This window comes from Lipophrys pholis (assembly GCF_963383615.2).
Source record: "Lipophrys pholis genome assembly, chromosome: 7".
NCBI lineage: Eukaryota > Metazoa > Chordata > Actinopteri > Blenniiformes > Blenniidae > Lipophrys > Lipophrys pholis.
In genome coordinates, this window is record NC_137638.1 from 19225359 (window position 1) to 19295205 (window position 69847).

General features: G+C 41.6%; 7 protein-coding genes across 8 annotated transcripts in view; 3 read left to right on the forward strand and 4 right to left on the reverse strand.

The window, feature by feature from the left end:
* Nucleotides 1–783: 783 nt before the first annotated feature.
* On the reverse strand, nucleotides 784–7372 carry tent2 (terminal nucleotidyltransferase 2). The gene is made up of 16 exons (XM_080467824.1): nucleotides 7296–7372; nucleotides 7105–7227; nucleotides 6877–6977; nucleotides 5883–5966; nucleotides 5484–5724; nucleotides 5282–5396; nucleotides 5112–5197; nucleotides 4949–5006; nucleotides 4306–4372; nucleotides 4129–4205; nucleotides 3900–4028; nucleotides 3748–3791; nucleotides 3192–3328; nucleotides 2467–2558; nucleotides 2303–2382; nucleotides 784–2196 (listed from the first exon to the last, which is right to left on the reverse strand). The coding sequence occupies exons 3-16, from the start codon at nucleotides 6960–6962 to the stop codon at nucleotides 2110–2112; spliced, it is 1383 nt and encodes a 460-aa protein (XP_080323950.1). The 5' UTR covers nucleotides 6963–6977; nucleotides 7105–7227; nucleotides 7296–7372; the 3' UTR covers nucleotides 784–2109.
* A 6582-nt stretch (nucleotides 7373–13954) lies between these two features.
* Nucleotides 13955–27515, forward strand: homer1b (homer scaffold protein 1b). Its single transcript, XM_080467868.1, has 8 exons — nucleotides 13955–14254; nucleotides 16693–16824; nucleotides 17698–17790; nucleotides 20910–21058; nucleotides 26088–26244; nucleotides 26490–26600; nucleotides 26698–26778; nucleotides 26870–27515. The coding sequence occupies exons 1-8, from the start codon at nucleotides 13958–13960 to the stop codon at nucleotides 27059–27061; spliced, it is 1212 nt and encodes a 403-aa protein (XP_080323994.1). The 5' UTR covers nucleotides 13955–13957; the 3' UTR covers nucleotides 27062–27515.
* A 5045-nt stretch (nucleotides 27516–32560) lies between these two features.
* LOC308112125 (junction-mediating and -regulatory protein-like) lies at nucleotides 32561–46356 on the reverse strand (the record flags this gene model as incomplete). Its single annotated transcript, XM_080467367.1, has 10 exons — nucleotides 45074–46356; nucleotides 39823–39996; nucleotides 36388–36538; nucleotides 35631–35800; nucleotides 35377–35542; nucleotides 34161–34330; nucleotides 33872–33949; nucleotides 33604–33696; nucleotides 32964–33510; nucleotides 32561–32865 (listed from the first exon to the last, which is right to left on the reverse strand). Exons 1-10 carry the CDS (start codon nucleotides 45884–45886, stop codon nucleotides 32561–32563), a joined length of 2667 nt encoding a protein of 888 aa, XP_080323493.1. The 5' UTR covers nucleotides 45887–46356.
* A 2778-nt stretch (nucleotides 46357–49134) lies between these two features.
* LOC308111649 (betaine--homocysteine S-methyltransferase 1-like) lies at nucleotides 49135–54183 on the reverse strand. Its single transcript, XM_080466618.1, has 8 exons — nucleotides 54110–54183; nucleotides 52900–53032; nucleotides 52704–52816; nucleotides 52412–52603; nucleotides 51901–52048; nucleotides 51628–51810; nucleotides 49690–49918; nucleotides 49135–49531 (listed from the first exon to the last, which is right to left on the reverse strand). Exons 1-8 carry the CDS (start codon nucleotides 54128–54130, stop codon nucleotides 49447–49449), a joined length of 1104 nt encoding a protein of 367 aa, XP_080322744.1. The 5' UTR covers nucleotides 54131–54183; the 3' UTR covers nucleotides 49135–49446.
* Nucleotides 54184–55966: 1783 nt separating this feature from the next.
* LOC308112615 (betaine--homocysteine S-methyltransferase 1-like) lies at nucleotides 55967–61614 on the reverse strand. The gene is made up of 8 exons (XM_080468284.1): nucleotides 61563–61614; nucleotides 60116–60248; nucleotides 59147–59259; nucleotides 58855–59046; nucleotides 58431–58578; nucleotides 58158–58340; nucleotides 57241–57469; nucleotides 55967–57082 (listed from the first exon to the last, which is right to left on the reverse strand). The coding sequence occupies exons 1-8, from the start codon at nucleotides 61581–61583 to the stop codon at nucleotides 56989–56991; spliced, it is 1113 nt and encodes a 370-aa protein (XP_080324410.1). The 5' UTR covers nucleotides 61584–61614; the 3' UTR covers nucleotides 55967–56988.
* A 1739-nt stretch (nucleotides 61615–63353) lies between these two features.
* Nucleotides 63354–66368, forward strand: cenph (centromere protein H). Its single transcript, XM_080467264.1, has 10 exons — nucleotides 63354–63451; nucleotides 64222–64332; nucleotides 64436–64491; nucleotides 64577–64622; nucleotides 64729–64797; nucleotides 64892–64948; nucleotides 65063–65126; nucleotides 65734–65785; nucleotides 65949–66109; nucleotides 66209–66368. The coding sequence occupies exons 2-10, from the start codon at nucleotides 64250–64252 to the stop codon at nucleotides 66305–66307; spliced, it is 687 nt and encodes a 228-aa protein (XP_080323390.1). The 5' UTR covers nucleotides 63354–63451; nucleotides 64222–64249; the 3' UTR covers nucleotides 66308–66368.
* A 138-nt stretch (nucleotides 66369–66506) lies between these two features.
* dimt1l (DIM1 dimethyladenosine transferase 1-like) overlaps nucleotides 66507–69847 on the forward strand; it is a 3776-nt gene continuing 435 nt past the window's right edge. The window contains exons 1-12 of one of the 2 annotated variants that reach the window (XM_080467618.1): nucleotides 66507–66701; nucleotides 67600–67673; nucleotides 67756–67842; nucleotides 67963–68024; nucleotides 68114–68207; nucleotides 68294–68343; nucleotides 68436–68559; nucleotides 68644–68736; nucleotides 68814–68878; nucleotides 68976–69039; nucleotides 69164–69270; nucleotides 69349–69847. The exon at nucleotides 69349–69847 is cut by the window's right edge and continues 435 nt beyond it. In XM_080467618.1, the coding sequence (XP_080323744.1) occupies nucleotides 66644–66701; nucleotides 67600–67673; nucleotides 67756–67842; nucleotides 67963–68024; nucleotides 68114–68207; nucleotides 68294–68343; nucleotides 68436–68559; nucleotides 68644–68736; nucleotides 68814–68878; nucleotides 68976–69039; nucleotides 69164–69270; nucleotides 69349–69391 (921 nt within the window). In that variant the 5' untranslated portion in view covers nucleotides 66507–66643 and the 3' untranslated portion in view covers nucleotides 69392–69847. Of the gene's footprint in view, nucleotides 66702–67599; nucleotides 67674–67755; nucleotides 67843–67962; nucleotides 68025–68113; nucleotides 68208–68293; nucleotides 68344–68435; nucleotides 68566–68643; nucleotides 68737–68813; nucleotides 68879–68975; nucleotides 69040–69163; nucleotides 69271–69348 lie in introns of both variants that reach the window. The other variant, XM_080467619.1, reaches the window with a different exon arrangement.

Genomic DNA, 69847 nt, shown 5'->3' on the forward strand with positions numbered 1-69847 from the left:
TCAGACATAGAAAATGACAGATCAGAAGCCAACCAGCCCCCTGGGAGCCAGATGAGGATGCGTGCAACCCTTGAATGAAAGGTGCACATGTATCGAGGAATCATCTTACGTTTTGTTTGTCCAAGGTCTGTGAATCACTCAGTGACGTTGACACTTACAATGGTGGAGGAAAAACTGTATTACTTTGAGGAAACGCACAAAGAAACAACACCCATCTGACATCAATAATTTTTAAGTAACCATGTACGTCTAATGCTAAAGTTACCTCTTAAAGAGCACTGACTGAAATACCTGGACCTTAATACTTTAAAACCTATTGGTGTTGTTACAGGAGCCTTTTAAATATGTCTTTTTTTTTTACTTTTGTAACTTTTGAAGTCAGTTTTGATGATAAACATTTTATGCCATTTCGATATGATGAGATCAATGAATTGCAAAACTCCATATTTCACCACACATAGCTTAAAATCTCTTGACTTGAAGGACACATCAGACAGATGTTTAAAGATTAAAATTAATGTCAATGTCAAGAGTTGCATGTGTGATCACATTTGTTGTCACCATACTGGTGCACAGACTGGAAGCGAGTACCATCGATCTCTGCTTATAGCACAAACATTCAACATGTATTTTGTATAGAATTGGAAAGAAACGGGAAGTCAACAAATACAGTCAACTGCCTGATAAAGGGTTAAACTGAGCATATGACCCTTTCTTGACTGCAGTATGATTGAAGTAACCATTATTGGAAGTAAAAAAAAATACATCGTTACTCAACCTGATTACATTGCATCTTAACCTTATTTATTTTCCTGACTTTTTACTTCTTTTTTATCACAATGATTTGTCCTTTATCTCATTGTTTTACGCAGTGCATCATTAAAACACATTTTCATTTAGATGCCAACCTGCGTCAATGGGGCAGTAACGCTTTAACAATCAATTGTGCCATAAACAGTAAACAAAAGCACTGAAAAAGATGCATAAGTACAATTTAATCGGATTTTGGCACTTCAATTAGGATAGTCAATACGTCAAAGCATAAAGGGAAGCCAATCATAAATCATTACAGATTTATTTTTTTTAAACATTTAAGAGTTATCAGTGAACAAAAAGTACAAAAAGTGTTGAGAAAATCAGAAAGAAACAGTCATAATGAAAAGTATATTATTTTTGGAATAACTTAACTGATCTGAAAAAGAGCAAATAGCTTCAGTTTAAATCAGGTAGATGGGCAAAAAGGATGACGCGAAACAGACGTCACACGAGGCCACAGGATAACATACAACATCAGGAAAAATGAGAAATCCAGTGTGACCTGTTCATAGTTCTCATGGGCTGAAATGAAACTTCTCACTTCACACCTCACTTCTTAGAGGAACGAAGAGAAGGTGTAACACAAGAAAGCAGCTGCAGAATGTTCGTGTGCTATCGTGTTTAATCCCGGGATATATAAATCATGATTGACCTATAAAAAGAAAAGTCTTTACAAGGTGGTTTAGACAGGCTAACTGTAAGTGTGTGGCAGAAACAAAAGGCAACCTCAGAAAGTGTGCAGTGTGAGTCCAAACACTTTGATGTGACTCAAACTGAGACGAGAGGAAACATCTATAGAATTAAAGCTGGTTTGAAACCTAAATGTTGCTGCTTCCCTTTGTGGTTGCTTTACATTGGAGAAGATTGCCGATATTGTCTCATCCTTTATCATTGCCATTAGCACTTGCTGTGCTCTGTGAATTAAAAAGAAGGGTTTCTTGAATCACTCATCAGTTTAAGTGATAGGTTTTTGTATTTGTTTCTTAGGTCTCCACAGACAATGCATGGTTGTTTTATTATTGGATACAACAGTATTGTGTGAATTTGGCAGAGAGAGCAAAGCCCTTGAGTGAAGAGTTTTGACCCAACTAGTGCAAAACCTTCATTAGTATGGCCCCAGGAAACAGAATGTGACCAAATCTAAAGTGACCAGAGCATTCAGTCCCAGATCCTTTCAGTCCGTGAGTTGGTCAGACAGCAGGACTATACTTCAGCACAACCAGCAGGTCCTACATCTTTTGTGTGGACCGGCCCGTCGTGAGAAAGCAGGCGCCATCTGATCAGAGGATTCCCTCATCTGTGGCATGACTCCTTGTTTATGGTCGTTCTGACTGGGAGGATGGAGTTCAGGTCCATTCGGCGCTGTAGTGTCCGGAAGGACTGTGCAAAAAGAAAAAAAGAAATGAGAGGCATCAGGATTATGAATAACTCGTGTTCAGCCCACAACGGCCTCAAGAAACGTGGAAAGAACAGAGGAGAAACAAACCTCGACAAACTCAGCTTTAATGGCGTCAAACTTGGTCTGGTCGTAGACTGCCCGGGCCACATTGTTTCTCTCAAACGGCTCTGAAAGGCAAGAGATAAAATATATAGAGTCCTCCTGCTGGGTGATGATGACTGCCAGCACAAATTAGGATCCTTGTAACTTACCTTCAACGCATATGTATTTGTTTCTCCACTCATGAATGTTTGTCTTTGGCAAAGCTCTGGCCTCCCGAACAGAGATCACCTGTTTTTCCCACCTGAGAAAAAAACAACAATAATATTGGAGTTATTTGCAACTTCATGGACAAAATAGAATAAAAGAATAAACTAAAAATCAAGCCACGGTACACATCTCAGAAACATAACTGCAACAATACGCTACTGAAAAAAACATCATAAGTTTTGTATTGTGACAGGGTTCAGGTAATAAACAAATCAATCACTTATAATTAATTATCACAACATAATAATCAACATTTATGCATTTTCTTTTAAAAAGATCTAAAAAAAAAACAATCAAAGAAAAGGTAATTTTTCTGAAATAGTTACATTTGAAAAAGAAAGACATTATTGCATGCGTGACCCATTTTGAATATTTGGTATTATCAAATGTAAAAATGTCTGTGCAGCAGACGACCACTCAACTAACGTTTGGCAAGGTAACACACATACACACACAGTGATCATGGTATGTCATGCTATTGGCGTGTAAGGCCAAAGGTCCCAGCTGCTGCTGCCACTCAGCCAGAAACGTGACACCAGCGGGGAGAGCAAAGAGAAGGAGGAGGAGAGGCGAGGAGAGCAGGAGGTGAGGAAAGTGGGAGCATGGACAAAAGCTGTGAATGAATCTGGAACAGTGGACTTAACCGTGAAATGTCCTTGAGAAATACCTGAACTGTGTGGCGTAGTATCTGAGGAAGCCCAAGAGCAGCTCTCCCAGAGACGACTGGTTTCTCGATAAGTAGGGAGGGATTTGTTTTGGACGATCTGGCACCTCATCCAAGTTCAAGAGAGGATCAAAGGCATCCTACAAGTTATGACAGATGGTTAAACAAGAAAAACAAAAAGAGCAACAAGCATCCAGAGGTTAGGGCCACTTAGTTCATAGGAAGGCAATGTATCAGCAGTGGCACTAGTTTATAAACTGATAATCACACTATTTGACCCATTAATTGATTCAAAAATGTTCCCAAATCAATTTTTCAAGCAGAACATGGGAAATATACATCCCCTTATAAGTCAAATATCATATAGAACAATGTAAAATATGGGAAATACAAAAAAACAGCAATTAGTAAGAGTCAATATAATAAAAATGTTAGGAAGAGATAACTGCCATATGCCTCCCTCTGAGCCTCATCAGAAATTTAAATAAATAAAAAGTGCTCAGATACTTAAAATAAAAGTGATACGAAAGTGATGCAAAAATTTTTTTTAAATACTTACTGGGAAATCCCTCTGTAGAGACGGGAGCACCGGGTCCTTTACAGCTGCGAAGCAAACACTCACCAGATCAGACTGAATCTGTGTTACAAACAGGGTGTGTGTGTGTGTGTGTGTGTGTGTGTGCGCGTGTGCGTGTGTGTGTGTGTACTGACTCTGCAGGAAGTGTATTGCCATCAGCACCAGTGTGTAGCTGCTTAAAGTGCCTTTGCTGGCGTCGTTGATCTGATTGTGTCGCGCCCATTTCTTGATCACAAGGATCAGCGGTCTTATCCTCTGATCGGCTGAGGGAGAGAGAACAGGTAAAAAGTAGTTCCGACTCAGAGCTGGACACAAGCTACAGGACAGAGGACATTCCAAATTGTGGATGACGACCTCACTCACCATAGGCGTAGCTCCTCAGTAGGAATGTGTTTCTAATGCCCACGATGTTGTTCACATTCAGATCAAACTCCAAATCACTAAAGAAAACCAGGTCAGAGAGAGTAACTTACAATGTAAATTTGTTTCTGAACTGAGAATTTCTGTGGAACCGGTTCTCAGCAGCAGCTTTGCTCCCACCTGCCTTTCCTTCTGAACTTGAGGATGGGCACTTTGGCTCTGATCAGCTGAGTCTTCTCTACATAAGCTACAAATCAAAATAAACAGCATTAGATTTATTGTTGCTTGTTCCATTTTCTGTGAAACGAAAGCTCCTAGTTTCAGGGTGAATAGCTCCACCTAGTGGCGACAGATATCAGCATAGAACAAAATGCTACTTTAAGGAGTTCTGATATTCAATGAAATACTTGGAAATAATAATGAAAAAGATTCAAAACGTTTTACTTTCAATTTAACAAAAATGTTTAGGATTCAGAATGACTTTTTGTGGGTGAAATGAAAATGGACCAACATTTTATTACTTGTTTTTATGTGCACAATGCACAACATGAACATTTGTGCCTAGGTTATTATGTCCAGAATAACTTAATTTTCAAGATTCCAGGAAGAAATGTAGAAATCAGCAAATCTGGTAACTTGCCCAATGTAGGTTCAGAGCCAACAAATGATCATTTGTAGTTTTAACAAAGAATGATTGTTGTTTGAGGCAATAATATAAAAATCCAAAAATTTACATTGTGCCATTATTGGCCAAGTATGTACAAGAATCTAGAAAATATACTATTGACTGTGATCTATTGTATTTGTTATGATTATTACTCACAGAGTGATCTGAACACCTTTTGGAGTTGAGAGAGGACATAAATTGCATCGATTCTTTTCTGAAACACAAAAACAAAAATGGCAGGAATTTAAGAGAAGGAAACTAAAAAAACAAATGCAATGGTGCATAGTTTATATTTAATATTATGAGTGCAAATACTCACATTCCCCCTGATGACCAGACACAAGTCGGCGTCACTGCTGCGGCAGCCCAACCCGTTCATAGACGATCCAGTCAGGTAAAGCTGTCCTAATGTGGGAAACACACTTTTTTTTAAATGAAAAACACAACAAAACCACCACAACAGACAACAAGCTCACACTTCAAACACACCTGCAAAGACCTGCCGAATGTCTTCTTGAAGCTGAAATCGACACGACTCTTTTCGCTCCAAATCTGAAGCCTGCTGCTGGCAAGCCTCAAACAGCGTCACCATCTGATCACTCAGCTGAAGACACAAACACAATCAGCGCACTGACGAAACCAAGTTGACGCGTCAGAGTTGCAGCTGCAAGTTCTGGTCATCTGTACGTGCCTTGGCGTACAAGTTGGAGCTGCTGTTCACCGCAGGCGAGTGAGGGTGGAGGTGAAATTGTGGAGAGGGATGAGAGTTGACAAAACTGTTGGGGAACGATCTGGAGGACTCTGGCACCGCTTGCTCAGGATGACGAGACGGAGGAACAGCCCGATTGAAACCGGGGAACGCGGTTGAGGGGGTCGGCAAGTCAAGGCGTTGCCGTTTCACAGTTGGTTGACTTAGTTCATCACGCTGCCTCCTGAAAGAAGCCGAAGGAAAAACAAACTCATTATAAAACCTCCGTCCAGCGTCCAAGGATGATCACATGTATGAACAGCGCGTGCAGTAAATGTTGACCTGGCTCGACTACTCAGGAGTGACTACATTGTGTTGGAAATGACAAGTTAAACAACATACTTGCGCCCGCTGACTTGAGATGGTGTGGGTGGTGGAGATTTCCATTGATATGGAGGCAGCCTCACTAATCCAACACCCGGGATGCTGACAAAATAGACATGACACACACATTACTGTTACTGGCTACAAAACGTAGTTTACAATTTGTGCTTGGGTGATGAACAAAATTATAACTTTTCTGTCTTTATCGTCTTGAAGGTTTCCCCCCACCCCCCATTCTGTTGCAACTGAGTACAAAGACAGAGACACAAACGTTTGGCACCTTCAGTTTCCGATCATTGGTTTTTATGGCAACAGAAAGTAAAGTAGCGTATCAGGGATGTGAAAGCATCTGTTGCTTGAGCTTCACTATGTTGGGAGCTGGCGTGACATATTTATAAAATCAGAAAAACCCACAAAAATCAGATCACATCAGATTTTGGGCTGGTAATGATTTCAGTGAGGCAGCATGGTGGGCTTGTGCTACCATTGCTTTTGAGTTTGCCAACAGGACATCTTCTATGTTTGTTCACTAACTTTACCAGTACGGTGAGGAAGATAAGATACCATTCTCCTGCTCTCTTACAACAAACGCTCCAAGACTGAATCTGATATTGCTAAATTTGAAATACACACAATCAAATATGGAACAGCTTTGAAAATAAAGTTTTATGCTTTATGTTGAATTAACTTCTGCAGTAGCACATTAAAGTAATGCGGTTTGGGTGTGTTGAGAATGAAATTCTTTCAAATAGATTAAAAAATAAAAATCTATACACGGGGGTGTGCAGCTAATTAGCAGCAGACCATCTGGCCCAGATATACATCCACCTCAGGCCATCAGCTCACTGAGGTCAGTGTGTCCACAATGCCCTGAAGACAATCAATAAGTATCCTCTTCGTGTACTACTTATATCGTATAACTGTGTTAGCCAGTGTGATGTTAATCACAGTCACGTCTAAGAGTCTGTAGTGACAGGTCAACCACCAATAGGAAGCATCAACACAGACTCACTTGTTGATGTTTGGTTGTCTCTGGTGGTTGAGGGGCACCGGGAGCACCGACCCCCGACCCCGAGCCGCGGCGCTGCCGGGGAACATGCTGCGTGGCTCCAGCTTTCATTCAGACAATCACATTTGAGAAATCAAAGGGAAAACATGGTGTAAACGTAACAGTGGGCGGTGGCTGCAATCCAAGATGATTTATGTCGTCATCGCTGTTTCCAAAGAATCCGAAACTTACCGACGACCCGACAACTAGCTGGCGTGTAGCAGCGCCGTGCTAACGGGCTTCGGCGTCGTTCACCATTTTCAGCGTTTTGTGTCCGGGATGTTTCTTTAAAGCCGTAATTTAGCAGACGCGTCTCTGGAAAAGTCGCTCGGCGTTAGAAATGTCCACGCGAAATCTGAGACTGTTTGACGAGTAACACCCACCAGGCATGCCACATGTAAACAAAACTCAAAACGCTAATTCTAATTCTCTACGTGTTCATTTCCGCATTGAAGCCGTGACGTAATGGAAATCGATTTAAAGGGGCCGTGTCCCTGCACCGTGACTATTTGGCGGTATTGTCAGTTACCATGACAACACGCGTAACACGTCTCCTCTGTTTTTTGATTATATTTGAAAATAGTTTAAAATTAGTTTCTATTTTTTATTTTTTTTAACAAAATAACTTCCTTTTTTTCAGCTCATATAGTATTCTTCATGTTTTGGGTATATGTCGGAAATGATATAATGCAACCTCACAATAAGGCTTTCTTTCTTCGGAGTGAGCGAGTTACTTCCTGAAAAAGGTTCTTATAAAAATAACAACGCATCAAAAGGCTCGGGTCCCCAGGGCACGCAGTGACGTCACTGCGGAGAACGCAGAGCGGTGACGTTGGTAGTTCAATACTGTCATAAACTGAGTGGGAGGGAAGCGGCTGCATCAGACAGATGTAGAGCTGTGCATGCATGGAGCCTATGGACACACACACACACACACACACACACACACACACACACACACACACACACACACACACACACACACACACACACACACACACACACACACACACACACACTGATCAATAACTTGCACAGACTGTGCATGGCTACAATAAATCCTTTACAGAGTGTTTCTATCGTTGCAAACAGCTTCATATTTAGGAGAATATTCTGATTTGAACGGTAGGAAATTGTCATTTGGACGTATGAAAAATAAAGAGGCACTATGATGTGATTTTTAGATGAAACGCGTAGCTAATACAGAACGTGTGGAATAGCTGTAGACACGGGCCGGAGAGTGGGGGAGTTTATGGTAATGAGAGAGAGAGAGAGAGAGAGAGAGAGAGAGAGAGAGAGAGAGAGAGAGAGAGAGAGAGAGAGAGAGAGAGAGAGAGAGAGAGAGACGCGGGTGGACAGTGTGATGCTGTGCATTATCTCCTCTCTAAATGAGGGTTGTCTTTCCCAGTTCAGGCAGCAGGGCTTCTCCACCCATCCAGTGAGGATCTGTAATTTACACGACAACAGCTGGGCGCCTGTCGGGTCTCCATTGGACTCTGCGCTGCTGGATCTCCCACAGAGCCGCCGCCGCCTCTCCATCAGCGCAAGAATAAAACAGAGGGATCCGACCTGGTTTCTCCATCCACCCTGCCATGTGCACAGCGACATGTATGTGTGAATTCACGCGGTGACAGCAACGGAGGGGAATGGAGCAGATGTCATCAAATTCCTACAGACGCACCGACGGTGATACTGTGAAGGCTGCCGTGTAGAGAGAGAGGGGGCACAAGAGAGAGAGAGAGAGAACAAGAGAAAGAGAAGACCTTCATAGGCTACAGACGAGCCTACATATTCGGGTTTTTTTTTCTTTCCATTGAAGAGGACCAGTGGTCAGGTGTCTGCTCTCATGTCTACCGCCACAATGGGGTAAGTGTGGGTAATATCACACCGGACCAACTGAGTTTGCTTTACCTTTCCTTTCTTTCTTCACATCATCCACCTCTCAAGGTATGAACTTCTCTGTCATGGAAACCACAGCAGACATGATGCTAAAAAAACAACCAGAAATACAATCACTGCGTAAAAACGTATCTATCTGTGTTACATGACACGTAATGATGGATGCATGCTCAGGTAGACTGTCTGACGTGTGTTGGAGTGGTGATTCCACAGCCTTGGTGTGATGTACACTAGCCACAAAACAACTTTGTTCAAATTCTACTCACATTTAGGTGTATTTAGTCAGAAAATGGCAATAGGCCAAACGTGCTTGCACACACGTTTATATGCAGAACTTGTCTCCATCATCAAACTTTTAGGATCAGACGACTAATCTAATGTGGGACTAACCCAGGGTCTCTTTAGGTAGTTTGGATGAATCCAAATAAAACAGTGTTTGTATCATTTCTGTTCAAAAACAGTTATTACATTAGTGTTTTTTGTTTTTTTTCAACAATTTATAGACAGTTATATAATTCTGAAAGTAGACAAATACAGCAGCAGCTGTCTATATTACATCTTATCACCCAGAAACAACTGCACATGTTGTCCAGCTCCACACAAAGATTGGGGACAGCAGCCACAATGTGAGAACCAGGGGAATGTCAGCAGCCACAATGCTGAGACAGAAAGCAGCTTTTTGTCTCTATGGCAGCACAGTGACCGCTGCCTTACACATCCACAACAACAGGCACCCATCAGTGAAATAGCAGCCTGTAGTGCACAGACAGCACTGCTCATTTGAATCTATCCCTAAGCCTGAGCTCAGCGGTCCATTTCCCCCACCAAGCCTGCCATTTATTAACGCCTGTGTCCCGCAGTTCATTGTGATTAATTGGACAGCAGGAGGTTAACAATATGGCATAGGCATGGTGTGATTTCAAGGCATCAGCCAAAACTCCTGCATTAACAATTAACAATCCACTGGAGGCTTGCTGGTCGCCCACTCTGCTCTCCTACAGTGTAGGCAGCACATCATTCAGCCATGTCCCACTCAAGCCTCAGTTCTCCACTGGGCTCTGCCATACTGGTGACTAAGTTACTGTTATGCAACAGACTCAATGACTCAATAGAATCACACTGGAATAAATTGTAAACTGTGATTCAAAGCACTATGCCGCTTGCAGTTTGTTCAAGTCTGAATATGCAGGTGTAAACGTGACGCTGTCTGTCTGGAAGTAACGGCTCAGATACACAGATAGAGTCATATTTCACTTCCGCCCTTGTCACTCAATATTAAGTCTTTTACAACTCTGATGGCACACACACACACACACACACACACACACACACACACACACACACACACACACACACACACACACACACACACACACACACACACACACACACACACACACACACAAATTTCTCTGGTGTTCCCACTTCCCTTTGCAAATACAATCAATGCAATGATTCAGTTACTCTTTCTTTATCTCTCTCTCTCCCTCTCTCTCTCTCTCTCTCTCTCTTGTGTGTGTGTGTGTGTGTGTGTGTGTGTGTGTGTGTGTGTGTGTGTGTGTGTGTGTGTGTGTGTGTGTGTGTGTGTGTGTGTGTGTGTGTGTGTGTGTGTGTGTGTGTGTAAGAGAAAGGGAGCGAGAGAGAGAGAGAGAGACAGACAGACAGACAGACAGACAGACAGAACATCTTAGGTCATCCAATCACACCTACTAGATGTGATAACAGGGAGTTGTTCCATTATTGGTCCATCTCAACCCTAAATAAAATCTCCCAGATCTAATCTCTTGACTTAATTAAAGTACAAAAATCCTGGAAATCAGAACAACTTCTGGATCAAGCAGGAGAGTTTGAGTTGATGAAGAGATGTTAGATCTCCTGAGAGTGATGGTTTCATTTTTCTTCTGTCTCACTGTCTCACAGTGTTGCTAAAGGTAGGAGCAGCTGCAGAGTGACACGGGACGCAACCAAGTACAAAATAAAACACAGCCCTTTGTGGCATAAAATGGAACATTTGTGGAAGCTGATTGGTGACACAGCGTGTCTGGAAACTGTGTTCACATCAGGGCTCTGGAAGAAGTATTTTTCTCACCTGGAAAGACGGCTGTGTGTCTGTGTGTGAGTCCTCATGTTTAAATACCCTGTGTCCTTTAGCTTAGTGCTGTTTATATATCATACATAACCTTTAAAAAATGTTCATCTAAAACATTATTTTTAATGTTTGTATGGTTTGTTAAGTTTAAATGGTCACAAACAGAACAATCATTCCACTCAAACATGTCCAGGAAGTAGTTTCAAAAGAAAAATGGTTCACATTTGCACCCGCAAGAGTGACCAGGACAACTAACTAACTTCTTCGGCAAGCTTCTTCCCTTGTGTCTGACTAATGAAAACCTGGATGAAAAGTAAAGTGTAGTGATTAGAAACTGCTAAAGATTAAACATAGTTTGAATGTGTAATTTGGCCAACTCTTTAATTTGCTTTACCACAGCCTCGGGGAAGCCAGTGTGTCCTCAATGGACCAGCAGTCGATAGTTTCTGCTTCCCAAATCAACTTGTGCTGAATTCAAACCCGGGTTAAGGTGATTACCTTTATTTTCAGAAGCGAGTAACTCCATCATCACATCAATTCAACACTCTTTTACACTTTTTTAATGTACAGATGCATTAAAAAACACAAACCTCATTATTCAACAGCAGCAAGACCTCACTTATCTGTTTTCTCAGAACATGTGATAACACCTAAAAGTGTCAAATCACTCCTACGTTGTTCAGTCAACATTATTCTCATCGTTCTCCCATAAAAGTCCTGGAAAACATCTAAAAACACACAAACTGCTCAGTTATACACCCGGCGCTTTATCACAGTTAAGTTCAATTGTGTTAGATCTTGTGTTTTTGAGTTTTCACATTCAAGCGACAAGCAAATGGAATTCCATGTTTTTATCGCGTTGAGTTGCAGATTTAAAGCTTCCCACTCCTTTTATCTTCTTCTCCCAGAAGACGGGTGGATTCATCGACGCTCCAGCTTCTCCTACATTCGTCACCTCCTCCACGATGTTCTCATCCCTCCCTTCTTGTCTCGCTTCATTGCGCTTCCTCCCTCTCTCGTTCTGCCGGCCGTCTCTCACTGTTTTACCACTCACGTTCCATCACCTGCCCTTGTGTCCCTTGGTACAATCTGGACACCTCCTCCTCCTCCTCCTCCTCCTCCTCCTCCTCTTCCTCCTGCACACTTTCTACCTCTTCCACTCTCTCCCCTCTCAATGATGTTACCTCCTGGCTTGACCTTTCTTCATTCCTCATCAATTTGTACGTCTTTTCTTTTTTCTGACCATGACCAGTTGGAAGACAGGGAACATTTCTCACTTTTCCTCTACAGCTGTGAGTCTCTATTGATAAAGCTGAATTCATCACTACAGTGCGAAGGAATCACCTGAACTGACCTCCATACAAGCACATGGCCGTTAAATACATGTTCAACTTGGTGCAGGTGATGACGGCTCTAAAGTCAGATGCTCAGGCTTTCAGGTTTTGGATACACTGTCTTCACAGTGGTTTGTAAAAGAGCAGCATTCATACTTAAGTCAGATTCCATCATGTATTTTCTTGTCTTTTAAAAGTTTGGTTGTAGGAGTAAGTACTGCTTTTTTTTTGACAACTGGTGGGTGTCGTTTTGGAACAAAACCATTTGGCTCAGGCATTCATGTAAAAACGAAAGCAAGAACATTACTGTGTTTGGTACACACACAATCAAGCACCAAGAAGAGCATAATTTGCCACAGCTCTATTGAATTATGCAATGACAAACGATGCCAGTTGCCAAGCGGCTATTGCACAGATCATACGGACAGGCCATGGTTGTGTGATGTGTGCTGGGAGTGAGTCGAAATGACTCACAGTACCGCCACTTACACTGCTGTCGATGATTATGATAATTCTCTCACAGTACTCCACAAGCAGCTTTGTGGAGCAGCATTAATCATGCCAGATTCACTCCCTGACTTCCTATACTCCACATTCCCCATCACTCTCTTTCTCTTTCCGTCCAACATCTCTCTCTCATTCCCTGTCTTCATGTTTTTCTTTCTTTCCCAGTCTTGGCTAATCACACACAGGAGGGGTGCTGCTGTTGAATTTTAATATTCATTTATACAGCAAGCCTTTGATGTCCCCCATCACCCCCACAGTGCAGTGTAAGCACTTCTCTATCTTGTGCTCTGCCAGCACTGCCAGCCCAGAATATCTCCCTCAGCTCCCCGTGCTTTGAGTGTGTGTGTGTACTGACTGTAGATATTACCCAAGAAGCCCCAACAATGCTGCAATATATGAGGGCACTGTGAGAAAACTGAGGAGTGGCAGATAAATGGATGAAGGGTGAAGGTAGTTGAAAAATTGTTGATTGAAAACCCCCCAAAACAATGCTTTTATAATCCCCCAACACTAATGGGGGGATTCTAGTTTGAGCGTCATGCAGAGGGCAATTAGGAATTATGCTATTGCGGCGCCAAGCAACACACACACACACACACACACACACACACACACACACACACACACACACACACACACACACACACACACACACACACACACACACGCATGCATGCACACACACACACACACACACAACAATATATGGACAGTAACGGAATCATACATGCACGTGTAGATTTATAATTCCTATGTGTTGTATGTTTGTGCACTTTATTTGTGTGTACGTGGAAACTGCAGCACTGTGGGGTGTGTCTGTGGTAGTTAACCGTGGCCCACTGTCTATATTTAGGCTGAAACTCTCTCCTTTCCCCCTGTGTTCCCCTGTGTGACCCTCACTTGGTGCTGCAGGCATTCCCATATCAGAGCAGAGAGAGAGAGAGAGAGAGAGAGAGAGAGAGAGAGAGAGAGAGAGAGAGAGACAGAGAGACAGAGAGAGAGAGAGAGACGTTTCAGCCACAGACAGACAGACAAGGAAGGTTTCTGCTCGAGAGCTGCATGGACATGTTGGTTTACCCTGCAGGAACAACATAGGCAGGGAGTATAGGACTAAGGTGTTTGAAGAAACTGCTGGATTTAAGATTCTTACCTATTTAGACAAAACAATGAGTCAATTTTGGAGCTCTTTGACAGACTCTATTTCTGTGGTGTAACTATGGAGGATGGCGACTTGGTAATCCGGTTGCCTGGGAGATCTGACTCCCCCGTGGGCAACAGGAGCTCCGGCGCTGGGTTTGGGGAGACGCTGGTGTTGCGGCACAAAGAGGTTCACCACTTCTTCTTTGTCCCCTTCAGGGAGCAGCCCATCTACAGCACCCGGGCTCACGTCTTCCAGATTGACCCCAACACCAAGAAGAACTGGCTGCCCACCAGCAAGCATGCCGTCACAGTCTCCTACTTCTATGACAGTACGCGCAACGTGTACCGCATCATCAGCCTGGACGGCACCAAGGTGGGCGATTAATCCAAAATTGTCACCAAACACCTCACACTGTTTGTTGCACACCAAACACGAGTTGTTTTTAATTCCTGCAAACTGACTTTTATTCATTAACATGTTCCAGATGTTCCAGTGTCACGATTTTGTCACATGTCTCACGTCCATCCAGGAGATTTTAGTGGCACTTCATCCCTGAGCGTTAATGGCGTTATTAATGTGGACACTCGAAACTAATGTGCAAACACATCTTAAAACAGCTCAGAGTTGCTGGATGTCTCATGGCTGACATCTCAGGTTTCACAGTGGATCCGCATGCAACTGCTTTATTTGTGTGTCTGTCTGCACGTCACAGTCAACATTTATATCTTCAGATATTCTTGTTAGCGACACAGAGGGAGGGCGTTTCTGGTGGGCATGGTGTGTTTGTGGCCGCACGGCATGAGTTCTTTATAGGTACCCACGGGCCACACGTGCTGTGGGCCGGTTATAGGTTATAGGTGAGGCTGAACTAGAAAAACAGATGAGCAAGAGGGAAAATGAGCTGCTGAAGAAACAAGAACAGTGACGTCACACGAACAAGAAGACCAGGAATATTGCACAAAAGCAAGTGTACTAAATTATTTGAATTATTTGACAATTTCTGATGATCAATTTAGAAACCATCTTATATCACACAGCTCACAATAAATAGCCAATCGCAAAATTTAAGTGTTGTGTAACACGCTGACTGACTGCTACACCTCTCGAACTCATCATTAAGTATCGATGCCCACGGAGAGCCAAGCTTTACATAACGGTGCTAATTGATCAGCCATTAATTTGTACGCCATTAGTGTTATTTAACAATGGCAGCTCACTTATATAAGATTTTAAAGTAGATTCATATTCTGGGTCATTTACACCAAAGAAAAAAGACAGAAGATGTTATGTAGTATTATACCCTTTTTAGTATTTTTTTAATAGTTCACATCCAGATATTTAATTTAACCCTCTTAGCACATTTCCCAGAGCACCTCTTGTGGTTTTAGCTGAACTGTTTTGTTTCTACTGATGATACATCTTAGAAACAAAACATGAATAAACTGTCAACTAGAATTTTTCTAAAAGGTTCAAATCTTTTTCTGACCATGTAGAATCATGCATTGTTTCATACATGTGCATGTAGTGTTTTGTTGAATCTAGTCTGGGAAGAGTTAGAGCCCTGATATGTATTTACACTACAGCCTGTCTGGACTTTACAAAAAATACATTACCTGTGTTCATGGTCATGAGTTTGCACAACAGTGGGTCTGTATGATTCAGTCACATATGTAAGCAATGGTTTTTTTTCCCACAACTATTATTTTATCACCAAATTGATCATGTGCTGATAATCTTTAGATTCAAAACAATCATGGCTTCCCAAAAGTGACACATAATTCTATAGACTCAAAACAGTAAACTTTACAAAAGGGAAATACAAGGGAAAACTAGACATTTGAGAAGTAGATCGCAATAATATCTGACATAGTAAGATGATGATTAAAACTTGATGACAAGCTGCTGCTGATACACTGGGATACACATTTATAGTCTAGAATAGCAACAGTTTCCTCATGTAAAGAAGTTTGTGTGCCACTTTTATCAGAACTGAAGGTGACCAAACCTACATGCTTTCATAGCTCGATGCTATGACTTGTCTTCTTACTTCTCAAGATGCATTTTTATTGATTTGCATTCTGGTGATGGTATTGGTATTTTATTTAATCGCATTTTATTTCATTCAGTTTGATTCAATCTTCTTTCCTTCGCTTATTTACTCTTGTTCATTCCTGTTATTTTATGGATTTTATTTCCCAAATTTAAAATAACTCACGATGGAGTTTAATTGCTGATTGTAAGTTTCATGTAGGCATGTGCTTGTTCACATCTGTGTGGTTATCTGTTTGCCCTGTGATGGATTGGAGACCTTTTAAAAGTGTTGCCAGTTGGGATAGGCTTCAGCACCCTGAATAGTCTAAAGTGATATAAAAGACAGAACAATGGATCTTCTATACTAATATCCAAATTATGGTTGCAGAGCCAGAGTACACCCATCAAAAGTTCACATTGTTAACACTGAGAGACCGACTGATTTCATGATTAAACCAGTCACCAAAACCCAAACAGGCACCAGGAGAACATGCAAACTACACACAGGTAGCCAACGCCAGAAGTAAATGTAAATCTTGCTGGGATTGCTGACCACTTCACACACTCTGCAGGCCAGTGCATCACGTGTCATATTTTATTGATTTCTTCATTTGTAGTCTGATTTGTGGAGTGAATACTCTCCAGGGTTGAAAAAGCAAACACTTGGGTCGCTCTGTCTCGCACTCTCTCTTCTGTACACACACTCGTGCAGATATTACACACACTGCAGCAATAAAGTTAATTTAATTCATATTAAGTGGTTTGGCTCTGTTTCACAGGCAATAATCAACAGCACCATCAGTCCCAACATGACATTCACAAAGACCTCACAGAAGTTTGGCCAGTGGGCGGACAGTCGAGCGAACACGGTCTACGGGCTGGGCTTCTCCACCGAGCATCATCTGTCCAAGGTAACACACACACACACACACACACACACACACACACACACACACACACACACAGAAACAACCTATATTTACCCCTCAGTGGCAAATGTGGAGCTTCTGCACCTTTACTGATTTATTGAAGAAATCATATAGTTACAGTAATTACTGGCATGTCTGAGGAGTTTTTGGTTTAAAGTTGAAATAATTAGATTTACTTCTTGCCCATCTCCTGAAGCACTTCCACCAGGATGCACAGCATTGAGATCACAGTTACACAATGATTATGATCCACTGAAGTAAAGCAATATTGAGTTACTTATTGTAACTGAACTTAATGGCGGACACCAGACCGGCTCCAGCAGAGCTGTCAATTTGATTTCCTCACCTCTCAGCCCTCTGCAGTACTGTATATACAGTAAATTACCCTGTAAAAGCTGTGAGAGGACTGTCAGTGATCAACCACACCCTACAGAAACCTAAGAGATGTGCCAGAGTGTTTATATTTGCTTGAAGCCCCTCGGCAAAGCTCACCTTACCACTTCGCTGGACGTGTCTCAGCTCTCGTCTAAAATAACCTCAGAGATCAAGTTGAACCTGTGACAACTTCTGATTATAGAAAACCTGTACGAGGGGAAGCACAATGGCACAGTTTTGTTTGCTCAGTGTGCATATGTGAATGTTGATAATTGAAAGGTTGTCACAAGAACTGAGTTAGGTCATGTTCTGGTGAGGAATTCTGGGTAATTCTTCTTATCTGTGGGTTATTAGTTGACCTGTCCTGTACTGATCTCCCTCCCTGTCACTGCATCCCTGCACATATGGCTCTACTGAACAGATTAAACTGCACTAATGCAGGAATTATATTCCACACTGACGGTTGTCCTCTGCATCCAGTTTGCAGAGAAGTTTGCCGAGTATAAAGAGGCGGCGCGGCTCGCGAAGGAGAAGAGTCAAGAAAAGTCTGACATGGCCACATCTCCTTCTCAGGTATGTTGACTTCGCGCTCTCCTGACCACATCGCGGCCATCGCTGCTCCCACCTTTTCATAACCTCTTTGTGGGTCTTTGTCATGACCTCTTGCCACAGGCGTGCAGGCTGTGAACAGCTGGCGAACAGGTCAGAGACGTAGATTCAGAAAATTGGGACAAGAGAAAATAGATACAAATGATTTTTAAATGTTGATGGCAGTGGTGAAAAAATAAATGCGGAACTCCATCAAAGTGTAGCAGTACAACTTGTTGCTATAAAACATTTTTAATGAATCAAACAGTCTTGCAGAAAAACGGCTCCTCATTTATTATGATTACTGTATTATCCCTCTGCTAATGCTGATGTATGAATGTGAAACCGGGATGTAGTGGAGCTTGACTTCACATCGAGTCACTCCCAACAGAGTGAGAGGAAAGATACAAACATGTCAAACAGACACGTGAGGGAGGATGATTATGACCATGACTAAGACCTATGAACGTGTTCACCCTTTATTGATTCCATCATAACAACATGCAGAAGCACTTGTAAAATAAATGTAAAAAAATAAATGAATTAAAAAGCTTGCAGAAGCATAGTGGAATTTATACCATATATAATAGCATAGTACTGGCTGCTTAAGTAATCAGTTGCAGATTCACTTTAGTAAGCATCCCTGACTGTTTGGTGAAAAGCAATGTGTAGTCCTACAATATGTTCCTGCTAAAGATCAAGCTTGTCAAGCTTAAATCCACTAGTTTCACGGGTGATAGAGCAGAAAGGCCATGTTAACCATCCACCAACTGTATTTTCAGGATTATAAATCATGACGAATAAAAAAGAACGTGTATGTATAAGCAGCACTGGTGAAATGATTTTTTTTTTTATGCGCAGATGTAACTGCGCTGTTAGTAAACCCCGACCAACTGCAGCGGCTGCAGTAAATGTTGTAATACTTTTAGTGAAAAATCCCCAATACATGTTTGTTCATTGATGAAAATTAATAGAAAAAAATATAGTTTTCTTATTACAGTGTATAGTGAAACGTATTCAGTAAATTAGTCCCCTAAAAATGATTAAAGTTGCCCACCTCTGATCTATAATAAATCAACCACCAGTGGCAGTACATTTGCCCTAAAGCTCCCAAAACTCCGGAAAATAGTTACAATTCTTTATTCTAGAAGCATCTACACAACCTTCATTTAATAAACTCGATACAGCTTTCTAAAAACAATTTTTAGTGTTTTGGATACATTTTTGATAATCTTTTTCACATCATCACTGTTTTATCGCGACTTTGGTGTGAAACACTTTGTTTAGAATTTTTGACGAGTACTTTATAACTAAGTAAGTAAATAAATATATTTAGAACATTTCATTTATATGGTTATCTTGTGCTGTATATCTCGAGAAATAACTACACCAAATGAGACACTCGTAAAAGAAAAGCTTTTGTATTAACACAGATATTGTACATGACCCAAAGGCCTTCAGTAGGTTCATAATGAATTTTTGCATAGTTTACCAGTATGATGCCTGCAGCCTCGGAATGTTTCAACTCTTTGCATTAAATGACCGAGGCGGTTTGCTGTGGCTGCATCCATACACTGGAGAACATAATTAGCTGGCATGTACGTATCTGTTTGTGAAGGATATCTAATAATAACGTGTTTTCGGGGTATGTGTAACTGTGTCTGAGAGAAAATGAGCTCCTTTCAGGAGTAATCCCACGAGAAATCTGTTCTTTAATCTAAGAGCTGTTAGCAGGCTTCATGTCTTCATCGGTTCATTACGAAGGCTCGGGCGGCAGCCCCCTGCTGTACTGCGCTCTTTTACTTGTACTGTTAATGCTGCAGCCCACATTGGTTCAAATGCTACAGTACCTTGTTTCTCCCATGTGAGGAATTCTTTTAATGAAGCCAAGCGGACAGCTTCCCTCTGCGTGTGTGTTGGCCACCACAGTGCGGTAGCAGTGAAACCAGGGGGGTGCACTAACTGTACAGGCTGTGGCCTTCATGGTACTAACCTGCAGTGGTCTGCTGGAGCTTCGTTTCCCCACAGTCCCACACCCACGGTCCTGCTGGCTCTTCTTCTTACCTCTTCTTTCTTATTTTTTCTCCTCCGAGTAAAAATTCAAATGAAAAAACGCAGAGTTAAACGCTACATAGTGCTCCCAATAGGCTGAGCCCCCAGGGGAAATGTTTCACGAACATAATATACTAATAAACGTGGAACACAAAATGTAAAACCAGTCGTAATCTTATTCTTATCTTTCACTTCCTCCTTGTCCATTAGAGACACACAGGCAGTGTCATTGTGCTCCTGTATTGTGCCGGAGCCCCGAGCTTTAATAGCTTTGTTTCATGTCAGTTCAGCGGAAAAAAATGACGTGTCTATTGTACAATATTGTGGTTTTATGGGATAGAAAGATAAGACTTAATCTGTAATTCTGTAATTTCTTACTGCCATATTAAGATATGTTAATGGCCTACAGGAATGTGGAAGTGCTCTGTGAGATTTTCAACCCCACAGTAAAAAGAGCATCCTCGGTGTTACAGGCAGCATGTCTCAGATTACATACTGAGAAATATATGCTGTGACATTTCATTTTTTTTTGCACAATTCTTTAGTCGTTAGTTTGGTGTTGTCTTGCATCACCACAGTCACACGAGTTAATTACGCTTTATATATTTACATGTTATATATCGTTAACGTAGGAGAAAACAAATAACAGAATAGAATTTAATGACAGTTTTCTTCTTGAAACTAATTTTATTTAAAAAAAAAAAGTTCTATTCTACTGATTTTAAAAAGAATCAAAAAGTTAATATTTATGAATGTCCATTTGTTTGTTTGTTACATTCATTTGACACCTTTATATATATATATTTGTAATTTTCCTTTGAATAATGTAAAGAGTGTTGGAGAAAAATTAAAGTGTAAAATCAATTTAGGATCAATTATTGCAATTCTTATTCATTGATATTGGAAAATGGCAATAATGTAACCGTTTTATTAGTTTTTATGAAAATAGCCTATTTTGTCTAATGTTTGAGATTTCAGCTCAACGCAACATAATATTGGTGGTGATTATTTTGTGCAAGTTTTAAAGTTTTTATCTTTGTTTCCTGCTGCAGGAGTCGCCGGGAGGTGAGCTCTCGTCACCTTTGACCCCTGTGACCCCGCCTATGGAAGCCCTCAACGGCACAGATGATATCTGTGACACGACGCCAAACTCAGACAGCCGTTCCGAGCCAGCGCAGAACGCTCTGGCCTTTGCACACAGGTACAACTCGGCGACGTGTTCAATGTCATGTTCAATACAATACAGATTTCACAGTGTGGCTCTTTGTAGTCGCCGTCACGTTCAAAATCACATGAATGATCTGAAAATATGTGGACCTTTTTTTTTTTTTTTTTTGTATGTCGTGTGTCTGAGGCACAGCCTTACATCCATCTCTGCATCTTTGTCTTTCGTTAGGTCTGCGTGAACCTTTAACCGTTGCATGTCAGCATGGTAGTGAACTCCCTCTATTCACTGCTGCTCTCTCGTGTTTTTTCCTCTCCAGGGAGCAGTTTAAGACATGTCGGGTCTGCTCTTTCTGATAGGGATGTCAGTACAAGTCCTGACTTCTGCAGCAACATAACCACACAAATAAAACTAATTGTTCAGGCGGAAAGTTTTCCGAACTATAAAGACCTGATTGCAGGTTGCCAACCTTACGGACTGTCTGTTTATTGGTGTCTCCAGTGAGGAGCAATCCAATGAAATCTTTGCGACGAAATCACAAGAATTTTTTTCAAATTGAACCGGTGGCATGATATCATGTCGCGTAATGTTTTTCAGAACTGAGGGGGCAATTTAAGTCATTCATTTTGTTGAATCTGAGCATGCTCAGTGAGGAAATCTCACTCGTATTTATAGTTTTATGTATTCCTACTGCGATGCAATAATATCCTCTTAAATGCAAATTCAAATCTCTTGACTGAGTAGGTGTTGGTGTCACCTCTATGCATGTACCAGTACTGTTCTATACATTCCTCTGTGTGTCTTGTGAGCAGACGATATATTGAATTAGTTAATTCATGTTTTTGTATATGTTGATACTGGTTATGTGGAGAGGCGTGTAATATAAAGAGGTCATGTGAATATTGTGAATAATGGCTTCCTGAAAAGGTGTGGTAGTGAGGTTCATCACCAAAAGGTGTTGATGAAGTGTTTATGTAAGACTTATATAACACACTGTGGGTAGTGGGAGGCATGGAAGGAGCGAGACAGACACACACACACACACACACACACACACACACACACACACACACACACACACACACACACACACGCACACACACACACACACACACATGGACTGTGTGTCAGAAACCTGGAAGATTGCAAGCGACAGACAGAATGGGAGAGCGATTGTATAAAGTCTGTACATGAGTCAATGATACTTCAACATTCTCCAACTCTCACAACAGTAGATGAACCAAGCAGAGGGGAATCAGTTTGAGCTTTTCAAGCAAGCAGAGTGTTTTATCTCAGGAGAGGAAATGTTACCCACTGTCCCTTGTAGTTGAGTGTACTCACAAGTGTCTTCATTTGTAAAATCTCTGTAACTTTTATTATTTCTCTGGCTGCGATTCTCATTAATTAAAGATATTACCAATCGCTTAATGTATTATCATTCTTTTTTTTTTTTTGTTTAACTAATTGCTTGTGTCTGAGTGGAAAAGCTTAATCTCTTTCTAATATTTTAACATCAATTTAGAGACACTTAGAGGAATTGCTTTTAATGAGGGAAAGTATCTGCTTAGAGATGCCTACCATTACATGATGAGCTCTGTTAGGCTACACAGATCTGTACAGAGGGAGCGGGCTGTAGAGAGGACACCCACTGCCTGCTGCAGCCTTGCTGCTGATGTGTCTATTAATGCTGCATGCGTGGGAGACCGGGTCGACTCTCGGCATTCACGATGGCAAGTGCGGACGTAACAAGCAAACCTCAGTCTCACATTTTCTCAGAGGCATATGCAGCTCGCGCAGATGTAAAGAGTATCCAGCCATTTACCACGTAGCCCACTCCTTTGCTGACTTTCGCCTTATGATTCATACTTCTTCAGTTAAATGCCAAGTGTGTGCATCATCTCGCGTCTCTCACGTCTTTCTTGAAAATCACGTGTTTGTGGTTCAAATGTATTCTCTGACAGTTTGCTTGATAATGCAAAAACCAAACGAATGAAATGTGTGTTGATTTGCTGTTTGATGAGGGACCATGCCCACTTGTGGAAAGAAGTGAGCAAAACACCTGTGTGAGCACGTTGGCGACATCTTCTCAGACCTCGGTGGCGGTTTCAGTATGTTTCTCCGCATTTTGTTGTGAAATAGATGGCTTTTCTCCACTGCACCATGCTGCTGCTTAGTGGGGCTGTGTAGGCAAGAATGTGTGGGCGCAGCGGGCAGAGGAATAGAGAGGATGATAAGAGACTGCTGTACGCATGGATGTGAGAGGTTTTTTTTTTTTTTTTTTTTTAATGTCAGGGTGTAGGCGTGTTTGGCAGATCTGCACCGGACTGGTTTTGAATGGCTAGCTGATTATTGTAAGACCTTTAGTTGGGACTGCCTGGGTTGTATGTGAATGGTCTCCTGGTGTTGGACGGTGTAGGAGTCTGTCGGTGGGTTTGTGGTGGGGAGACTGTGCCAGTGTCTCCGTTCCTCCGCTGCTGCCATGGCAACCGCTCTGCCTCCCTGCTTCTTGAGTGGCTGTGTGAGGAGGATGAACCTACCTGACAACCAGCCGCGGTCAGGACACAAAGGAGGGCGGTAGGAAAACCCTGAGTGTTGTCCAAGTTTGCATGTTGTGTTTCTTGGCTTTATTGAGCAGACAATTATACTCGACATTGTGGATTATAAAAACAAACTCAGAATTTTGAGGTTTTATTTCAAGGTTCATGGTGTATTAGCATTGTGTACAGATATGATCAAAAGTGCAACATTGTTCAGAATTCTGTAAAAAAAAGTCCTCAAAAGTAGGTAAATTACAGCTCAATTTAAACAAAATATTGTTGTTTATTACAAAAAAGATCTAAATATGCAATAACAATCATAATAATAACTTGATCACCAGTTACATTATGATTATGTCCATCTTTGTGTTTTATTTAAAAACAGTGGAATGAAAGATGTCCTGATCATTTCAAGCTAATACAATCATGAAATAGTTAAACACTACAAAATTGAAGTAACACAAAAGATTATGGAAGAGTCATCGGCAAAAAAAATTAATTATCCATTGAAGTCTCAAAAAATCACATTATCTTTAATACTTCAGTGAAACAGAGCCAGCCAACTTACCATCTTGAGTTGCACACACCTTCATCTCTGCTCTGCTGTCCTCTGCCAGGATTGTGCTCAGCTGCCCCCCCACCCCTCTGAAACCTTGTGGTCACGATGGTTTAATGAAGATGAATGCTGGTGTCGAAGCATCTTTGCACCCTTTTCTCTCCTCCGAGCGTCCCTCCGTTGCTTTCCTGCTTTCCCTTGATTTCTCCGTCTGTCTCCATCTTCGCATCTTGACGTCTCGTCTGCACTCTGGCTCTGCAGGCTGGTGTGTGGGGTTTATACATTGGCAGGGCGGTGTGCCTTGGTGACAGCACTGCTCCATCTGTGTGTGTGTGTGTGTGTGTGTGTGTGTGTGTGTGTGTGTGTGTGTGTGTGTGTGTGTGTGTGTGTGTGTGTGTGTGTGTGTGTGTGTGTGTGTGTGTGTGTGTGTGTGTGTGTGTGTGTGTGTGTAGGATGAAGTGTCGTCTCCCTCCTGTGCGTCACACATGCACTTGCACTCACAGAGGGGGTGGCTGTTGTGTAAGAACTGAAGGCGCTGTGGGAGTCCAGAGTGAATTGTATCTGGGCTTTCTCTCTTTTTTTACGCTCCTCAGTGTGGGTGTTATGGCCTAGTGTGGAGTACTGCAGCAGCATGTGAGGACATACAGTGGGCTATATGTGTGTGTGTTTGTCAGCGAGGGGGTGGAACAAAATGGAAAACATAAAGTCATAGAAACCCTCACCACCTCTTCAGTGAGCTAAGCTTCCCTTTGTGTTTGAATGTTTGAGGAATATCTGTGAAGTGCGTGGGAACAGGAGCTCTTTTACAACGATACTTGACCCGATACTGCTACTCAACAAAGTTTAGGTCCCATACGTTCTCCCGCCAAACTCTGATATTATGTGAGAGACAGGCAGAGGGCATTATGTAAACCTGAAATGACTGCATGTACTGCTTACATCAACAGTAGAGGTACTCGACATTACCTCCAAAATGTGATGTTTATTTATATTTTCATATGCATACATACATACATACATACATACATACATACATACATACATACATACATACATACATACATACATACATACATACATACATACATACATACATACATACATACATACATGTGCTTTTAAAAGGTTAGAAAAAACTATTCTATTTCAATTGTACCATTTTCAAAACTTCTGTGTGTTTTTGAGCCATTTTTTTCTGAAACACATTTGTCTTCCCCATCATGAAATGCATTCACTTTCAATCATTTCACTCTCGTCTCCTCTTCTCGCTTGTGAGTAGCTGGACCAGATTAGGCTTCAGCCAGTCTGAGGACATAATCTCAGATTACAGCTCATGTGGCAGACAGCTGCTTTCACAGCTACTGGCCAACAAGTGCCAGCCTTCGTTCTGCATGCCCACTACAGTTCACCTCACGTCTGGTCGCCTCGTGTTTTTCTCAACTGTCTTCTACATTGTACAAGCTTTCAAATTTATCTATACCACACTGCTATTAAATGCGAAACATATTTAACTGATTGTATTATTATACAGTATGTTCACTTTTACTGCTAAAGCCTGATGTAAATAGGACAATATGTTTTCACTGGTATTTGTTGTTGTCAAAAATAATGTTATAAACTTTACTCTCTGAAAGTTATATGTTATTTGTAGTTATATATATGTGTTATATGTAGTGATAGAAATGGATAATGTATGTATGTATGTATGTATGTATGTATGTATGTATGTATGTATGTATGTATGTATGTATGTATGTATGGATGGATGGATGGATGGATGGATGGATGGATGGATGGATGGATGGATGGATGGATGGATTTGGGGAAAATAACCTCACTTGCAGATGTACACCACAAATAATCTAATTGAAATAAGCTCATATTCCATCCATAGCGTAACAAATCCTGATTGCTGGCCAGCCTGTGTTTCTGCTGGTAAAACTGACAGCAAGTTTATCCTTCTGCTCTGCAGCCCAGCGATGACAAAACACTGGGAGGCTGAACTGGAGGCACTAAAGGGGAACAATGCCAAGCTAACAGCAGCCCTGCTGGAGTCCACCGCCAATGTTAAGCAGTGGAAACAGCAACTGGCTGCCTACCAGGAGGAGGCAGAGAGACTACACAAGCGGGTGAGGGAGGAAGCACAGGAATGCTTGTTTGTTTTCATGTGTGATTAAATCATTTAAATCAAATGGCAGCGATCATTGGAAACGAGTGCTGTGAAGTCGGGATGAGAGGGGAGAACACTGAGGGGATGAGTGTGAGCAGGAGGGAGTGTAAAGGGAAGTCGGGGAATGAGTTGAAGTCTAGTTCCTGCCGTGCCAATCTTTCTCTCTGTGGATCTGAATCCGTCCGGCCCATCCTGTCTTTGTAGGTGACAGAGCTTGAGTGCCAGAGCAACCAAGCCCCAGTGATCAAATCCCAGAAGACTGAACTCAACCAAACCATTGAGGAGTTAGAGAACACATTAAGGGATAAAGAGGAGGTATGTAAGAAATTCAGGAGTGGGTGATCTTGAATTGCATTGGCCCATAGAGGCCTGCATTTGAGTCACACAGACTTTTAATCTCTACGTCCTTCAGGAAATGGAAAAGTTAAAAGAAGAGCTGGAAACTATGAATGACCTGATGGAGCAGAAAGACACGCTTACCCAGAAACTTGAGGTAAAGATGCGTTGCCCTCCTCCAAACCCAATCTCCACATTTCCCCATCATATTACATAGATGCACAATAATCTTTGGCCTCTGTCTGCAGGAGACCGAGCTTCGCGGCCGGGTGCTGGAGGAGCAGCTTGCGGGTGCCGAGCAGAGGCTGGAGGAGAACCAGGAGGAGCAGGAGAATTTCAGGAAGAGTCTGCGGACACTGCTGGAGCTGCTGGATGGCAAGATCTTCGAGCTGACGGAGCTCAGAGACACCTTGGCTCGGCTCATAGAGGAGGCCAGCTAGAGACGCAGGGGTCTGACCATCACAGACAGAGCCATATGATAATTTACCCCCTGACACCCCAACCAACAAATCTACCCCCGGTACACATACACACCTTCCCAACTAAAACTGACTCATTGCACTGCCTATATTCATATTTTGCTCATATGAAGCAGGTGATTCTCACGTTTTACCCTGCAGAGGTGAAGTTGCCACTCAGTGTACGATGCAGGGACTACCTCAGCTTGCCTTCTGATTGGCTGACGTAGCCGTAACCCCGGTTGAACAGGTCACCTCAGTTGTAGGGATGTCTGCCATGGCACGCTGCAACTGCCTCTCTCACACACACACACACACACACACACACACACACACACACACACACACACACACACACACACACACACACACACACACACACACACACACACACACACACACACACACACACACACACACACACACACACACACACATACACACATAATTTACCTTGAGAACTGTGCCTCTGTGCCATCTACTGTTTGACTGGGAGAGCTGCAGCACAGCTTGCTGCCCCACAACGTCTCATGCACACTCACAGCCCCTTCTTCTTCCTCTCTAAACTGCCCCCCCAAGGGGAATGTTGAAAGTCATGTGGAAATAATTGCTCTTAAGACTCAGAGAACTGCGCCAAAGCTGCCAAATCCCCCGAAAATATTGTCCTCTAACTAGCAGATGCTTTGATCCAAAGTGACTTACAGAGAAGAGTCGAACAGAGAAACCCGTGTCTGAGCTCGGGCTGCCAGAGGAGTGTCCCTGCGTGCAGAGAATTAAAGGATGGCCCTGGACACCACTGATGCACCTCAGCCTGGATACACATGGCTGCTGGGAAATAGAGTTTGGTATACTTTATTGGTAAAAGCGACAAGACCTCTGTATATCCACAGCCTACTGAAAATCCTATATGGGAGATGACTACTGACTCTGCCGGAGGCATAGTTTATGCCACACAGAGAAACTTAGAGGTGCCCGCGTAGTATTAGACATAATTCCTGTATCCAGACTGCTTCCATCACCACAGACGACCGACCTGTCTTCCTGCCAAACTCAGTGTGGTGTGTGTTTCTGAGAGATACCCGGCCTTCGACGTAAAGTGTGCCTTCAGAGTGCACACTAGTGAACACATGTTTATATGTAAGATGTGTGCATGCGTGTGTGCTTTGTGCTGTGAAAGGGAAAAAAGGTTTGGACAACAAGGCCTATACACACACACACACACACACACACACACACACACACACACACACACACACACACACACACACACACACACACACACACACACACACACACACACACACACACACACACACACACACACACACAACAACACACACACACACACACACACACACACACACACACACACACACACACACACACACACACACACACACACACACACACACACACTGAGCAATATCAGACAGGATCTATATGACACCTCTACTAACTCTATCAGGTACTCTTACTCAGTGGACTTCGGCAGATAGGACAAGTGCAACTAAGCTGATCCCCTCCCACATCCCCGTCCAACAGAAAGTGTACTGCTGTGACCGCAAAACTGTGTGGCAGCCTCATGTGGTCGAAGTAGTGCATCGTGAAGGGCTTACAGAGAGTCATCTTGGTGTCGGTAAATCTCCACCCTCAGTGAAACTGGCCACAGATTTTCACTCCTCACAGGTGAATCCAGAACTGTACTCAGTTTCTGTTCTTTTTTCTTTTCTTTTTTTTTTTTTACACAGGATATAATACTAATGATATAATTATAGAAATGTATATGACAACTTTTTACTCATGACTGCAATGTAAATGAATGAATGGTTAACACCCTGCATTGGCTTATTGTTGTGTATTAACCCATGAGTATATAGTATGTAGGTAGATGAATAATAAAACTCTGCTTAAACACATATTGTTACCCAATCTGTACCAAAAAATATATATATTTTTCATTGTATAAAGCCAATCTTATACTGGTAAAAATCCAAAACTACATCTTAAATTTTCTTATTTTCAGATTTCTATAAAAATCTTTCCGAGGTGCATCTTATTGTATATTTAAACTGATCACCCTGTTTGCACTGTCATAACATTACACGTCAACAGATTTGCAGTTAATATTAGCACAGTGTAATTATGTACTGGGTTATGTTCTTTAGTGAAGTGAACAGGTTAATACACTGGAATAAGACCCATGTAAAGGGAAAAGTTAGCTTTTGTTTTCTTTCTGGTTTAACTTTGACAGTCGAATGACAGAGATGGAGTACCTTGATATTACTGCTATTGTTAATGAATGCCTTTGTACAGTAGTGGATAAGAAGCTTTTCATTCTCCTGTTTTGTAACTTATGGTATTTAAATGTAGGTATTATTATTGTATTTAGAGGTATGAAAAGACTGGCAATATTTTTGACTATTTAAAGTAATTTTGAACTCATGATATTAAAGAGGTACCTCAGGCTGAATGATGTCTGCAGACTGGTGACATACACACACACACACACACACACACACAAACATACACACACACACACCTTCAATCATATTAAATGGTTTGTTGAATCCAAAGACAGCCCTCAAAAAGCTTCTGAGAATTGAGCAATGCTGTGTTTTATATTCATATACAGCAACAGCACAATTCAGAGTGTGCACATTGATTTTGTTCACAAACAAATAATCAACCATAATAATTCAGCAGACAATCTGAGAATTTGTTTCACAAGGTTTTATTTAAATGCAAGAGCAAGGTTGTGAATTAAAAAACAAAACAAACAAACAAAAAAAAAAAAAAATATATATATATATATATATATATATATATATATATATATATATATATATATATATATATATATATATATATATATATAAAACCAAGAAGAAAAAAAACCAATTGAATGAATGAGAGTGGCTGGACTGAAAGGCAAACAAGCATTCTTGGAACAGGTTTTCAATACACGAACATGTAAAAGTAACTGTGACGTTGAGTGAGTCTATAGAGTTAAGCAATCAGTGAAAACACATCTCTTATGAGACGAGTTCATTCTTTTTCTTGACTCTTTGTTTGGATATTGCACCTTTCAAGTCAATGAATGGTACTCAGACAAAGGGACAGAGAGTTAGTCTGTGTGGCAAAAGTCTATTGCAGGAAATACTCAAAAGCAGATGCATCACATTTGGCTGCAACACTTTTGAAAAAAAAATAGGATTCAAACAAAGCGAATGAAACGTAGTGCAAAATTACAGTTTGATGAAAACCAAGTTATGGTAGGTTTTTTTAAGAGATCAAATTAGAGGTTCGCTCTAGAAAAAAAAGGGTTGGTTCAAAAGTGCAGGGTTTTTTTCCCAGGGAGCAACATAAAAATCCACTTTATCTGGGAGACTCTGTCCTGTTTGGTTAAAGTGGCATGAAGTAATAGGTAAAGCTAAAGCCTGTGCTACATTGAATGTAGACGTCAGGGTTAGATCTCATGCTACATGATGAAGGTACCATGGAAGAACATTGTGCTGACAGTAACAGAAGACATGAACCAGTGCCTGAGAGTTTGATCCACCTGGAAACTAATAAAGCCTCTTCAGCACTGGGCTATTTTCAAGCTGTGACATAAACGTCTCTGGCTGCTCTTTCTACATTAATCTGTAAACGGTTATCAAAACAAGCCCAAGACAAAAAGCACAAAACTTTGCATCAAAGCTGCTTGACTGCATGCTGAGGCTCTTGTTGACTGAAGAGTTCAGTTTATCAGTCCACATCTTTTACCTTCAAGCTGTGTTTGTGTCGACTCCTCTGCTGCTCAGCGGCCCACTGGCCGCCTCATGCCGTCTTTCCTTCCCACTCATTAAGGTCCAGTTCCACAAGTTGTTCAGTGATTTAGACTGACTGATATATGCTTCAACATATGTTGAAACACCAAAGCTGTTCCTGTGCAAATAACGTCATTCAGAATTTCTTTAAGAATATTTGTTTAGAATATGCTTTATCAAATAGCTTAAACCATTTTAGAAAAAGAAAGAAAAAGCATGGCCGTGAGATGTTTGAAATGTTTCTGCACAAAGTTTGCGTGAGCATATTTTTTAGGGGTTTTTTTCCATCGCGGTGAGTAACAGACCTCCCACTGTGTGCTTCAGCCCACTGAGTGTGGAGAAAGAAATTAGAGAAGATGCAATAAAGGGGATGAGAGAAAGTGAAAAAGATGGCAAGAGAAACCGCATCAATCACGACCGGCTGCTCCACAGCCCACACTGACTCCCTGCAGCGTGGAGAGAATATAGCCTCCCACATACCATCCATCATTCAAACAAGCGTGACCAGTTTCACAGCTCTGCCACGACTATCCAACACACAAAGTTTGGGAATCACCAACCAGATCTGCCGACACTGTGAAGACCATGACTGAAACCTCTGTAAAAGAAGTCTGCCTGTGAGAAAACTGTCCAAATCCTCTCCGTCTCTGTGTGACCAGGTTCAGATTAGAGGTCTTGTTAGATACGGCGACTAATGATGGAGATACTCTGCTTTGCTATAGCTCTCACCAGCCTCGCCATATGCCGCGGTCAGACAGATGGGTCGATATACATACTCACTCACCCAGTGAGCGGGTGAGAGTCGGAGGGGGTGAAGGCCGGAAGAGGACAAACATGGGGGAAGGGCACACATCTGCTTTCACCGATGAGAGGATTTAAAGTATTTGTCTGATTCAACAAGCAGTGGTCAACAAGCAGAAATCCGATGGGTGACACAGCCAGTTTGGTGAGTGATGATCTGGCAGTGAATCCAGTGATCCCACTTTAAATATTGGTGTAATCCTCCATTTTCCGTCTCCCACTAAATTTCTCACCACGCTCATGATATATTCATATCGCAGTGACAGCCTCTCATTTGTAACACCGCCGCAAAGTGAAAAGATCACACACCTCTGAGCTAGAATGCATTTCCAAATACAGCTTTCAGTTTCACAACTCTGTGTCAGTGCACTGTGCTGGAGAAAAATGTTTTGTGCAGAGCTTTTCCACAGTACGGTTGATAAAAATAAAATCAAACATGGCATCAGTACAGGAATACAATCACAGTGACATATAGCAGGAATAAAAACATGTCCCTCATGATTTTCAGTGTAGTGTGGAAAAAACGTGAACAGATCGACGACGGACCGTTTGAGCATTCAGTGAGTGGTTGATAACTGGAGTACAGTAACTCCAGCCTTGTCCTTGTCACTTGGTACATGTGTGACCGGGCTGTGTGAGCTTGAATGAGTGAGTAACTGTGTGTGTGTTGTGTGTTACAGCGCAGCACGATGCAGTGCAGTACAGTGCGTCTTGTGTGTGCGTGTGTGTGTGTGTGTGTGTGTGTGTGTGTGTGTGTGTGTGTGTGTGCGTGTGTGCGTGCGTGCGTGCGTGCGTGCGTGCGTGCGTGTGTGTGTGTGTGTGTGTGTGAGTGCGTGCGTGCGTGCTTGCGTCTCATGCTAAGTCCTGAACCCTAGCTCTCCCAGTCATGACCAGCTAGCCCGTCGTCGTCTGAGTCAGAATCCGGCGAGGCCTCCTTGATGCGGCGCAGCGCCTCGTGGATGCTCCTGGTGAGCGGGTCGGTGGAGGCAGGAAGCTCGCCCAGGTCTTTTCTCTCCTTGCAGGGGACCCGCCGAAGTTTGACTCCCTTGCGAATCTGGGCCAGGATGCTGTTGGGATCATCGTCACTGTTGTGAGGCAGGGAACGCTGGTCGACCTTCTTCAGATGAAAGCTGCCTCTTTTCAGAGAGGCGAGAACTTCGTCCATGGGTGAACTCACTGTGGAAATGGGGAGACAGACAGATTGTGACTGGCGAATGTAATTAGATCAGCTCAGAGCGTGGTGAAACAATGATGTCACTTCCTGGTCCCAGTACCTTTTCTGTTGTGGGTATCGAACTCTGGAGTCTTCTTCAGCTTCTTGCGGGCGCTCACCAGCTGGCTGCTGTCAAAGAAGCGAGGGATGAATGGGCCAAGTGGGGACAGAGTGAGCTCCTCTCCTGCACCCTTCCCTTCAACCTTCTGTCCATGTCGTCCTGGGCTCCCCGAAGGTGACAAGTCCTCCTTTGTTGGCAGGGGTGGCGGAGGCGGGGGTGGAGGAGGAGGGGAAATGGGAGACACCAACAGCGAGGACAAGGAGCAGGGCGAGCAGGAGGAGTCTGCGGGACTGGGCACGGGCAGTGGAGGGAGTGAGACGGTGAGGTTGGTGACGGGCTGAGTGGTGAGCGTGGCGCCGGGGCTGGGGTCTGTCTGCACGCTGGTGCTCAGACACAGCGGCTGGCTCTGCGTCTGGATGCAGACAGAGTCCACGTGCTCCTCCCTTTCGCTCAGACAACTCATTTCCATGCTTCTCCCTCGCTCTCGTCTCCGTGTGTGAGCCACACGGAGTCGGGTGGACTTCAGAATCACCTGACCGGGGTACCGCTGGAGAAAACACACAATGATAAACAGGAGACAGTCAGTAAAACAATGAATTAAATATGCAAAGAAACTTTCAGACAATGAGCGGGCTCCTACCTGTTTGAAAGTGCGAAGTCTGTCTAGAGTTCTCTGCCTTTCTTGACTTACTCTGCTGGTTTTCCTTTCTTCATCTTCTTCTGCATTTCTCAGCTGGGAAATGTAGGGGTTTACAGTCGGAGAGAATGAATGATTTTAGTCTACCTGTATAGAGTGATGCATTCCTCTTCTATTAAATCACTTAATCCAATTCAGGGTTGGACATTAGAGTTTGTAAACTCCACAAGAGTGTTAACCCCTACAAGCCAAGTATTAGAAAATCTTGCACCTGTAAGACTTGGTGGGATATGGAGTCCCTGGTTTGACGTCTCAGCTGTTTCTGGGTGTGATTTGAGACACAAATCTCCTACAAAAAGGAGAGAGACAAAAAAGTCAGCACGGATCTGTTGCATCAAAAGTCTGATGATCAGGGCAGCATAACATTATTCCTAAATATGTTTTATCGATTCACTGATGTGAGTCATGATGTTGTGGTTAAAAACATTGGTTCAAGTAGAAGTATGTATAAGTATAATGCTCTAAATGAATGACAATCCAAGTGAGTAAAGCACACACACCCTCTTGTTCCTCAGGTAGGATCGCTTGGCAGTGATGCGCCCTCTTCGTGCCTCCAGCTGTCGAGCGCTGACCTTAAGTCTGCGCAGCTCCTCTCTCACTGCAGTATCATCCCCTGTTATATCATCTGCACTTTCAAAGGCATCATAGTACACCACCTCATCCTGACGCTCTGAAAGCACACATGCATAAATACCAGAGGTGGAAAGAGTACGGAAAAGTTGTACTCAAGGACGATTGTGCCGACGATGCTTCAATTGTACTCAGAAGAAAAAATTGTTGGTGGAAAGTAAACGTAAAAAGCACTTTGTGTTGTAGTATTGATTGATTGATCGATTGATTATTTCACTTAATTGTATTTTGAATAACAGACATCTAATTCAATTTTACCAGTAACCTAAAATATATTTCTCTAACAATAATTTATATAAATATCACACGCTAGTATTTTTTGGTTTATGACTAAATGAGGATTTTTTTTAATAAAAAGATCAACTTAATGGTTGCAAAACAATTGGCACAAAAGTGAATTTTCTAGTTTTTTGTACAAGTAAAATGCGATTTAGAATCTATAAAGATGTTTGTGTTGTTTATGATTGAGTCAATGTGGGCTGAACTGCCTGCTGTTAATGTGATGAGAGGCATTTTCTGAGCTGGCCCCGACTTTTGTTTATATTCTTTATTGTAAGATATTTTCTGTATTGTACCTCAAATTATGGCTTTGTGACTGTTTTTCTTCTTTACTTTTTTTCCCCAAATCCTGATTTGCTTACTGTAATGCTATAATATATTTTTATCAACTTCCTCAAACATGTTCAACTCCAAATGTTTGTGCTGGTGGGGGGCTCAGTATGCCATACACTCAGTATGCCATACACTCAGTATGCCATACAATGGCAGAGAAAAGTGTACGGTAATCTATTTAGATTCAAAAAAGTGTGCAAATTAAGCCTGCTTAATACAGGATCTTAATAAATTAGGTTCATGATGTCACCTTAATCTCTTGATTAAGATAATGTGAGTATTTGCAATTTGTTAGTTCCACCCCTGATAAATGCACAGACTCGTACTTGACAACAGTACATGGCATTAATGTAAAGGATGAGACTCTTGTAGTCTTAGTAGTAGGTTGTCAGGAGTCTGTTGAAATGAGGTGACATATTCCAAGAGGCTCATCAAACTTTCAACAAAACAGTAAGTAAATTTTAGTGAAAATACCTGTCATCTGTCTGCGGATGCTGTCTAGTTGAGCGGTGAGCAGAAGCTCTTCACACTGTAGGATCTCAGCCTGGATGTCATACAGTTGGAGCTGGAGCTCATAGTACTGTGTTTCCATGTAATCTAAGAGGGCCATCGCATCCTCACTGCTGCACAGACTCTGCATCTGTGGAAATAAATAAGCAACATCTGTCACAGAACAAATTGTGCCTGTGTTCGGGTGTGTGTGCATGTGACGTGCAGTAGCGTCACACCTCCTCTCTAAGTGTGTGTTTTCTCTGCTCCAGACAGATCTCTCTGGCTCTCTGGAGCTGAAGCGTTTCCTTGGCGACAGAGTAGCGCAGTCTCTCCATGCGCTCCACCGCTGCCGTCCATGATGATTTCCCAAATTTACGCTGGTCAACTTTCATACGGTCATACACCCCTACAACACAAAAACAAAAGTCATCGTTTCATATGTATGACGGAGATTTCCACACAGATAAAACATGACGTGTGTTCATGTGAGTCATAAATACGTTCGTCTATCTCCGCTGGTACAGTGAGTGGGAAGTCACCCACTACTTTTTCTTTATTGTGATGACAGAAGTCTCACATGAGCAAATGTTCGTTTTTTTTCAATGAGAATTCAAAGGGAGACATCTATTGGTCAACAGTGGACATTACAACTACAGTATTTCATTCAATCAGATGATGACAGATAATAATTGAACCAATCAGAGAGGAGTAAAAAACTGGGATAAGCAGGGTCGCTCTGCGGAGTAACGCAGCACAGACTGTCTGCTGGAAGAGCTGTTTGATCAATAGGTTGTCCTTGTTTCTTCCTGTCCCTGTTAGAGCACGGCAGTCTGCACTGATCCATTCATCCCAAACCACATATAGTTCAATACCACACCAATGGCACTACTGCGGGTGTGTGTGTGCATGTCTCACGAGTGTGCAGTCATCATTCAGCCTGAGGTACCTATTTGATATCATGACTTTGCTCGTGACTGTGACGGTATGCTGCACCTTTCTGAGCTTTCGCAGTGATCTCAAAGTATTTTACAGTGAACTCCTGGATGTTGAGGACAGCCTCCTGAGCTTTCTTCTGCCAGTCTGAGTCCTCCTTTTTCAGAGCTTCAATCCGCCTTGGGCCCAGATAGTCATTGTCCATGGAAATCTGTGATAAGAGGATGAACGAACGTAGATCATTACTAAACTCAACTAAAACTAAAAGATCCACAACATCTTAGAATTTCCAGAGAAAGTTGTTTAACAGTTGATACACATGTACATACAGTACTGGCTAATCAAGATCATTTAGATGAAATTAAAAAGTAAATCTGCAGCCAGCTACGGACACTCAAAAAAGTCAGAGGAAACAAACAAACAAAAAAAACAATGCTTTTCTCCCATTTGAAATTCCCAGTTCACAGTGAGTCGGTGTACTGACTTAAAACGCCATACATTACTGCCACTCAGTGGCAAAAATGGGTAAGCTTACCACTAAAAAGAGGCACACATTGAGTCAACATTTGAGTCAATCGGTGGTGGGAAATAAGATCATGTGTGTCATCAGTTCCCCATCTGAACGGGCAGAAAAAAACAGCTTCATGCAGGAAAATTAGTAAATTAGGAAGTCACACTAATGCACACAGAAGTAACATCAACTCCCCCCCAAAATTCTTCTTTTTACGGAATTGCAGTTGCGATACAGCAGGTGTGCTAAACATCTGGTCTGCAAGCAAAAAACAGGTTAAAAAAAAAGCACCAATCCATTTTGTATAAAAGTTACATAAAGGCATGTTTCTGTATTGAAAGCAACTCGTCCAAATTCTTTCACTGTCAGGGAATTGATTCAATTATGACTGATGAGCAGACAGAAGTGTAGCATTGAGAGCTCGAACTATATACTGTATAGTAGTTGTAGCAAGACGCAGCAGTGCAGACTCACAAAGTTGTTGCTTGTAAATCTTCACTTGCATCAACTCCAAACTGTGAGTGAATTTGTAAAGATATGGACGCTGAAGGCTGCAAAAACGGTGTTTTGGCTGATCTCATTTTGAGGAGAATCACCGTGGCCACGAGGATTTCATATAGCGTTTCACAAAATAAAAACAAATACAAATAAAAAAAATATATTGTAAGAGATTCCGTAAAAAGTGCACAAAGGACAACATTTTAGAAAATGTAGTCATCTTTGCTGCTGTTATTTTTACCAAGGGTGAAGAGAGGGAAGAAGTGCTGCGGCAAAGAGTTGACACTGAAAGGAGTCTCTTGCTTATTTTGTTCTTGTCCATAAAGGAAATAATGATGTGAAACTAGGATTTCAACATTAATAAAGACCCAATTAAAGTCTGCCTTGTAAAAACAATAAACACACACACTCATATGTCAATCCATTAGATACCATCTAAAACAATCCAGTACAACAGCTCAGTCATAACTTCCACTTTTGGGAAGATTTTCCCCGAGATCATGAAAAAAGATATCATTTAATTATATGGCTGTTTTTGAGTTGTATTTTGCAATATTGTTGAGTTTGCACTGCACTTTATTCAAGAAAATGCCTTCAATACTTTAGCCACACCAGCGCATGCATTTGGAAGACAGAGGCAAAACAAAATCAACAACCTTCTGCTGTTTGAAAACATCAAATAAAATAAAAATAGACAACCACAGACCAGTCGCCAGAAAACTACAAATAGTAGGACCCAGCAATGCTACTGAGCTGCACAGCACTCATTTGACCCCAAGTAACCTTGCTGCAGCTCAGCAGCACTATTCAGCAATGCAGCAGTATCACTTGCCTCTGCAACTTCCGGATGTCTGAGTCTGAACAGAGCAAATTACTTTTTTCGTTGTTTTTCATCCGTCCACGTCCTTATATCCTGCAGTTGTTGACTGACTGCACATGCACTGATTTGTGAAGTCTTAATAAAAACCAGGACGGTTCTCATTTTGTAATCTTGTGAATACACAAAGCTAAAATATTGGTTGAATTGTTTGGAAGATCTTGTAAATATTTTCTCTCAGACAAAAAAATAATTAAACTATGTTCTGCGTCTATATTCTTAAATACTATATATAAAATATATACGTGACAGCCAAAACATCTCAAATTGAAGATTCTGTCAAATTGTTAAAACTCTATCAATTAATGGCTGCAAATAATGACCATGATATGTTTAAAGGAAAAACCTAAAGACTGGTCCTCCTAACAGGCACCAGAGAAATTCAAAGGGAGGAGCTAAAGAAGACCACACTGTCCTCGAGCTATAAATAGATCCGGAAGTACAACTCTAACTCTCTCTCTCGACCACTCACACTCACAGGAGGTTCCATGGTGTAATGGTTAGCACTCTGGACTCTGAATCCAGCGATCCGAGTTCAAATCTCGGTGGGACCTGTGTTTTGTTTGTTTTAAAGCTTCCTGTCAGGCAGAGCCTCTCTGGGTGGCCTTGTGCTGACATGTTTGTGAGCACTGCAGTGAAAACCAGTGAGTGTGTAGCAGCAGAGACAAAAGGTTAGAGGGAGAGTCACTTATCTAACTCTCAATTCTGATTCAGTACAAACATGAGCAGATAAAAACAATCGCAGATAGGTTGCTAACGCGACAGTGAAGCGGACACTGGATTTCCACACGTCAACTGGAGTCCATATTTGTGTTTCTACGTCTCTGAGCCTCCTGCTCTCAGTGTGTCAGCAAGACCGACCTGTCCCTGCAGTAAAACTATAGGGCCACAAGCAGCATGTTTTATTTATTTCTCTGTGAGACGACAGGGAATCGGAGATCCTCAGGGCTCCGTTCCAGGTGATGGCATGTCATGGAAGTGCCACATGTCGACATTTGTCGAGACATGTCGAGAAAAGAACAAAAATTAGTGTGGTGATCACGTTCAGTGCTCCACCTCAACTCGACTGTGGATATGAAGCAGCACTCTGATAACGAAGACTCATTTCTGCAAGTGAGTCACGGAGCTAATAATAAATATACCAACAGCATAGAAAACACTGAATAGAGCTTTTCCGTTATCTATTCACTCACCAGACTCCCCCTTCCTTTTGTAATTAAATCCATCGTCTTTTTTTTGATGAGAATATACAGGATAAGGTTTCCTTCTTAATACAGTGCAGTCAGACATGCACATACACAATGTGGCATAGACGCAGAGCAGGGTCTATTTTAAGAACTTGGTGTGACCACCAATTGTGTTTAATGACCTTCATCGTCTGTGCCTGGAGACAATTACAGAAAACACACTGAATCTCAGCCAGCGACTCCAAATGAGCATATATAACACCAAAAAGGGACAAAGAAGTCTCACACGGGTCTTAACACATTTTATATTAACTATCTAAGAAGGATGGCAGAATTTACAGATTGGTCATCAATATTTAGTGTGACTCAGAGGTTCATAAAATATCAATAAAATTTCATAGAATTATTTGGCAAACAGTTACCTTGATCTGCTGCCTGCGCAGCATGGCTAATTCCCTCATGTCTCTGAAGGGCTGCAGCAGGTACTGGTACAGTTGTGTGGAGGCTTCCAGCAGACCTCCAAAGGCCTGGTCTTCTTCATCATAGAGCTCCAGCAGTTCCACCATACTGTCCATGCTCCTGTGTTTCTCCAGCAGCTGCAACACACGAGAACAAGAAGTCAGTCGTCTGCTGTTGAGTTTTTCAAATAATGATGAAGATGACTGAACAAAGTTTGCAACAAAAGCAACAAGATGAAACGTGTCACCAGCCGCTAATATTCTTCTGAGGCTTTTGACTGTGAAGGATTACAATAGTGGGTTCCAGATTTTGGTGCAAAGCCGTACTGTAACACATTACACCCACTGCTGATCGTTTAGCATTCATCCAGCACTACGTGAGAACTTGGTCCTCGCTGTGGGACTGTGAGGACGCTTTGTGTAACTGTAAATAATAGGAGTATATCTGAATGCATAGACTGTGGGTAAATGAGCAGAGCCTTTCCTGCTGCTGGGAACAAGATCAATACACACACATTTTTCCCAGACTGAACACTCCTGTAGGGTACCAGCAAGCACTAAAATAGCCATTAACTCAGCCCTCAAATGGAGTGGGGGGATCGATAGGTCAGTGTGTGTGTGTGTGTGTGTGTGTGTGTGTGTGTGTGTGTGTGTGTGTGTGTGTGTGTGTGTGTGTGTGTGTGTGTGTGTGTGTGTGTGTGTGTGTGTGTGTGTGTGTGTGTGTGTGTGTGTGTGTGAGAAAAAGAGAGAGAGAGAGAGAGAGAGAGAGAGAGAGAGAGAGAGAGAGAGAGAGAGAGAGAGAGAGAGAGAGAGAGAGAGACCTACAACAAAGCACTTTTGGAATGATTGAAGGACACAGCACTGCCCCCACATCCAGAGGAGTCCAGGTTAGGATTAGGAGTTCTGCATCCACCTTCAACTAAACTGAACTGGGACTCCTCAACTGACAAAAAACTTTTAGAAACAATTGGGACAAATTAGCTCTTTCTCGTCAGTGCACCTTCTGCGAGACTGAACGTTCTGCTCTTTGTTTTGTTTATTTCTCAGGAAAGGTAAAAAGTCCACACTTCTTGTCTGTGTATGGTTTGTGGTTTTATTCTGAGTGTGTGACTACAAGAGCGACAAGAGCGAGAGTGGGGCTGACCGGGTGGACATGTATTGTAAATTATACGTCTTACCATGTCTTTTCACTGTCAGAAAGGATATACTTTGGAGACATTCTCATTTTCACATCAACAACTGTTCTCTTTCACTCTTTATACTTGTTACATCCGTTATCATATCGTCACTGCGTTACTCGTTTTAGTTCAGGGCCACATAGCGCCAAATATAGAAACTCCAAGTGGGGTAGTGCAGAAAAGAATAGCATAATAACATCTGAAGATCAACAACTCCAAAATGGTTCTTTGCTTCCTTTCAAAGAATTATGGATAATGTGATATTTCCTCTGGTGAAAATACACTGAAATGTACACAAAGTATCTTCCACATTTAATAGATTGCACATAACGTCCTGACTTGACGCTTCGTCTGTCCAAACCTGCTGAACGGTCTGACATCGTGCCTGCCACAGTGTTTCTCTTCAGAGTAATGTTGGAAAAAGTTTGTGGTTTATATTTATCTCCATCTTTTAGCATGATTCTTCTCACAAATGTGCGATTACAGTCTGACTTTGGCGATAACTCCACGCAATAAGACAAAAGATTCTATGCCTAAGCCTGTTCTTTGTAAAGGCACTCTGTCGGGGAAAAATAAGAACACTAGAGATAATTATGCTTTAATTACTTGCTGCAGGGTGAAGTCAGAATGCATTCACAAGACATCCCAATCATTAGAAAAAAAATGGCTACACCACACCGCTATTTTCTTTGTCAATACTTATGTGTATTTGAAAGAACTCTAATCCATAAGTACAAGTAACACATAAAGCTGATGCAGCTCGCTTGATGGTGGCTGGGACTAATATGTGGTGATGCTGATCATTGAAAAGACTTCCATCAAGAGTCTATCTCTCTCTCTCTCTCTCTCTCTCTCTCTCTCTCTCTCTCTCTCTCTCTCTCTCTCTCTCTCTCTCTCTCTCTCTCTCTCTCTCTCTGTCTCACCTTCCCTCTTCCTCTGTCTCGCTCCACAATGTGACAGCCAATGGGCGTCAATATAATGCCTGTTTATATTAAGAGCAGCTCAGCCATCAGAAGCCTGACCTGGAGTGTGTCTCCACTGTGTACATACCACACAATAAGACTGTCACTCTGTGCACACTCATAAATTATATACCATTGGTGGAAGTATTTGAGAATAGAAATACAATTGTATTGTTACTGTAAGTTACTCTATTTAAGTACAACTTTTGTGTAGCTATACCTTATTTCAGCATTTTATCATCAAGATGACTCCAACTCTTTACATTTAAATCGCAACTTTCTATAAAAGTTTTGACATATAAGAAACAATCTTAGTTGGTTTATATCAAAATAGCTTTTACTTCTACGTCACTGAATAGCAGCATGACAGAGTTGATTACAGAGAAAAGACTGCTGACTATGATGATGATATCTGTGAATATAAGAACTAGTAGCAGCACAGGCCTCAGTGAATCAGATAACACAGGGCGGAGCAGATTCAGATAAGAAAGACGTTTCCCATCCATGGCCTTATTTAATAGAATTGTTTCAGGCTGCCAGCTTGAACTAAAGACACAACAAGGAATATTGTCCTTGAAAGGATGATTTCTTTATACTCTTAGATGTTTTGAATGTCTGGGAAGCTGCAATTTGAACTTTTAATTGAGTGAGAGTTGAGTACATCTGCTTTTATGAGATTTTCTACACTAATATCTGTACTTAACCTTTGAAATAAAGAACAAAGAACATGCACTCAGCCCCATTTATGCAGGTCTTTCCGTCCTAACACGATTGTTTTGTTATAGTCGTAGTCTATGATTAGTGGGTTGGACTTCATTTCGTACATTGAGACAACAACACTGGGACATTTTTATCTGCAAAGAAATATCAGCTCGATTAGCTCAATTCTTTTATACATTTGAATTAAGTAAGTTCTCAGCTGTGCTTTTCCAGGTTACTGTTTTTCAGTGAACCAAAGGTTTGGACAGATTCGAAAAAAGACATTTTTATACTCGAACTCCCTGGTTGTAGGGTCATTTAGAAAAAGGATCTCAAACTAGAAACCCTTTCAAGCATCAAATTCAAATGAATGAAATTACAGATTATCATGAGATGCTGGAGAGGTGGGTGTTGCTCCTATGTATGATCATCTGCACTGTGTTTTATTGTGCTACTTTTATACATGTTGAGTAGGTCTGAAACGTCTCGTAGAACAATCGAGCTGGACTGGCTTTGGCTCAGAGGGGACAGAGAGTCAGATTCCAAACCAACCAACGAGTCCGACCCCCCATTTACCCTGTCCAAGTGTTCTTGGGCAAATCACCAAACCCCCAGTGGCTCCCAATGGTGTGAGTGTGTGAATGATTGTGTAAATTTTCATCCACCCCTTGTCTGTCTGCTGCACCCTGTGAGGGCAAACGGCCAAAAGCCTCAGGGGGGAAGAGGGTTCCAGTGCAGCGAGCAGATATCCGGTCAGTCATATCGATCCTGGAACCCACTGCCTGTCAGTCTGATCGATACTTTTGGCTGATCTATATACTGTCGACATCTCTATCTGAATTGGAACTTCATAATAATTTTATTTTAGATTATTGTACTGCCCACAGCATCCTAGAAATAGGATGAATAAATGCAAAAAACTGAATTTCTCCAAGGGGATTCATTATTTGATATTAGTTAGTTCTTGATGGCCTTCACCCAGTCAGATGGGACTGGTGTGTATTCTCCAAAAGCAGGAGTACATAATAGAAGTAAAACAGAAAAATTATTAAAAAAAAAACAACAACAACAAAAAAAAACATATTTAGCCATTATGGTGGCAAAAATACTGTTTGGTGAATATCCTCTGAGCAATAAAGACTATGCACACTTCAATGTTGAAAATAAAAGTCACGGTTGCACACAAATCAACATGCCACAGTATTTCACCAAGCTTATTCAAAATGGATAAATAAAAGGGTGTCAGTGTGTTCATGTGTGCCTGTGTGTGTGTACTTGACTCTCAGCTGTGTCAGCAGCCATGTTGTGGGTATAACGTTCCATACAGGACGTGCTTACAGTCTCACCCCAGATTTTTCCAAATCCTTTCTCCCTGGTAAGACTGTGGAGTTGGTTTTACAGACACATCTCGTGAAGTGAATCTCCTCCTCCTCTTATTGGTCATATTTGTCTCACTTTAGTATCAAATATTATTACACTGCTTTAAGTCAGTTCATCTCCTGTAACATCTGGTGGTCCTCCTTTCTCACTAAACTCTTCAAGTGAATCTAAAGATCATGATCAAAGAAAGACCAGATTTTATTTGTCTACCTCATGGAGCTGCACAAACTGACCCGGGGCTGTCAAGTTGACATATTCCAGTGCAAAGAGATATTCATGTAAAATTCAATCAATTCATGAAACCAAAGGCAGCTTGCTGACTAGACGGTGTTTCAGTTTTGCCTTTGACATTAGAGATGTGTTCAGCCTACTGCACACAACTCCAGCTTTTGTGGCAAGAAAAACATCGTATTATTTTATTTGAACAATAAATGATACAGCGAAAGTGATGATTTGTGTAATAATCATAAATATAGTCACAACACATGTCGACCACTTCTTGTTTGCCTTCACTCTCCAACTACGCTGCATTATTTGGTACTTTTATGAATTATGTCACGCTAAGTATGTCAATAAAAAATATTTATATATAATATAATATAGTTCTGTGTGGAGTTTGCGTGTTCTCTCTGTGAGTGTGTGTAGGTTTTCTCCAGCAACTCTGGTTTCCTTCTACTGCCCACACACATACATTTGAGGCAGATTGGTGAATGTGTGTGTGTTCAATGCCCTGTGGAGGACTGGTAACCATTGACCCTAAGAGTGGATCAATCTTTATAAAAGATGGGTGGATTTATGTATTCTAATGTTACTTTACGGTAATATCTCACCACATAGTTTGAGTTTGTTGAACTTACTGTATAACATAGCTCATGTGTGGTCGGTGTTTGGAGTTGTTTGGTTCCTATGGTCAGTGCAGCACAGACATAATTGCAAACACTTCTCCAGATGTGCAGACAGCCCAGTGGTGCAGTGGGAGGACCACACATCTCTCACCTCCTGCAGGTCTTTGTTCGCTCGGTTGAGCAGCTCCTCGTACCCGGACTGCCTCAGCTCGCTCAGGCTCTCGTAGTACTCGTCCGGGTCGTCGTTTTCCGTGAACAGCACCTGCGAGAGGATCTTCCACCCGCAGGTGTCGAGCGCGTGACCGAGGTACACCTGCAGCCTGTGGCACAGCTCGTCCATCTCCGTCTCGGGAACCTCCGCCGGGCCGAAGAGCACCGTCCACATCCCGGCCGGTTCCTCCGGGAACACCGGGAGACAGGGCTCCAGGATGGAGTTGACCGAGCACAGCTGCTGGTGGACCGCACGGAGGTCCTGGAAGGAGAAGAGTCCGGCCCAGCTGCAGTCCTCCCGGCTCAGAGAGTCCAGCTCGTCCAGGTCCAGGCTGTCCATGGAGGGAGACAGCTGGTCCTCCCCCGGCGGGTCCACCAGCTCCGTGTCCGGGCTGACGGGGGAAGCCGCACACCTCGTCCCGGTCTGAGTCTTCATTGGACCTGGTGTCGGCCTCCTGGCCTTAGGGCTGCATCCTTTCACCGCAGCCTCGGCGGCTCCTCTGCTCGGGCTGCGGAAGACTTTCTCCCTGACGGGACTTTCGGCCCATTTTGTTTTGTCCGCATCCAGCGGAGGAGGATCCCTCCCGAAGCTTCTCCTCTGCACCGTCCGGTCGTGACAAGTTATGGCAAATTTACCCTCCACTTCATTCCAGGCGACGATAAACACAAATTTATGCCTCTCCTTGTCCTCGAAGGCATTGGGGCGAACTGCGACCCAGCCCGACTCCAGATGGTCCTCCATTGTGAAGGACATCGCTGCGGAAGAAAGACGCGCAGGCTCCGGGAGCAGAAGCGACGCTCTCGGCGTGTCAGTCCCGGGATGCAGCGTCGTCTAACGGCTGCGTGTTACACCGTTATATCGCCTCCTCTCCGCGGAGATTTGGCCTCCGGGGCTCTTGTCCTTCGCTCGGGCGGATGAATTTGGAGCAGTGTGGTGTCATTTCCCATCGCTGGCCCACCTGCCTCCTCCAGCTCCTCCCGCAGCCTCCTGCGGCCGCCCGCTCGCCGTCAGACAAAAGAGGCTGCGGCCGTGTGTTTGCCCGTCCGACGGTCAGCTGAGAACCGGACACCTCCTCTCACAAAGTAGCGGCGGCGTCCCCACATCGTGCACACCCAGCCGCCCCAGGCCGTGCGTCGACGGTACCAGGAGGTTTCACCACAGACATGAGCATCGTCTGCAAACTCACAGCAGCACCATGTTTTCTTCTTCTCCTCCTCAGGACCGCGACTCTGGATGGTGCTGCCTTCAGGGGCCGTGGGAAATGTCGTGAGTCCAACAACAACAACAACAGAAAAACCCTCGTGTGATGACGTCATCATCTACAACAATAACAATATCACCAATTTATATATTCGTTTTTCGAAAACATGTTTCCACCCTTGCAAAACATGCACACCTATAATAAGACAAGATAAACAGAAATCAATAGATAACTTAAATTCTAAATTAAAAGAAAGATTTGCAGTTGCCTTTTAAAATATCTTACCGACTAAACTTGGTGACTTTTGTGCAATAGACGTTTTGAATTACGGTATGACCATTTTGTATAGCTGTGCTTGTTTTTCAAACATAAAATGATTCCCAAAAGTTGGATTAGATTACAATAAATTGGATCGGACCTTAATAGCACCACATGGGGAAATTCGGTCATCACAGCAGCTCAACATTGCACACTTAGTTAAAGATAGTTAGGGTAGTGGCACACAAGACGAGAGGCTATGTATATATAAGTTGCTAATTCTATAAATATATACTTCCATACATATGGACGTAGCTGCATGAGACACAGATAGGAAAAATACACACAGTAGCAGTAATATTTACAATATTTACAATATTCAGCGTTCAGCAGTGCCAGGAACGTGGTACTTACACAGCAAAATCAGGACAACCATACAACCTTTAATTTCAAACATGCATCCAAAACATATATCTAAAAGGCACCAAAAGTCATAAATATATATTAATAACAATAACAAAGTTCCAGCAAACTTTAACAAAAGAGAAATAGCATTGGGTTTTTTTTTGGTATGCTTGACCAAAAAAATAAGTTAATAAAAAGAGAATTTTGATTTGTAAGAGAAAATTGTGCATTAAAGAAAAAAGAGTTCACCCTTCCTGGGCACATTTGATGGCAACATAAGAACCTCCACCTCAGCTGTGCACGCGGCGACGTGGTGACGTCAGGCAGTCATGCATTGTGCGATGATTTGCAAACACATCTAGATCAGTGCATGCTGATTGACATCTGAAGGTGAGTCTAACCAAACACAAAGAACTTAAATAAAATAACAAAATACAAATTGATGAATTTTCACAATAATTGAATGGACTCGGACACATATTGTTGATGGTGCGCTCTTGAACCATGCAGTATAATCTTGCAGTCTCGGAACTTTGAAATCATCAAATATTTAATAATTTTGCCAGCTTCCCATTCATCTCCATCTTCTCCTGTACTTCAAGGGACAGTTGAAGCCTGTCTCAGATGATACTGAACAGGAGGCAGAGAGCAGCAATTACAGGTCACCATGCTGCCGCTTTCAAGACTCACAGAGTGGATGTCATCAGATAGTCGTCAGCCATTTTAACAACAAATGCATGACTGATCAAATAGGAAGACATTTTTTTCCAAAATTCATAATGTATTCCGGGCAAAACATGCTGCACAAAACATTTATGCAAATTGTAAAGTATTCAAAGAAAGAAGCCTCTAGTCAGAGAGAGAGAGAGAGAGAGAGAGAGAGAGAGAGATTGAGCAGTCATTGAACAGCTCTCTTTACACACAGTGTTTGGAGTACTTCAGGAGAGATGGATGGAAAATTGTGGTCTCCTTTAATGCCCACAGCTCTAAGACAGAGGCAAGTAAATCCCACACAGGAGTGCATTGCACCAAATGATTTACTTCTCATGATACCAAGAGAGATGCTTGATAGTTTGCTTTATTGAGCTTCCACTCTGATCTATGGACAAGTGGATTTGTATTCTTAAACACACGGTTAGTATCCTACTCAAAATCAGCAGTTTTAAAAAAAAATATATTCATTTACATTGAGTTTGTGTTTTAGCACATGTGCGTATGACAACCTCCCAAATTTCCAAGGTGCCTTTAAACAAGGGCATTGTGTATCGATGAGGTTCGAAAACTCATTGACACTACACTCAGATGTGTGTCTCAAACTGTACGTTTTTACTTTTCGCTGTGTGATGTCAGTATTATAATCACATTGGTTTAAGTATGTCAACTTAAGTAAAGTCTGTGGGACCCTTCAATGGCTCTGGCTGTGTGACACTCACACAAACAAACACACATTCATGTGGTTCCATGGTGTAATGGTTAGCACTCTGGACTTTGAATCCAGTGATCCGAGTTCAAATCTCGGTGGAACCTTTCTATGTTTTTGAATTGAGCAGTGAATGAACTATAACATCTATATTGATCTGATGAAGATAATATCAATAATTCTATACCCAATTTTAAATAAAAAAAAAACAAAAACAAATTTCATGCAACGATGTACATGTACTGTATATAGCCACTTTTAAAAACTTACAGAAACTAAACATTGTGAAAGGTACAACTCAGCCTGGTCTTAACTCCTGAACGCTTGACTCAAATTGAATTTCATGGCATTTTCACTCTTAAAACTGTAGGCTGATTGTGATATGTACAAACTAATTTCTTTGATGCAGTTTGCATTTCAGATTATAATCACCGATAAAGCATTGAACACTTACAGTTGTAGGAAATAATTCATTTGCAAAAGCAGTTTTAACATAGTGTTTGATTCAAGGTTTTAAACAGATTCTGAGTTATTTGAACCTATAACGGGATATTTCATCTTCAGTTTATGTTACACATGTTTTTGTGCGGTATCACATGTAATTAAGAGAGAGAAGACGTATTCAATTCATGAGAACAGCGTCAAAGTTGCTTGACACTTCAATTATATGTTTTGTCTTTACTGAGCTGCTGTTAAAGATAAATCTTACACCACTTTACCGGTTAAATGTGTTTTTTATTAGAAAGAAAACTCCAGACAGCTTCCAAAGGGCGACAACAGGCTCAAACATGTTCCTTCAATCAATATTAATACAGAAATCTTCATTAGGAGATAACAAAACTGACTCCATCAACAAATCTTAAATTGTCAGTGGAGATGTTTTATATTTTGAAAAGAAAAGCATTACAGGAGATGTGACTTGATTTAAAAAAAAAAATTTAAAAAAAGTTGAATATCCAGCCAAGCCTGTTAAGACAACACACAAAGTGATACTTGATAATGTTGGTATCCTGAATTCCAAATCATTTCTCAGTTGTCCTGAGGCGTCGCCATGGAAGGACATTTGGGGCGTCCAGAAGCAGGCAGGAGGTTTTCCCAGTACTCTCGACCAGCCCTGAGACCAATTTTAGCTCATTAGTCGGTCATAAATCAACATCTGTTAAACACTCACTGGAATCATGTCCTCTGTTATGTGAACTGCCACTATAGCACAGTGTGCACACCGTATAACTCTAACTTCTGAAGAGCACAGTTGTAGTGTTGGCATCTCACCTGGCTTTGACCCAGGGTTTAGTGTGTGTTTCCAGAGTAGCTCCCCAGAGTGAATGCTTCACTGAAGCCGGTGGGAGGAATCCTCTCTCTGCAGCCAGCTCCTCTGCTATAGCTCTGATATGGTACGGCTCAAAGCCACAGCAGCCACCAATGTAGCGAATTCCTGCCCGGTAAGCCTCCCGGGCATATTTATGGACATCCCAGCGGGTGATGATTCTGGTCTCTAGAGCTGAAAGGAGAGTAAAAATGTTAACTCAGGATAATCAGTGATTTTAATGCTTTATTCAAACTGCACAGGTGAAACCTTTAAAACATCCACGCTCACATACTTTAACTGGCTTTACAGTGGTGGGAACAAGCATGTAAAACCCTTAAAATATTTTAGTTTTCTCTATAAATTGGTCACAAAAAAACTATTATCTGCATCTCAGTCTCAGTGTGGACAAACACAGCCTTTGGCATCACCTCTTACCCCACAATTTAATCATTTCATGCCCTCACCGGCCAAAGATATTAAACATTCAAATAGCTGCTTGACAAACTAATCAAATTTTTTGATTTATTAACTGACCAGACTTCTACATGCAATAAGACATTTCATCAAGTCATCCTAGTACAAGATCCGTCCCAGTGGAATCTTTCACCATTTTCTTTGCAGGAGGAATAGATTCACCTTATCCTTGTCATTCTCACACCATAGCAGTGTGTTTTCTAATGCACCTCACTTCACCAGAGGTAAAAACATGACCCAATCATCTCATTTGCCAGCGTTCTTTGGTGTTCCCTGCCATGACATGGTGCTTTTTCTTGGTTTTGCGCTAACAAATAAAGCTTTGTGCATATATACCAGTCATTGCTGTGGCTCTAAGAATCTCATCAGATTGACTGCTTTAGATTCACCAGCATGTCACATTTATATCACAAGCTTCTCTTATACTATCAAAAACACACAGTAATATTAAATAACTGCCAGATATTGAAAGTTGAAGTTATCTTGGTAGAAAAGGTGGAAGCATCCACTTATTGCACATTATTAGACATTTGTACAGCCATAAAATAACCCCAGTCAATACAGTATTAAAGGATTAAACAAAGGAGGTAACCAATTCCCATGATTCCCCTAAAGCCCTCGACTTTTACTCTCAGCTTCTTTTTACTTCACTGAGCATTCAACATTGTCCATTTGGAGTGAACTTGGCTGGGCGCCTACTTCCAGGGAGAGAAAGCACTGGACCAAATCATCTCCATTTGTGGGTGGTTTGTCTTTGACTGTGGAGAGGAGGACATTTTAAAGCCTTCATTACTTCAGAATCCCTTTCCGGTGTCATGCAAATCAAAAAAAACTTGATCCAAGGACTTAAAAAACCCTTTTCTTTGCACAGCAAAGTTCACATCAGTAGGAACCTATTATAAATAACCCAAACATTTTTTTTCTTTTGAAGACACAGTAGTTCAACATCAGGCTCAAATTATGTTTTACTGAACTATTTTCTGGTTTCATCAGTCTATGGGTTCACAGACTTTTAAAAGCAGATCTGCAAATGGTAAATGTCTGTGTTCAATAAAGGCATGAATGCAATAAACACATTAGTGTTGTTTCAGGTTCAACACATTTTGTTTGTTGGTCCTTGTCAGCAAATCAAATCAAACTGTGTTCCAATTATGCATATATATTAAAAGATTTACTTACTTAATCCTGCAGTATCATAAATCCAACAATATAGTCATATAGTCCAACAATAAGTACTGCACAGCATTTTGTTGACATTTTCACCACAGATAGATATTGGGCCATGTAAGATTCCATTAAGGTTTGGACGTTATCCAGTCATGTCAAGCTTTGGCGGACATCAGAATTCTCTGATTGCTCTTGTTTATTGATGCTCCGAGATTACATTGCTGTTGTTTAACATAAACGTTTTAAATTTGGATACAAACCGAAGGGAAACTCTGGTAGACTGACGTATCCTCCTATGTTGCACTCCGGTGTGTGGAAGCCAAGTGGCTGGACCATGAGATGTGCTTTAAGACCGGCTTTCTCTAGACCCTCTTTCATTAGTTTCACTGTACGAACACATGTGAGTGGATCCAGGTGGCAGTTTATTCCCACAATGTCCGCTCCTGCAAATCAAATACAATCACATGAGACATCTAGAGTGTGTAGTTATCACGTGAGAAATACTTGTAAAAACCACAGTAGGTGTCGTATACCAGCTTTGACCAGTCTCACAGCACACTCTCCAGGTGGGACTCCATCCCTGTCTCCGTCAGGTGAGATGCAAAGTGTTGCACCAACAGGTTTCCCACCGGTTTTCATCACTTCCACAGCCCACACCGCCTCTCCAACACATTCAAAGTACTGCAGGAAAAAGTGTGCATTCAATCGTCAAAAACACAGCAAAAGTTCTCACATACTTTACCTTACTAACGTTGACATTCTTAAAACAGTGTGAAATAAATACTGACAGTATCACACAATGAAAAAGTGAAAACACACAGGTCAAAGTTTAACCTCATCGATATGCAATGACTTTTTTAAAGGCACCTTGAAGGCACGTCCACGCACACACACACTTTCTTCCGATTCAGGACAGAACTTTAATAGAAATACTTCAATACTTGAACATTTTCTACCTCTGCACACAGCACATGCACACTAACATCTGATGTACCATCAAATTGTAGTCAGGATAGAATATCAGTGTTTTTGCGACGTTCTTACTTCCACCATGTAGAAATCAATGTCCTTTTTTTGGAAGTCGTCCAGTTGTTTCTTGAAGATGACTTTGACCTCACTCTCACTGCCATTGTTGGCATAGAGTGGCGTCTGGGACACACCTCCAGCCACCAGGGCGCCGCCCTCATTGGCTACCTCTCTGGCCAAGTCACAGGCAGCATCGTTGATCTGGGCACCCTGAGGTAGATCGGTAAAGACTCCAGTCATTCCACATTAAAGACATTTCAACTGTAATGTCACTTATTTGCTTCTTTGCTCTTTTTGTTTGGAAACTGACAGTGATGCTGGTGACGTTGCCACTCAGGTCCAGTTTATCCTCACTGCAGTAGAAAGTAAATGTTTGAATGACACTGGCTCCAGCTCTCAGGAACTCCCTGTGCAGCTGCCGCACTGACACCGAGAAAAACAGAAAATTCACTTCTTGAACAATTCCTGCTGTTGTTTCAGCACAAGGCAGTGTATTAAACGTGTACCAGCTTCAGGATGCTCCACTGCGGCCTCGGGTGTCCAGTGGCCGGCCTTCACATAGCCACGTCGCTCCAGCTGCAGCACGTAACCTCCATCTCCTACAACCACCTCCCCGGCATCCAGCCGCTCCAAGATACCCTCAATACAGACACACAAGAAACATTCACTTCATGTCCACCTGACTGAGGAACCTGATCTTTTCATTGCACTTTGTTGACATGACATCATAACATTCAGCTATGAAGCAAAAAGTATTCTTGGGAATCTTTATGCGACAATAGTTTGGTTATATCTGTCCTGTATTGTGCAGTCCATGAAGGAGTTTATGTAAGGACACTGTGGTTAATATTTAACAGACACAGGGGGCAGTTGGAGAGAAGCCAGCCCAGTGCTGCTTGTTATTTCACCTGCTGTAAACTTTCTCTTTTTTCTGTCCAAGCAGCCGCAAAAGTTAGTTATCACATGTTTTATGTGGGATGCCATTTTTCCATGATCAACACACATTACCGTGCACATTCTGTTTGAATTAATTAAGCATTCCGATATGTACAAGTTAGTTATAGACAGGAGTGGGAGTAAGAAATTACAAATACTCATGATACCCTAACTAAGTAGCATTGTTGAGTTTTTGCAATTTCATGTGTTTTGTGAAAGTATGTCAACTTAAATATATTTTGCAACCCTTGAAACAGGACACATTTACTTTCCAGCGAAGGAGTATTTAGAGGAGTATTTTACAACAGAGACCTTGGCAGGCCTGAGTCTGCTTCTGATTGTGTTTTCTATCTTATCAAGATTTTACTGTCCACATGCTTTGTTGTTGTTATCTTTTAGATGTACTGAATCTAGTTATCATTAGGGTGTCATTAATATCTAACTCATAACAGTGGGCTATTGCTTCAAATGGATGACATGCTGGACAGACATAACAAGAGAGATGGAAAAATCTTTATCATAAAGCACTTAACGTGATATCAAACGAAACTCAAATAAAAACCAAGAAAGCTTGCAAGCTTAATCAAATAACTATGCCGGTAATTGAATAACAGGTCGTTTGCTCAACCTCAGAAATGGTCAAGCTCAGGGCTATTCTTTGTTAAACCTGTTAGAATAAAGAAATAACAGTAAGGCCGATGATGACGATCGTAAAGGGAAGTGTTAGGATTTATTTTATATTAATGTATAATCTGGAAAGCTTCTTTTTTGAAGACTTACCCGTCTCTTCTGATTCTCCATCACAGCTTGAAGTCCGTGCAGACTTTACACCAGTTGTTTTCAGATATGTAGGGGGCTGGAAAAAATAAAGTAAGAGAATAATGTCAGTAGACTGGGAGGAGCGTATGAACTACAGGGGGCCGTCACACTGAGTGTGAACACAACACTTTTCCCCCTGAGACACTTCTTCTCTTAGTGTGCAAGCAATGTGCAACATTACACGTTATAATGAACAGAAACACAAAGAATAGAGGATATAAAAACTCTGCTGCAGTTTTCTATGAATGGCGAACAAATGTTTAAGGGTGTGTAATGTCATTTGGATAGTGCAGCATGACTGTACAGTGTTCAAACACACTTTATATTGTATCGATACATAGAAATAACTTCATAAATAAATTTCACTTATTTTGTGTTTTTCCCCCCACTCGTTTGACAATACCCAAGGTGCTTTTACGAGATGAATCACAGTCAACTTTCACATGACAATGTTAAAATGCAAAGTGATCAATGCATCATCGGTGGCAGGTCGGCGTTCACCGTCTTGCTCAAGGACACTTTGACATATGCACAATGAGAGATGGAACCTGCAACATTGCAACTGAAAGATTGAAATACAACCCACCTTACCAACTGAGAGCTTTATAGCAGCAGAAAGTCAATGACAAGTAAATGTTTGACAGGTTATTACACTGATTGTACTTTCAAAAACTAACACCTCAATATGACGAGTCACCGTCTCACCTCTCAGGGAAATAAAAGAAAGATAGTTTGATTCCAGGTTTGGGGGCGTTTCTCTCTACAAACTGTCTCCACTTACAAAACAAACATATTGAAAGGATTGCTTGAAATAGAGTGTGTATTATAGGGTTTCTCTCTACGTAGGACTGTTGATATACACACGTACACACACACAACACATTCTGTGTATTTGTTGTTTTCCTTTTATGTTTAACTTTACCATAGCCAGTAATAACCAGACTTGTACCACTGACTTAAAACGTTGAATGCTTCGACGTTGTTTCAACTCTTTGAAGACATTACCCAATACACCCATTTAAACCCTGAAGTGCAAACATTTCACCAATATTTTTTCAAAATTAAATGATGACAGTGAGAAATTTTCCTGTTTTGTCCAAATTTGGGCATTTTATTTATTTCGTTTTTTATTTGATCTCAGTAACTTCTGCGAGGTGAGGCGCCGCCAATTTTCAGGCTGAGGAAGAGGAAGCTGGATGACACAGCCAAGGTCCGGTTTTAAATGTAATGCAATATATCTTATGATGATGTTTGCATTTTTCTTTTGTGTCTGTCCGCGAACCGGCGTTTTCATATTTGCGCCAACACAAATTCTTTAAATTTGACTCTTTTTTTTTCCAATTGGACTCATATTGTGTCTTCCCTCATGATTTAGAGTCACACCTCACGTTGTCTTCCAGTCAACAGTCTAAATTGTTGAAAATTAATCATTGTTGAGCTGACAAATATAATGTCAGTGTGAATTACTTAAAGAACTGGTCCTGATAGTATCTTGCTCGTGTTTGAATATTGAAACCGATCATTTTACATTTGTATGTATGTATGTATGTATGTATGTATGTATGTATGTATGTATGTATGTATGTATGTATGTATGTATGTATGTATGTATGTATGTATGTATGTATGTATGTATGTATGTATGTATGTACTGTATGTACTGTATGTATGAAGAGCAGTGCACTAATCTCTTTCAGACTGGACGTCACTCCACCAGATGGGGAGACAACAGTGAAAGAGGAAGTCTATATTTTCTCCTCTGTTTTGTTTCTATATAGAACCCTTTATATTTCACTTCAATTGTACCATGGACATCTCAGAGTAAAGGTTGTGTATTTATTGACACCCTCATCCTTTCAACCCCTGCAGCAATGCTTGGAAGCACTCACACGTCTATTTTCCAAAGACAACCTGTGGATATGATGCTCAGCACGTGCACTCAACTTCCTTGGCCTACCACGGCGAGGCCTGTTGAGTGGAGCCTGTCCTGTTTAACCGCTGTATCGTCTTCTTGACACCAACTTGCTCCCCATTAACACCTGTGTATGCTTTTCCACTGTAATTGTTCAAGAAGAACGTCATAAAAAAAACACATTTAAAAATAGGTATAATTAAATATTTACAGAAATATGGGAAGTATACTCAACCACCTTTATCCATTAAAAAAAAATACAAAATCCTCTTATTTATCCTCTTAGAAGGGGTGGGATTTAATAAGTTCTACTTCTTCCCACACCTTTTCAGACATTCAGCTAGATTATATTATTCTGCTGTTCTTTATTCACTGTTTGTATGGTGAGATATCTTTTGGTTGATTGGTATGAACTTTTTATTTGATTTTGTGCATGTTCAAATTTAAAAAATGAAATTTATAATGAAATAAACTCTAAAATGCCGGAGTACAGACGAATGATTCTCCACATCATAATAATAAACTGTTCAAGTCACAAGCTTGATTTTTTATTAATATATCTATATCATAAGGCTGTATGGATCAGATTTTTTCCAATCAAAAATCAATACTGCATGGAAGATACTTTTACTGAATGTATAGTATATCATCAATATAATTTATTGATATAAATGCCCATGTTAGGGCACATGTGCTACATCGATATAAAGACATAAACAATGTTACGTTGTTGACAAATCAACACATTCGGAATTTTCCATAAACATGTCAGTATTTCGAGCATTTACAAGCATTTCTTGTCACATTTTATTCCGAATTTTCCGAACCATTTCCTGTCCTGACAGTGGAGGTCGCCTGAGAGTTGGAGGTCCTGCAGGCAGGTTGTCTTGGGATGATACTTGATAATGTTGGTATCCTGAATTCCAACTTATTTCTCATATTTGTCCACAGGTGTCGCCATGGAAGGACATTTGGGGCGTCCAGAAGCAGGCAGGAGGTTTTCCCAGTACTCTCGACCAGCCCTGAGACCAATTTTAGCTCATTAGTCGGTCATAAATCAACATCTGTTAAACACTCACTGGAATCATGTCCTCTGTTATGTGAACTGCCACTATAGCACAGTGTGCACACCGTATAACTCTAACTTCTGAAGAGCACAGTTGTAGTGTTGGCATCTCACCTGGCTTTGACCCAGGGTTTAGTGTGTGTTTCCAGAGTAGCTCCCCAGAGTGAATGCTTCACTGAAGCCGGTGGGAGGAATCCTCTCTCTGCAGCCAGCTCCTCTGCTATAGCTCTGATATGGTACGGCTCAAAGCCACAGCAGCCACCAATGTAGCGAATTCCTGCCCGGTAAGCCTCCCGGGCATATTTATGGACATCCCAGCGGGTGATGATTCTGGTCTCTAGAGCTGAAAGGAGAGTAAAAATGTTAACTCAGGATAATCAGTGATTTTAAAGCTTTATTCAAACTGCACAGGTGAAACCTTTAAAACATCCACGCTCACATACTTTAACTGGGTTTACAGTGGTGGGAACAAGCATGTAAAACCCTTAAAATATTTTAGTTTTCTCTATAAATTGGTCACAAAAAAACTATTATCTGCATCTCAGTCTCAGTGTGGACAAACACAGCCTTTGGCATCACCTCTTACCCCACAATTTAATCATTTCATGCCCTCACCGGCCAAAGATATTAAACATTCACAGACTTTTAAAAGCAGATCGGAGAATGTTAAATGTCTGTGTTCGATAAAGGCATGAATGCAATAAACACATTAGTGTTGTTTCAGTCACATTATGTTCATCAGTCTTTGTGACAAATGCAATTCAAATCAAACTGTGTTTTAATTCCCCTTGGAAACTTTGATATTTAAAAGATTGACATACTTAATCCTGCAGTATCATCAATGCCACGATATATATGGAAATATATAGTCACACACTCCTTATACTAAGTCAAATCACTTAAGCTATAACATTTGATCTTTATGAGGGTCTTGAGTCATACCCGTATCATTTATTCCCATGAGCTATTTTATTATTGCACCTAGATTGCATTACTGTTGTTTAGGATGAAAGTAATATTTTGACACAAACCGAAGGGATACTCTGGTAGACTGACGTATCCTCCTATGTTGCACTCCGGTGTGTGGAAGCCAAGTGGCTGGACCATGAGATGTGCTTTAAGACCGGCTTTCTCTAGACCCTCTTTCATTAGTTTCACTGTACGAACACATGTGAGTGGATCCAGGTGGCAGTTTATTCCCACAATGTCCGCTCCTGCAAATCAAATACAATCACATGAGACATCTAGAGTGTGTAGTTATCACGTGAGAAATACTTGTAAAAACCACAGTAGGTGTCGTATACCAGCTTTGACCAGTCTCACAGCACACTCTCCAGGTGGGACTCCTTCCCTGTCTCCGTCAGGTGAGATGCAAAGTGTTGCACCAACAGGTTTCCCACCGGTTTTCATCACTTCCACAGCCCACACCGCCTCTCCAACACGTTCAAAGTACTGTAGGAAAAAGTGTGCATTCAATCGGTTTAACCTCATCGATATGCAATGCCTTTTTTAAAGGCACCTTGAAGGCACGTCCACGCACACACACTTTCTTCCGATTTAGGGAGCAACAGTAAAAACTCACCAGAAAAGCTAAGTACAGTACCTTAATAGAAATACTTCAATACTTGAACATTTTCTACCTCTGCACACAGCACATGCACACTAACATCTGATGTACCATCAAATTGTAGTCAGGATAGAATATCAGTGTTTTTGCGACGTTCTTACTTCCACCATGTAGAAATCAATGTCCTTTTTTTGGAAGTCGTCCAGTTGTTTCTTGAAGATGACTTTGACCTCACTCTCACTGCCATTGTTGGCATAGAGTGGCGTCTGGGACACACCTCCAGCCACCAGGGCGCCGCCCTCATTGGCTACCTCTCTGGCCAAGTCACAGGCAGCATCGTTGATCTGGGCACCCTGAGGTAGATCGGTAAAGACTCCAGTCATTCCACATTAAAGACATTTCAACTGTAATGTCACTTATTTGCTTCTTTGCTCTTTTTGTTTGGAAACTGACAGTGATGCTGGTGACGTTGCCACTCAGGTCCAGTTTATCCTCACTGCAGTAGAAAGTAAATGTTTGAATGACACTGGCTCCAGCTCTCAGGAACTCCCTGTGCAGCTGCCGCACTGACACCGAGAAAAACAGAACATTTTTAATTAGATTACATTAAATTAAAAAGGTCAAACAACCATGCTGTGTGTGTGTGTGTGTGTGTGTGTGTGTGTGTGTGTGTGTGTGTGTGTGTGTGTGTGTGTGTGTGTGTGTGTGTGTGTGTGTGTGTGTGTGTGTGTGTGTGTGTGTGTGTGTGTGTGTGTGTGTGTGTGTGTATGGTGGTGGGTGGGGGTCAAACAGGATAGGTTGATCTGAATAGGTGGGTTTTGAGTGCGGATTTGAATGTGAGAACCAGAATTGTGAATTTTATGCGTTGGTGAACCGGGAGCCAGTGGAGCTGCTGGAGCTGCTGGAGCACAGGGGTGATGTGGTGGGTGGAGGGGGTTCGAGTGATGATCCGGGCAGCTGAGTTTTGGATGAGTTGGAGTTTATGGAGGGTTTTTTGAGGAAGGCCATGGATAAGGGAGCTGCAATAGTCCAGACGTGGTGCAAGCGTTCACAGAGGGAAGTGGGAGGAAGGCTGGACGAGGCTGCAGTGGAGAGGTAGAGCTGGGGGTCATCTGCATAACAGTGGAAGTGGATGTTATATTTCCGGAAGATATTGCTGAGGGGAAGAAGGTAGATTATGAAGAGGAGAGAACCTAGGACAGAACCTTGTGGGACACCTGAAGTGACGGGGAATGGCTGGAATGTCAGTGAGTGGAGTTGGATGAAAGAAGTACGGCCAGAGAGAAATGATTGAAACCAGTTGAAGGATGTGCCTGTGATGCTCATAGAGGAGAGTGGATGGAGGAGGATGTTGTGTGAGATCGTGTCAAAGGCACAATTCCCGCTGTCGTTTCAGCACAAGGCAGTGTATTAAACGTGTACCAGCTTCAGGATGCTCCACAGCGGCCTCGGGTGTCCAGTGGCCGGCCTTCACATAGCCACGTCGCTCCAGCTGCAGCACGTAACCTCCATCTCCTACAACCACCTCCCCGGCATCCAGCCGCTCCAAGATACCCTCAATACAGACACACAAGAAACATTCACTTCATGTCCACCTGACTGAGGAACCTGATCTTTTCATTGCACTTTGTTGACATGACATCATAACATTCAGCTATGAAGCAAAAAGTATTCTTGGGAATCTTTATGCGACAATAGTTTGGTTATATCTGTCCTGTATTGTGCAGTCCATGAAGGAGTTTATGTAAGGACACTGTGGTTAATATTTAACAGACACAGGGGGCAGTTGGAGAGAAGCCAGCCCAGTGCTGCTTGTTATTTCACCTGCTGTAAACTTTCTCTTTTTTCTGTCCAAGCAGCCGCAAAAGTTAGTTATCACATGTTTTATGTGGGATGCCATTTTTCCATGATCAACACACATTACCGTGCACATTCTGTTTGAATTAATTAAGCATTCCGATATGTACAAGTTAGTTATAGACAGGAGTGGGAGTAAGAAATTACAAATACTCATGATACCCTAACTAAGTAGCATTGTTGAGTTTTTGCATCTTCATGTGTTTTGTGAAAGTATGTCAACTTAAATATATTTTGCACCGTGCAATCTTCTCTATTGCATTCCAAATCATAAGACATTATACAATGAGTCTACAAAATATACCAACATTCAAGCTTTTATTTGTACTGCTCTGTGGTGAATATTTTTCAAGACAGTAGTATTGCTTTATGTCTGCATTTGTACATTACACAAATGTGTTGTTTGTCTCGCAAATCTGCTTTGAATGCAGATAGTTCATACACGTAAACTGAATCAAAGTCTGCCGTTGACAATGCAGCACATTTTTATTATTTCACTCGAAGTTTACCCTTGAAACAGGACACATTTACTTTCCAGCGAAGGAGTATTTAGAGGAGTATTTTACAACAGAGACCTTGGCAGGCCTGGGTCTGCTTCTGATTGTGTTTTCCATCTTATCAAGATTTTACAGTCCACATGCTTTGTTGTTGTTATCTTTTAGATGTAGTGAATCTAGTTATCAGTAGGGTGTCATTAATATCTAACTCATAACAGTGGGCTCTTGCTCCAAATGGATGACATGCTGGACAGACATAACAAGAGAGATGGAAAAATCTTTATCATAAAGCACTTAACGTGATATCAAAGTAAAACGAGAGTAGAATCCAAGAAAGTTTGATTTAAATAACAGGTCGTTTGCCTCAGAAATGGTCAAGCTCAGGGCTATTCTTTGTTAAACCTGTTAGAATAAAGAAATAACAGTAAGGCCGATGATGACGATCGTAAAGGGAAGTGTTAGGATTTCTTTTATATTAATGTATAATCTGGAAAGCATCTGTTTTGAAGACTTACCCGTCTCTTCTGATTCTCCATCACAGCCTGAAGTCTGTGCAGAGTTTACACCAGTTGCGAGAGAAAAAAAAAGATAATGTCAGGAGACTGGGAGGAGCGTATGAACTACAGGGGGCCGTCACACTGAGTGTGAACACAACACTTTTCCCCCTGAGAAACTTCTTCTCTTAGTGTGCAAGCAATGTGCAACATTACATGTTATAACGAACAGAAACACAAAGAATAGAGGATATAAAAACTCTGCTGTAGTTTTGTGTGAATGGGGTATAAATGTTAAAGGACAGGGTGTGTAATGTAAAATGAATAACGCAGCTTTACTGCACAGTATATTGAAACACTATATTTTACCTATGCATGGAAAATATTAAACAAATACATTTCCTTTATCCAGTGTTTTCTTTTTTCCCCCAACTCATTAGACACTCCCCAAGGTGCTTTTACAAGATGAATCACATTCACCTTTCACATGCCAATGTTGAAATGCAAGGTGATCAATGCATCATCGACAGCAGGTCAGAGTTCACTGTCTTGCTCAAGGACACTTTGACATATGCACCATGAGAGAATGAACCCGCAACATTGCAACTGAAAGATAAACCACTCCACCAACTGAACCACAGCTGCACTTTATAGCAGCAGAAAGTCAATGATAAGTAAAAGTTTGACAGGTTATTACTCTGATTGTACCTTCAAAAACTATCACCTCAATATGACGAGTCACCGTCTCACCTCTCAGGGAAATAAAAGAAAATTAGGTTCATTCCAGATTTGGGGGCTTTTCTATTTCTATCTCAGTTTTTACTCACAGTCAAAAAACAAACATATTTAAAGGGTTGTTTTAATTAGAGTGTGTGTTATAGGGTTTTTCTCTATGTAGGACTGGTTTTACATGTACATATATAAAACAAATTCTTTGTATTTTTCATTTCATTTCATTTTTAACTTTTTAATCAATTCTGATATCCAGTTACAATCGTATATGTGTAACCAGTTCACCTATATTTTATTCACAATTAAGCATATAAGACATATTCAGTGTTGAAAGTGGGACATTTTCCCATTTTGTCAAAATTTGGGAAATTCATTTTAGATTTTTCTTAATTGATCTCAATAACACGTCACAACAGTGAGAACAGACTGACGTCAAAATGTTACTTCTTGTGTAAAAAGATTTGAATGGGTTCAAGCCTAAATATATCTCAGATGTACTAGTAGAACATAAAACATCCAGACTCCTTAGGTCTTCAGGAAGAGGTTTAATACGTCTTCCCACAATCAGAAGTAAACAAGGTGAAACAGCTTTCATAATACGCTCCTCACCTGTGGAACAAACTCCCTGAACACCTGAGGACAGCTGACACATCCCTGTCTTTAAACTCAGGCCTTAAAACACTCTCACAGGCTTTCCATTTAACAATAGATTTTGCTTACCTCTATCTTAATGGAGTTTTAACTCTCTTCATTATGTGTTTCTTAACCACTGCATTTTAATGTATTTCATATTCTTAATCACTCATGATTATGATTTTTATTCAACTTGTTTTAATGTATTTTTCCTATATTTCCATTTAAAGTACTGTGAATTGTCTGTGTCTGACTGGCGCTGTAAAAACTGTAAAAAAAGAGAATTTCTATTTTCACCATCGTGTGTGGATTCCCAAAAGTTTCATTATTATCGTCTGAAAATTAAATAAACCTCTGCATTGGCTGCTCTGCGCCTGGCCTGCAGAGGGCGCTGCAACATTTCAAGAACAGAAACCATCAGCGCAGCACGTGACGTCACTTCCTGGCGGGAAGTTTATTTTGTCAACATCCGGAGAAACGAAAGAAATTTACAAAAACCTTTTTATTGCTTTTATCTCAATTTTAATTGTCCTCCTTTAAATCAGGTAAGAAATGCTCTCATAGCGCCACGGTAATGACCACCGGAGATTGTTGGTTTGTGGACTGTAACTGCTTTTTAGCGTTTAAAATGTTTACAATAAGATCAGAAAATGTTGTGTTTTTATGATATTGCGCAGCCGTTTCGCTATTTATGATAACAAAGATGTCCCATAACAAAGGTTTTCCGATGAGACTTCATTGAAATGCGGCTTTGATTTTTTTAATATTGTTTATTATTTATGCCAGACACCAATCACGTTAACATGACCCCGTGCTTCTTTTTGGACCCAAATACATTACCTAATACATACATTTTACAATAGAAATGTAGAATACATGAACTGCAAAATAGTAAGTAGTGGCTGATTAACACACCAAGACATCAAGTATTTATAGTATAGTAATGATAATGGTTGATACTACTGTTTTGTTTTTAACTAAATGGAAGTGCTGCTCAGCATTCATGTCGGTTGATAATCATGTAGCATCAGGACATAATTCAACATCTGCATGTCACAACAAACTAATAGAAGATCATTTCAAACTACTTCAGTTATCCTTTTCATTGTTTTTGAGATATGGACTGTTAATTGAAACAAAAAAAAACTGTTTAAAATCATGTCAGCTTTGGTCACACAAACCACGACAATAACCAAACAACTAATCAATCAAACTAATCGGGAACAACTTATTAATCAGTATTTTCAGGTTTAGATTAAATTCCACTGATCTCAGCTACAGTTGATGATTGCTGTGAATGAATTTAATTCTCCAGGTGCCGTCACGCCGTCCTCAATCACATAATGGAGGCTGAAACATTGAAGGAAGCTCCTGCTCCCACCGGGCCCTCCACCAAGAGGGAAACCACGCCTACAGACATGCTGAGGTGCTCCCGCCATCCTCCATGTCTTTCCTCTTTGTGTCCTCAACATGAATCCAAACACGGGTCTAAAGCTGCGGTGTCAAAGACAGATTTACTTTCTTTTCAGGATAAAGCAGCAGATGTCCAACCAGTGCTTTGAGATGGCGGTGCAGCTGAATGCAGGTACGTAATAAGATTCAATATTTGTATGAAACTCTTTCCACTAGATTCTCACATGGAGGGCGTCACCTCCAATTTATTCCCACAGGTAAAAATAAAAGGTCCTGCAGCACATCTGAAGCGGAGAAAGACTTGTGAGTGTTGATTATATCAGAGAAAGTGATCCCACATTTTTTTCTTCTAAATCCGCTTTACTAACTCTTGTTTTTCGTTGTTGTTTTTTTTTTTTTAATGTTGCAGACCAGATTTTACGAGTGAGCTTGAAAAGGTCAAGACGGTTCATTTTAACAGCACATTGGCAGTTCACAGGTAATCCGATGCCCGTTTTCTTGTGTTTGATCCCTCAGTGTATGAGAGAACAAAGTATAAGACGCAGACAATGAGCTTTGATAAATCTTTACAGAATGCAGATGTGGCACGCTATCGGAGAAAAGCTGAAAGACGCCGACTCAGACTCGGAGTGAGGGGTTGTTTTTTTTTTTGTTTGTTTGTTTGTTTTATTAATTCACAAAGTTGAAATCACTGGCATACATTTATTTTCAGCGATGTCATTTGTCCCATCTGTTTTTCCCAGTCAGTTGAAAGTTGTGAGTGACCGCGGCATGGCTCTTTGTTCTCGCATCAAACAACTTCAGCAGGTAAGCAGCTTCAGCCTTCTTTTAAGTTTCACATTTTACTGTGTATAAAAACAGTTTTTTGACTTTTTGACAAAGTGCCACGTTGTTAGGACTTCATGTTTCTGGTTCTCTATGTACAGTCCTATGTTATTTATTATATGTAACTTAATGCAGATTTGTATGAAAATGGTGATGGTAAATGGATTTCACTTATATCCGGTCGTGTCCAGCTGCCAGTCTCCAACCGCAGCAACAAAGAGGAGAATCCCAGTTTCTTCCTCTCAATTATAACATCATATGCTTTAGCTGCCAAACAGGAAAAGGGGAAAAATTAAATAAAATAAAAATTCAAAAAAAAGTCACTGTTTTATGGTGTCAATGCTGCATAAGCCGTCTTCAAGCTTGGTAATCATTGAAGTACAAAACATTCAATAAAAATAAAATACTATCTTTTTTCATGCTCGGGTATTGCAAATATTATCCCCCAATGCATTGCGTGTAAAATACATCCTGGTTCTTCCAGTGCATGCTCCGAGCATTGAGAAGTTGCTGTTGTTTTTTCTTCTTTCTTTTTTTTAAGATCTTGCAACACAATAATAATTCATAATAATCTTGTGATTTTCGACAGGAGTCCAAAAGTCTTCAGGGTGAAATCATGAACATTCAGAAGAACAGACTTGGTAAAAGTTCATAATGTTTTTCTCTGATCTGTGTGTACTTGTCTTGAAAAGTGACTAACTGGCTTCCCACACTGCTCTGTTATGAATTCATATCAGCTGACTGTTGTGTTACCGCATTAAAGATTGGTTGCGAATGCTTCTGTGTGTGTGTGTGTGTGTGTAGAGATGAAACGACTCACACACGAGCAGATGCGACAGATTGAAGAACTGACGTCCAAAAATGAGCACCCGGACACGGAGAAGTACAAAGTCATGCTGGAGAAAGGCCGAGCCAACATGGAGAAATATAAAAAGATGACCATCATGACTCAGAACGTCCTCAGGGTAAAGACCGAGGAAGAACAAAGCCTTTTGTCTCTTTTTAACCTTTTACAGATTTGTGCTCATAGCTGCTGCTTTATTGATTAGTGTTTTCCTCTTTAGGGCATCCTGCTGGCCTTTAAAGTCAACTGGCTGGATGATCCTGAGGTTCAAGCCATCGCCATGACTCTGGAGGAGTCTCCTATTGCTGACGAAAGATGAAATTATCTATATGCTTTGTGTGTGTTTTTTATCCGAATAAAAATTGCACTTTCAAACTTTATCTCAATTAAAAATACTTGTATTTTCCTCTATTTCATCCGTTAAATTTCTTCCAGTTGAGCGCTTGTCCCTTACATTGCAATGCAGTACTTCCTCCGTTAGAGGGCGCCACATAACGAGAGGAGAAGTTGTAACATCTTCACGGAGAAGAAGAAACGGCAAAACACGTGTGTGCTAAGTGTTGAACCAACTCTGGAGATCTGTTCGTTTTTGGGGATTTCTCTTCATTGGTTTTGTATTTCTGGCTTCGTGGCCATTTTTAAAACGAAGTGGAAGATGCCGAAAGTGAGAGCGGAGAAGAAGAGCAGGCAGCACCAGGAGGTGAAGAACCAAGGTGAGCGGAGAGTTAGCTTTAGCACCTTAGCAAACATCAGGATCAGCTGATGGAGGAAAAATCGCTTCAAGAGTCTTCATATCTGTTCATTCTTAATTGTTTAAGTCATTTACAACGCTTAAAGGAGTCTTATCTATAGGTTTAAGAATCCTGTACGAATGGAGCTAAGCCAAAACACAAGGGTTGTACACAAGCATGTTCACTGTCACATTTGTTTTGAAGTCAAGTGGCAGATTGTGCTGTTGACTTTTGACTCATGACGTAGTTTACCTGCTGAACGCATCATCTGGTGAAATGTTTTTCTGCTTTAAATGCATCTGTTAGGTTTTCACCTGCTTGACAACGGGTGATGTGCAGATCCATCTGGTTTACAAAATACCAGTTTAAATTGTAATTGCTATATAGAATAGAGTTTTCATCTTTAACAGATATGATTCTAAATAAAATACCTTTTAAAGTCTTCTCTTTCTAAATGATCGTAGAAATTACCGTCACACATCAGGGTTTGGTTCAAAGTATCACGTTCACACACCATTAGGAGGAATTTGAGATTCATACCCATAAAACACTTCCAATGTATCTGCACCTTTCTGAATATTAGATCAAATGTTCCCCAAACTTTTCCAAATTGAAAGTTTGCTGTTGGAAATAACAGTGAATGTATTGATGAGAATCTTTTTCCAGTGAAGGCTTCAGGATGTGACCTTATATCACTTTTATATTAAGGTTGTAGTGGCTCGAGAGGATCGTTTATTTAAGAGACTAAAACCTACTTTGTACGTCGCATAGAACAATATGAACAGACAAAACGAATGGATGAGAAGTTTATTGAATGAAACCTTTCAGCTTTGTAAGCAGCGTTTCACTCATGCCGTGTCGTGTTCGCTCTCTGCTGCAGGGATCATGTTCAACACTGGCATCGGCCAACACATCCTGAAGAACCCTTTGATCGTGAATGGAATCATTGAGAAGGTTCGAGGTGTTCCAGCGACACAAACTTAAGAGGCTCACGATGCTCGGTCCTCCTGAACTGTGAAGTGTTTTTCCCTTCCAGGCGGCTCTGAGGCCGACGGACGTGGTTCTGGAGGTGGGACCTGGTACCGGTAACATGACGGTTAAACTGCTGGAGAAAGCCAAGAAGGTGGGGGCTGCAGCTCCTCGTGAGACAGTCGTTTTAGTCTACACCTTATTTTAAATGTTATCTTGTGCAACGGCTGTGCGGGATGTGCGCGTGCTGCTCAGTCTAAACGTTTGTCTGCAGGTGGTGGCCTGCGAGTTGGACGGCAGGTTGGTGGCTGAACTTCAGAAAAGAGTCCAGTGCACGTGAGTGAGGAGAGCCGCTACAGTCTTATGGAATGGAGTCAAAGACGCCTACATTGTCACTGATTCGGTTCTTTTTTTGTCATCAACAGACCTCTGCAGACCAAACTTCAGGTTTTGATCGGAGACGTATTAAAAACGGACCTGCCTTTCTTTGACGTCTGTGTGGCTAATTTACCTTACCAGGTCGAGACGCGCCTCCTCCACTCTTCACACACTTCAGTGTCGTCCATCACCTCCACCTCAGTCTCATGTCCTCTTTGTTGTTGCAGATTTCCTCTCCGTTTGTCTTCAAGCTCCTCCTGCATCGACCTTTCTTCAGGTCAGAAACTGTTTTAATGCTCCGTGAGGAATTCTACTTGTTTGTTTTGTTTGACAATCTGTTTGTTTGTTTGTTTGTTTTTGCCATCTCAGATGTGCTGTGCTGATGTTCCAGAGGGAGTTTGCTATGAGACTGGTGGCCAAACCGGGAGACAAGTTGTTCTGCAGACTGTCCATCAACACGCAGCTGCTGGCTCGTGTCGACCACCTCATGAAGGTCACCGTGCGAGACGTCACTGTGCGGTCTCCTCATGGCCGTTTGTACAGGGACATTCATCGTTGACTTGTCCTCCCTCACCAGGTCGGGAAGAATAATTTCCGCCCTCCTCCTAAAGTGGAGTCCAGCGTTGTGAGGATAGAGCCGAAGAACCCCCCTCCTCCTGTCAACTTCCAGGTGAGCTCTGCGTCTCCGTGTGCGAGCGTGACGGCGATGAACAGCAGGTCACTCCATGGTTTCTTCCTCTTGTGCAGGAGTGGGACGGTTTGGTCCGAATCGCGTTTGTAAGGAAAAACAAAACCCTCAGTGCGGCTTTCAAGTGAGTGCTGACCTGCTACAACACTCAAAGTACAATTTTGGTTCAGTCTGTTGGAAATGAGCGCGGAGCAAACCAAGACAATGTTTCTCATCTCCAGGTCGACGGCGGTGGAGCAGCTGCTGGAGAAGAACTACAGAATTCACTGTTCTGTTCACAATGTGGTGAGACAACACAGCTTTGAAATCAGATCAGTTTTTCCTCAGTGAGCATCAGTTCTAATGGAGACGCTTCCCAGAGCAGCTGTCGCTCAGTTTGAATAGAAAACTTTGTGCTCTACCTGCTCAGGACGTCCCGGCTGACTTCAGCATCTCCAAGAAGATTGAGAGCGTGTTGCAGGAGTCTGAGTTCAGTGAGAAGAGAGCCCGCTCCATGGATATCGACGACTTCATGGTGTAAGTTTCTCTGATCTGAGGAAGTCGCCAAATGACTGGGTTCATGTGTTTTTACTGTGGTCTCTCCTTCATCCTCAGACTGCTGCATGCCTTCAACTCTGCTGGAATCCACTTTTCTTAATTCCAAGATGGAGATGAAACTACTTCTTTGGAGCTCTGCTTGGAGGATCTGAATATTAGGTGTCAAACGGGGAGGTTTAAATATGTCAACAACTCATATTGAGTGCGATTTTACACTTGTGAAGCAGATGAACTGGGACTGGACGTACAGACAAGACAACCGTTTAATGATTATTGGTCATTGTGTCGGTGTGTTATTGTTTGGAAGGATGTGTTGGATTATTATCTAAACCATATCGGGTAACTGCTTCATAATTGCAGTGAAGAAGTTTCAAATAAAACCCAGCATGCACCAGCTCTATTTTGGTGACTCACTTCTGTTCATGGACAAAATTTTCAACTCTATTTGTGTGTTTGAAACAATATTGTCCAGCAGAGTTTTCAAATGAAACTGCGAGCTAGTTGCAGTCTGGTAATACCACAAGATGGTGTATTGAGTCGCCTAATGATCTATATG

Coding starts and splice junctions, on each gene's coding strand:
- tent2 (XM_080467824.1), bottom strand. CDS start 6,962: ATGTTCCCCGGCAGCGCCGCGGCTCGGGGTCGGGGGTCGGTGCTCCCG. Junction 5,725..5,882: donor TCTCAAGTCAGCGGGCGCAA/GTATGTTGTTTA, acceptor GGCTTCTTTCAG/GAGGCAGCGTGATGAACTAA. Junction 2,383..2,466: donor CAAATACATATGCGTTGAAG/GTAAGTTACAAG, acceptor CTTGCCTTTCAG/AGCCGTTTGAGAGAAACAAT.
- homer1b (XM_080467868.1), top strand. CDS start 13,958: ATGGAGGATGGCGACTTGGTAATCCGGTTGCCTGGGAGATCTGACTCC. Junction 17,791..20,909: donor TGGCCACATCTCCTTCTCAG/GTATGTTGACTT, acceptor TTCCTGCTGCAG/GAGTCGCCGGGAGGTGAGCT. Junction 26,245..26,489: donor CAGAGAGACTACACAAGCGG/GTGAGGGAGGAA, acceptor CTGTCTTTGTAG/GTGACAGAGCTTGAGTGCCA.
- LOC308111649 (XM_080466618.1), bottom strand. CDS start 54,130: ATGGAGAATCAGAAGAGACGG. Junction 52,604..52,703: donor GCAACGTCACCAGCATCACT/GTCAGTTTCCAA, acceptor GATCTACCTCAG/GGTGCCCAGATCAACGATGC. Junction 51,811..51,900: donor TGTGAGACTGGTCAAAGCTG/GTATACGACACC, acceptor TTTGATTTGCAG/GAGCGGACATTGTGGGAATA.
- LOC308112615 (XM_080468284.1), bottom strand. CDS start 61,583: ATGGAGAATCAGAAGAGACGG. Junction 60,249..61,562: donor TGGAGAATCAGAAGAGACGG/GTAAGTCTTCAA, acceptor GTCTGTATTGAG/GGTATCTTGGAGCGGCTGGA. Junction 58,341..58,430: donor TGTGAGACTGGTCAAAGCTG/GTATACGACACC, acceptor TTTGATTTGCAG/GAGCGGACATTGTGGGAATA.
- cenph (XM_080467264.1), top strand. CDS start 64,250: ATGGAGGCTGAAACATTGAAGGAAGCTCCTGCTCCCACCGGGCCCTCC. Junction 64,333..64,435: donor ACGCCTACAGACATGCTGAG/GTGCTCCCGCCA, acceptor CTTTCTTTTCAG/GATAAAGCAGCAGATGTCCA. Junction 64,623..64,728: donor TCTGAAGCGGAGAAAGACTT/GTGAGTGTTGAT, acceptor TTAATGTTGCAG/ACCAGATTTTACGAGTGAGC.